Consider the following 60,948-nt stretch of genomic DNA (forward strand, 5'->3'; position numbering starts at 1 on the left):
TTGGCTCTCAGGATTATTTAGTAGAGATCACTTGATTGTACCAAAGAAGAATTCTAGGTCAGGAATTTACAGTTACACGGAACCTAAACCCTGAGCCAATGGCATTATTTTAGTGCTAACTTCTCATCTCCATCCAGCCCCAGGTCTCGGGCGGCCCTTCCTGGATATCCTCTGTTGTCCCTGCCCAAGGCTTTTGCCATCTCACTCTCTCTTCTGACACCACCCTGTTGTTTGGCTACCCAGCCCTGTTGTTTCTCAAATGAGATCAAGGATTTTGCCAAGTCCTGTTCCTTCCACTTCTGTAGCATATTTCAAATTCCTTCAGCCCTTTCTATCTCAAAATTCTTGGCTCTGCACAACTGTTTTATTTTGGCTGCTGGAAACCCATACTAACCTAACCAGATTTATGCTGGCAGCACACATCTTTGTAACCACGTCTGTTTTTCCCTGGGCACATCTTTGTTTACCAAGTCTGGTGGTGGTGGAACCAGCACAGTAAAACCCAGTGTATTAGACACTTAGGAAAATCCACGACAGAGCCTTTAAAATAGATAGAAGTGCCACAAAACAGAGCTGAGGACACAGCTTAACCCAGGACTCTGGTTTTCTTTGTGTTTTGTTTCTTTCTTTCATGCCCAGCTTGCACACAGGTGAATGCCCACGAGCAACTGTCTCTTGGTAATAGCAAACATGATGCAGAGACTCTCAGATTCTTCCATTAAAGCTGATTGAGTTAGGCTATTGCAGCTAATAATGTCTGTTAATTACATCAGTGGATCGCTAGTTTAATGTACACTGGTAGATAAATATAGATGCTGATATTGGTGATGGCAGTGATAAAAATATAACAACACAAATGCATTCTCTTCTGCTGCAAATCACTCCTTCCTCTATAAACTTTCCCAGTGCTTCGAGTAAAATTCACTTTCAATTTCAGTAAGCAAACCTTTAAGTAAAGCTCAGATAAAATTCATCCCATGACCATTTCTACCAGTATTATCTTCCTCCTCTGGCAGATCACCCAGAACACCGACTGCAACAGCTTCCCCATACACAAAATGCACCAGATCACTTTCATTTCAGGGTTTCTTTAGTAAGCCACTAAAAGACAAAGTTAATCTTATTTTTAAAGCTCTTTATAAGACCCATTTTGGCTGAACTCGGAAAATGTGACTATACAATGGGAAAGGGCAGACCCTCTTTTTTTTTGTATGAACACAATGGCAGGATAAGGGAGGCACCACGCATTGCAAGGAATACACTTTAATCAAATTGCCCAGCACCAAATATTCATCTCCTACCACTCTAGATGCCAATGTTTGTTTTCTGTCTGAGAGAAGAAACAGACAACACTTTTCACTTTAATAAAAATCCTTCAGGATGAAGCAAACTGATGACCTAATTTGGAGGATCTGTTCCTTTCCTTGGTTTGCAAGTGACTTAGGAGGTAAGGATGACTGCAGCGCCTCTCCTTACAGTCTTGCTGGAGGAGATTTAACACTTTCCTGCTCAGTTAGCTGCAAAGACACAGGATAACAAGCTTAACAGCATTGGGTTTGATGCTCCCTTCAGCAAGGGACCTATTCCCTTCTACAACTCCTACCAACAACAATGCTGTTACTAACCCATACAGCTTGCAAGGAGTGGGAGCTGCAGAATATGCTGCTGTGATTAAAAGGTGGAAATCTAGCTTTATTAAACACGTGCAGGCACATGCCAATACTACTTGTGCAACTAAAACCAGGACTTCATATTCAGTCTCGCAGCAGTCCCATTCTCTAGTACAATAGTATCCAGTGCTATAAGTTTTAAGGACATCATCACAAGCTTTCTGATGGGTTTCCTCAAATTCCCAGCTCCTACAGCAGATGTCCAAGTATGTCACGACAAAAAACCACAAACACAGGGAAAACGTATCTTTTACCTAAATAATTCACTCCCAGCCTCTGAATTTGCACAGGAAAACATAAGAGTCTTAAAAGATTCACAGTGCAGCAAACCTGATATGCTTATTTATTTATTTTGAATTCTCATTGTAGCATGGCCAACCTTCAGGACTTCAGGGCTCAAGTGTAACGTCTTTAGTATTGGTGGCTGACAGTGGGTATGAACAACACTATTAGGGCTATATGCTACTTGTTTTTTATGTACATAGCATCTGGAACAGCGGAGATGACTTTGTGTAGAAACAACAGCCTGAAGAGCCTTGCTCTTTCCATGGATTCATCTCCTCTAAAGCCAGATCTCCTACCCTTTTCTTCCAGCAGAAATGAATGCCCCAAAACCAAGGGAAGAAGGGCTAAGAAGAATGGGGAAGAGGAAGAAACATGAAACCTAAATCCTTCAGCACCTACATCATGCTCTGTTGCATGCTAGAGGAGCAGCCCTGCTGTCAGAGAACCGCATGCTGTCCTGAGATCCCCTGCTGGGAGCGGACCAAGGGGAGAAGGGAGGCAATAGTGTACTGGAACCAGTGTGTTTTCTCCCCATGTAAGTCCTTACCTGCTTTGCTTTATGCAGCCCCACACAGCCTCATCTTGGTGGAATTTGCAGAATTGTCCACAAACTTCCAAAAAATATCGCATCAACTATCAGCCAACAGGAGATGGTTTCTCTTGGAACCGCTGCTCTATTGGTGAATCATACCCACAGGTGAAAACATATGTTTAATTTCTCATTTAAACTTCGACACTACAGCATCCTGCCATTGTTTTTTGCTACTGCAACGTAATGTAGCATCTCTCTGTAAGGGTGCATTAGGCAAAAAACATGCATACACAGGTGAAACTGAAATGATTTTGTAAGCAGAAGCTGAGACCTGCTCTTATACCTGCACAGGAGACTACAGCAGGTGTTGCTACCAGCATGGACCTGTTATCGAGGTCCAGGATACCTATACAAAGTGGCTGATATGAGAATAAGTGGCTTGTTTTAAGTATCTGGAAGCAATATATGGCAGTACATATGCTGGACATTGTATACACTTAGAAAGCCATTGACTAGAGAGAAGAATGGAATTCCATCTTTGTTCCAGAGCCATGCATGAATGGATCAGATTTCATTTTCATAAAAACCTGGCTTATTCTGCTGGCTCACTGGCTATTACTATTAAAGCAAATATTACCACGTGTGGTCCTGCACATGCATTATTAAAAGCACCAGCAACCTAAGGCTACCAAGCATCCAGGCATGGTTTATTTTTGCTGTGTCTTAGGGCAGTTCCTCTGCATGGGCTTTATCCATTCTGGTACCAGCTGCCTACCTGCTTTAGCCATTAGTTGTCACCAGTTCTCCATATTCAATTGGGAGAGTTTTCAATCTGAGCTAGTTGTTATGACTATGGACATTTTCTTGTGTTAGAAGGGATAGCAGTGAAGATGCTTCCACATACTCTAAGCCCACATCATCACTGTTGCCCACATAATATGCCATTCCCTGAAGCCACATCTCCTGCTCACGGCTGACGTTGAGTATTCATCCAGGTTTGAAGCTGCAAGATATAATTTAGTACGTAGTTTTGCATCCTGGCATTGTAAACTGACTTTTCTCTCATCACTACGCCTAAAGCAGGCTCTCTGCTTATCAACTCCAACACAGGTTTTTCACTTGAAATGAAACAGTTGAAATCAAATATATCATCACCTAATATTCATGATCTGTTGTTGGGAGAAAATGCTTTTTTTTTCTGCCTGGAACTTCTAATGCTTATTGTTCCTGCTTGGGAAGTACAGAAAACAAGCAGAGAAATACCAATTTATTTTCTATAGATGTAAACCCTTTTTTTCCAGTCAGTTCCATTACTGAGTCAGCAAGCTGTGCTCACTGCCAAAGGAAGTAATGGGAACTGTCTATGTAGAACAGAGGGAGCACAAATCAACACGAGAGAAAATTGGGTTTCTTTTGAGCCAGTCAAAACCGAAGCCATCAGTGATGAACCACATGACAGGGCTCTGCAGATTTGCCTATTCCCCATCCTGTATTGACAGTGCCTACACTGCTTGACTGCCTTGCAGCTCTTTTTCCTTTAATCCAGATAGTGTCAGCCTTCAGCCTGCTTTTCAGGGTATCTGTCCGCCTGCAGACACTACTGCATTGATTCCCATCTGGTGCATGTTTTAAAAGTTTTCTTCACAACCTTAAGGATTAAGTGCCTTTTTATTTTTTTTGTCTTTCCACAGAAATTCAGATCCTGAAGCCCACTGAAGAAAACAATCACTGCAAAGAAGTACCAAATCTCTTGCAAACTCTCCCCTGATCACTGCATTCAATGATCTACCAGCAGCTGTTGATGTAACGTTATGGATGTTTAGCAGGACTTCCTGTATCTAATGAACATAGCTCTTTCAGTGAGGAGACAAAGTGCAACGCTGTCCCAGGAAAATAAAAACGATGTAACATTCAGTCAGGAATGCACTTACTACACGGCCTGGAATCAGGAATTGATCTCATGCCTCTGTAACAAAGATCCCATCTGTAGTCCCATGCGGGGAGGGCACTGACACCGCTTCAGAAGGGACATGGTTATCCTGCTCCCAAAAGAAACTGATTAGGGGAGATGTTCCAGAAGCTATTCGATACAGACCGCACGATTCAGGATGCCATTTATACAGAGAGTCAAAAAACTATACAGTATTCTCAGATATTTTTATGCCTAGGAGTGCCAACAGCTTTGTCAACTGACAGTGAAAATTAAACTTTAAGAGAAATGAGGCATGTAAGTGCTTTTAAGACCTTGCTCCTTATTTCTCTGTGCCTTCTTGCACACAGGATATACCCAGGGATATGAGAAGCAAAATACAAAGTTGTGATGTGGTGTTGGAAACAAGGACGAGGCAACACAGGCAGCTTGTAAGAAAGGCTTTCAGCATCTTTCGTCAAATATCCAACTTGTGGAAACTGTGCAAGCAAGGGAGTTTTGCTTCATCAATACTATAAAATAAACTGAAGTGAAAATGGGTGCTGCCCAATCCAATTGTCAAACTCTGCTGCCGCAATACAAAGACAAATGTTTATTGGCTTAACTTTGAAACTGCAGTAAATGCTCTTCTATTCAATTAGATAAACAAATACCGTACTGAGTATATAATGGGGTCCTTTCAAGTAAATTATGCTTCCTAACTCATGTGTAAAAGAAAAATGGCTTTTAATGTTTATATTCCTGTAGAATAAGAAACGATCAAGGCTCTCCTTCTGTTACATTCCAAATATAAAAAGAAAAAAAAAAAAAAGAAAAAAAAAAAAAGAAAAAAAAAGAAAAAAAAAGAAAAAAAAAAAAGAAAAAAAAAAAAAAAGAGGTTTAAATGATGTCCATTTCATGACGTGAGCAAAGGAATATAATAAAGCCAGGCTGACATTGCAGCTTTTTTTTCCCTCACTGTTACCAGAGAGAGAAAAAAAGATTCTCCATTCTGTTCTCATTTACAGTAGCACAAGTCTCCAGGAACTGCACTGACTTCAGTTGGTTATTTTGGATTTATGGCAGACTGAGAGAGATTAGAATTTGGTCACACATGAATGAAGAACAGGACATCCACATTCGCTGTGCATGTATTCTCCTTTCTTCAGTACACAAAAGAGCAACGCTGTCCTTAGCTCATGTGCTGTTGGTTTACCTGACAACTGAGAGATATTTATCCTGGTACTGAGTGGGATGCTGCAAGGAAGAAACGTATTTTGTCATCTTTGCCAGCAAATACTTCCATTTTATGGCCATAAAGAACCACATTCTCTACAGGATCAGGGCGTTAGGCAAAAGGCTAAATGCATACATACAGCATTATGCATCCAGTGATGAGAACCACCTGTTTGTGAGTCTGTTCTATTGTTTCTGCCAAAGATTGGCTCCAAGTCACAGCAATCTCTCATGCAGATATATTAGCATACATGGACGGTATGTCTTTAAAACACGAAGTAGAAATCTGTAGTAGTTATTGTCGAGTACCATAGTTAAAGCAATATATAATTCCTGATTTTGATAAAGGAGGTAATTTTACTCATTCAGTTTAGCCAATTATAAGAGTCTAAGATCTAAACTCAGCAACAAAAAAACATAGCAAATAGCTCTCTATAGATTTAAAACCAATGATACCCCCTGCATAGCTTCAGATCTCATTGCCCAAGTGACTAATTGAGCATGTGGCCAAACAGTGACTTTTCACTGGTCTTGACACCTATCCATCTGTAATACACGTGCCTCCTTCCATTCTGCAGGCTTTCTAATGAAGAGTCTGCAGGCAAGGAAGGGGCATTAATAGAGGAAGCATGGCAAAAGGAAGGTAAAAACAGACTGCGGCAGGAGATCAGCAGAGATTAGGGATGGATATCTGTGGGCTTGCTTTTGCTGTGAGCATGCTAATGGCCAAATCTCCAATTGAAATGCGCTGGTTACCTCTTCTGGGGCCTCTAAAGCCACGGGACAAAATAACAAATCCAGTAAAATGATTCAGCAATTAAAAATGTGAAGTTCTTCTTCAATTTCTGTGCATTTGCCTTTGGTTATTTTTGTGCTGAATTAGAACCAATGACTTGCTATTGTCTAAATGCACATCACTTATTAAAAAAAACAACAATGCTAAAATTTCAAAGTCAAGCACTCAAAAACGAGGAAATGTCAATGCCAACAGTTTTGAAGGTCCAACTTAAAATGCCTCGGATTTAATTTTTCAGAACCCTGTTTCATACACAGCCCTTCATATGACCAGTGGACTGGTCTACCACTTCTTAACAAGCTCTCAATAACAGTCCAGCTCAGCTGCTTCCAGGTTCATTGCTAAACCACCTGAACTCAATCAGCTCGACCCCTGTTTGTTTCCTGACTTTAACTCCTGCATTTAAATCCTGATCCCCACCTCCTCCACTACTGTGGTGCTCCCCTTTCTGTGCCGTCCTTCAAGCACTCATGCTCTCCTTGATGAAAGCTACACTCCCTTGAATTAGGTTGTGCAGAGCTTAGCCTGTCCCTCCTCAGAGCCCTCCTCCAGCTTGCTTCTAACCACAAGAATCTCTTAAAAGCATTTAGGCTGTTTTGTTCTGTTTTGATACTGATGAGTACAATAAACTTGTGGATTCCTAAGCACTATTGCAATACAAACAAATATGAAAATAATATTGCACGCTTAATGAAGAGGAGGCAGGAAAATGGCCAGTTGTGGCTCCTTACCGTTCTATCTCATAAATTAGATATATGCTTATATTGAAAGATGCCAAAATAAAAGCCAGGTACTTGTTCCCTACATCTGGTAGAAAACAACTCTCCAACTATATTTTTCTCCTTTGGAACATCTGAATTTGCTGGACAGAAACGTTTCATACAGACAAGTATTCAATTAAATTCCTCTGGAAAACGAGCAAGCTTCCCTTGGAGCTGCGCCAGCCCCCGGCTTCTGAGCAGCCCAGCTGGTACTCTCCCGAGGAGCAGGGCTTCCAGCTCCCACAGCTTCAGCAAATCTTGCTAGGCAAACTGCCTGAAGATAAAGACCCCCGGGCTTTTAATGCCTGCAGTCTACGACAAGCTACCAGGCTCAGTGTCATGGGGATTGGAGAGCTCTGAGCTACCCGGATCATGGCTGGAGCCATGGCCAACGCTCAAGCATTCAGCCACTCGGGCTCCAGTCCTTTTCACAGACAATTTCAAACAATTGGAACATCAAGATTGCCTGAGAAATCAAAATACTTTTCTCTTTCCAGCTCCATTGCACACATATTGGCCAAAGAAAAGCAGATTTCTTACTCCTTTGCCCTTCTTCAGCTGTTCCTTATTACTCAGTGTTAGTCTTGTTTGTTTCTTTGTATAAATCAGTTTGTAGCTCTTCAGGGAAATTCACTATTTTTCTACCTGTATTTCTAGCATAACGAGACCCAGGTTGTAGCAGTGCATGGTACTATAACACAAACAACAAGGTGTTATCGTTTTCTTCTTTTTCCCTCGTTACAGAGGAGCTTATTGAAAAATCAAAGCCTTCCCTGCAATCATTTTCCCTCTGCTAGCTGTAGGCAACATTTGTTGGATAGTAATTAAAATAATTAAAAAGCATCTGAGTTTTGCATGCATATTGTTTCTTACTTTTTCCACAGGCGACATGTTTGTTCTTCCCCCCAGCTGAAAAGCTAGAAATGAGAATTTACTTCCAGTGTTCTCACCTCCTTCTCTCTATTTTATACCATATTGCAACTTGTCATGTTTTTGTTATGAATACCTTACGAACTGCCTTATTGACATATTAGTCACATATTTATGCGGAAGAGCTTTCTTCCTCCACTACTTTTAGAGTTCAATACAACACGTCATGAGATCTGTAACTGTACTGATATTTCAATTACATATTTTACAGTATTGAGTCCAACCCAAGGCACTGTATGAGCCCTTCATTTCCCTGGGCAGATGGCTAAATTCCAGCTCTTCTGAAAAATGACACTATTCTCCTTGAAGCAGGTGAGCTTTTCACTGTACCCACAAGACAGTACTTGGCTTTGCAAAGTAAAGACGGTCATTTCTCACTCCAAGAGGCGCAGTTTGATTTCCTCAAGACAAGCAGGAGCCAACAAAAAGATCTAAGGGAAACAAACTCAAATATTCCCGTAATCCAGAGTGGTGCACACCAGCAATACCACACACCATTCCTGCCTTGCACATGCAGTCAGTCCTTATAAACCCAATTCTGCAAACCCATACACAAAGAATTACTCCAAGTCCTTCTGACTGAGGCTATTCATGTGATTAAAGCAACTCTGAACCAACCGACGGTAAATAAAATTGTTGGAACACACTGTTACATACCGTAGTGCGGACCTCTGATTTTATATTTAGTACTGTAAATGTAAATCATTTAAAACAACAACACCAAAAATAAGTCCCTCAGATAAGTTACTACTAAAATAAAATACAAATTTCTCTAGGGCTCCATTTAAAATGCCAGACGAATTGCATAAGCACGATCCTGACTTTCATGAATGTAACCAGGGTGGTTATGCTTCAGAACTGAGTAATAATTAAAAGCGAGATATTGGCAGCTTCAGGCTTGCTTTTCTGCAGGAGCCCAGGGGGTAAACTTTAAAGGCAAACTTCAGAACAGCCACTTCATTACAGAAAGAACCAGCACCTTATCCCCAGAGAAGCACTCACAACATCTCTGTGGCAATGCAAGGATGGCCCACGTGCAGAGGACGTGCTTTCATGCTGCCACCCATACATATTTCTAACATGAAATTACAGATTATGTAACCTGCTTTGGCAGGGGGGTTGGACTCAATGATCTCTAGAGGTCCCTTCTGTGATTATACTGGATTTCGGATCTATTACCCATCTTTTGGCAGCTCTGCTGGCTTCCTTCTGCCCATCACTGGGGGCTTGGGTTATCTGTTCCCCAGACATCAAAGCCTTGCTCCTAAATTGGTGGCATCTGCTTGGCACAGGACCTGTGCTTAGCAGCTCACAACTGACAGATCTCGTGTAGTTTACATTTCCTTACTTTTCTTCTGTAACCATGAGGGTTAGAAATAACTTTTAAAAATGAAAGCTGAGAACAGCTAGTCAGTGAGCCTCCAACTGCTGAGGCTTTCATATTTGCAATATCTTAGTAACTAGAATACTCACACACATCAAAAGAAACACAAGAGAATCATGATATCCTGCAATATCTGGAGATAAGGAAGGCTCTGGACTTGGTGATTTTGTTCATGGTATGCCAACGAGCAAGGTAAGTCTGGTGAAGACAGATAGAACTTAAAAGCATGCATACACACACATGTATTTGAGTATCATCTCACCTGCATCAAATCACTGCAGGCAATACTCTGCCTAACTGTGCATGAATGCACCCAGCAGCTCAGGCATTTTGCTGAACTTCAGCAGGAAGCATTGAGAGGGACATTCTCTGCTGCACATGGGAAACAGTGGGGCTGCAGCAGCAAACTTGTGAAGGAAACACAAGTCTATGTGTGTTTCCAGCAGAAGGGAAGGTCTATGTCTGCAAAGAAAACTGAAGCCCAAGGAAATTTGTTTTTAAATCAACACACAAAACAAAATTGTTTGGAATCGTAGCTGGTAATAAAAGTTACACAAACCATCGAAACCTGGGAGTTGGACTCGATGATCTCTAAGGTCCCTTCCAACTCACACGATACTATGATACTATGATACTATGATCTACAACTTACAACAGGATACAAGCAGGTTCAGGACACCACTCATGACAGCTTTACATATGGTATTTAGAATCATAGAACCCTGAAGAGCTGGAAGGGACCTTTAAAGGTCATCTAGTCCAACTCCCTTGCAATGAACAGGGACATGCACAGCTAGATCAGGTTGCCCAGGGCCTGATCCAGCCTCACCTTGAAACTCTCCGAAAAGACATAACACAGAAATCCTTTTTAAGGAAGAAAAAGAAATACGTGCGCTGCTGTGAAAGGCAACCTGTCATTCTGACACCTGCTTGTTTATTGGGAGTCAAATTAACAGTAGCACGTAGGAAGGAAGATGTGATGGCACAGGGCAATTGGTTTTGGAAGCATATTATCTGTATCTATTTCAATTAGGAGTGTAGTGGTAAACAAGGATAGTGATCTGCAAAGAAACTGTGATAGCAAAGAGTCATCCAGGATGTAAGAAGTGTGGAAACTGATAACCTAGTGACAATATCATACAAACGTAGAAGATATTTATGGAGAATTGCTAATTGAAACCAAAGGGTTTTGCAAGCAGTTAAACATCTGCCTAAGCTTAAGTATCAGAGTCATCTCTGTAAGTAACAGACACGAACACAGCACTTGATCACCTTGGAATTATGAATCCCCATTTTCATGTTTCTGGAGGAATGAAACCACCTTAAAATAGGAACTGCTTTGAAACAGGAACAGACATGTGGGCATGTCTAGTAACACACAACATGGTACAGAGATCTGCAAGCTGATAGTGATCTGCAGTAATAAATCCATATGGGGCAGCACTGAGCAAATGCCTCCCAATGTTCTTTGGGATCAAGTTACTCCAGCAAAAGTGGTGAGGACATGGTGGGCACGTCGGCTCTGATGGAACTTTGGGTGCACTGTGTGAACAGAGCTACCCTGACCGCAGAGCCAAGCTGCCATGTAGCATCTCTGCATTTGCTGGTGCTTCTTGTTGTGAAACCAGCGCTGTTACATCCAAGTCACAGTCACTGTGCTGACTGCTGCAGGCAAGCTACAAAAGTAGTGTGAGGAAACAAGAAAGCAGAAGCACACCTCACCCATTCAACCATAAGTTATTCCCCTTTGTCCACGGGAGCAGGTGGGAGCAGAGGGGCATTTCCTTCCCAGGATTGTTCTTGGACTTGCTGCAAGCTAGACATGAATTGTAACAAAATTCCTGCCCAGTTGCTCAATATTAGTTTCACCACAGGGTATATTTTCCTACCTATTCTCTCACTCAGTTTTCACCTGTAAAATAGTAGCACTAAGCTAGCTCCTCAAACTTACTGTTACATCCTTAGTTCAGCTCCCTGCTCACAAAGGACACCATCTGATACAGAAATCTACTTCCAATTACAACTGCAGGTACATGAGCGAGACCAGGTCTGTGACATGTACAACCCCAAAAGCTTCCCACCTAAGAATAAGAATGGAAGATGCAATTCATCACATGCTATGACATGTTCTCAAAAACATACGCACACTCAGAACCTCCAAGTGGTGTCAGAATGTTTATTGAAGAGAGCAACCTAACTGGCTGAGCAGACCTGGGTACCCGGTAACTTTTAACATAAGCAAACAGAGGTACTGTAAACTTGCTGCGCACGGAACCTGTGTTTATACTTAAATTGGTCTTGGAAGACTTAAAATAATTTAATAGCAAAATACAGCTTAAGTTCCCAGGAGCTCTGAGTGACCTTAAGATCACTGTGAGAAAAACACAAATACAAGGGATATATCCAGCGATGCAAACAGTCACACCAATACTTTCAAATAGCTAATAAAATACATTCAGCTGCCTACTTGTCACGAATGCTTTACAAATATTCCTCTTAAAAGACGCTACTTTTTGCTTCCACAAAACACACTTATTTTGTCACTTGCATTATCAGAGCTGAGAGCAGGCGTACTGAAATGTAAATGCTGCCTCGCTTACTTCTCACTGAGCCTTGTAACTGCTAGCTATCTTCTTTTTAGCCATATTGTTAAGACTCTCAGCACCACGTTAGGGGATAATAAACTTATTCATGATGAAGGTATAGCACTAAGTGACGTGGCTGGGCATGGTGGGGTCAGGCTGAGGCTGGACTGGATGATCTTAGCGGTCTTTTCCAATCTCAGTGATTCTGTGAGCCACCCCTGGTGCAACTTGATGTCATTAACTCTCATCCTATCAGTTACCTGGAAAAACAGGCTGACTCCCACCTCACTACACTCCTTTCACAGTGTTGTACACAGCCATCAGGTCTCCCCTGAGCAAGGCATGCAGGCAGATGGGACTGTCCTGTAACATCCAGCTCCTCATCTGGCAGAGCCGAACACGCAGCCAATATCAGGATGAAATTCAGACAAAACTCAGCACTGACGTCAGATCCCCAGTTTCTGTTTAGTGCTGGAAGCACAGCGCTGACGTTAGCACAACACGTAGAAAACGCTGACAGACAGCAAACATTTGCCTTTGAGAAAGCAGCCTCACCAACAGGTATTTCTGCACAGGGCAAACCTAACAAGGCCCCTCCGTGCCGCTGCCTCACCCCCTTTTTGAGGAGAAAGCCGGCATTTCAGTTCCTTTCAGAGAAGGCAGGCGGCCTGTTCCTGCGTCGCTGCTGCTGCACGAGCGGAGCTGTGGCCCCGGGCTGCCCGCACCCAGGCACTGCCTCGCCCGGCCTGCAGCGGCTGCGCGCGCCTCTGCCCTTCCTCCTCTTCCTCTTCCTCCTGCCGGCTGCTGCCCTCAGCGGGATGGACGCCATTGAGGAGCTGGCGCTCCAACCCTGCACTTCCTCTCTCTACTTGCGGCCTTTCCGCCTCACCTACCGGCAGGTGAGCAATCGAGCGACTGAATACCACCCTGCGATTCGCCGTTGAGGCCCGCCCAGCTTCTTCCCCCCCGCGTCCCTCCGCCCCTTCCCTCCGTCGCGGCCGGCGGCTGACGGAAGAGGCTGGAGGGCGGTGGGGAAGGGCAGGTGGGCGGCGGGTCCCTGCGCTGCCCCGCAGTCCCTCTTAGCGCCTCCCCCGCCATTTTGGTGGCGACGCCTTGCGAGGAAGGTTACGCTGGGGCTCAGGGAGTTTGTATCCCACGTGATTTCTTTTTAATGTTTTTTTATATTAAATGTGGTTTTCCTAAAGGATCACAGAGTCTTAGATGTTGAAAGACACCCCTCGGGTTCATCGATCCCAGCCTTTAGTAAAGCAGGTTCCCCGCAGCAGGTTGCTCTTCTGATTGGTTGGGATAATTAAATTGATTTGCAGAGAGTTGCAAGTTTTACACTGAATTAGTTGTTTCTTTTTAGGTCTTGGAAGGAAACTTGAAGAATGTTCTTTCATACTCTGAATTTTTGTTGGTTTACTGTGTAAATGGCACTTATTAGTTTTATTTTCATTTTTGAGTCATGCTGCATTTACTTAGAAAATGGGATTCAATTAAAATGCATGAAACTATTAACAAGATTACGTTTAATTGAACACAAGTGCCTCAGATGGGTCGAGCATGTTGAGAAACAAGGACGTGTTTGTTCACGTGCTGTGATTTGATAAGGGATGGCATTGCCACCAAAAGAAGAACACTTGTGTTATCTGCTGTCTTGCTTGACTTCCTTTCTCCTCTGTTTACAGGGGTTTATGCAGCAGCATAGTGAGCTGGGTCAGGGACCTGGTCCAGGTCAGGCTTAATTGGTCAAAAATGAAAGAATTTTTGACCTAAACCAGATCTCTTAAGTACTTATGTTAACAGAGGAGAGGTGGTAATCTGGTAGTCAGAGATGGATGTTTGGGGGCTGATGGAGGGTAGGGATTGTTTCCATTGGCCTATCCTAAAATGAAGCACTATCCTAAAATGAAGGTGGATGGAGGTTTATGTGGCATTGTACTAGCTTGGGTCTCCTAAGAGCATATGCTGACTGGCACACAACTGTCTGCACCTGACCTGGGAGATGGGCCCTAAGTTTATTAAAAGCACATTTTTTCATTTCAAAACTGGAGGCATTCAAGGCCAGGCTGGCTGTGGCTCTGGGCAGCCTGGTCTAGTGGTTGGTGACCCTGCATATAGCAGGGGGGGTTGAAACTAGATGATCTTTGAGGGTCCTCTTCAGCCCAGGCCATTCTATGATTCTATGATTTTAAAATCTATTAAGAATTGTTATAAACAATATTTCCCTTTATTTCCAAACATTCAAGAACGATTAAGCTATTGCACGGATTCCTGAGTATTTCATCTACAAATTGCACTACTTATGTGGAGATCATTTTGATCCCATCGCTATGGCTAAAACAATGAGCTCTTCAGCGGTTAAATATAAATTTAGATACAGATGATTTATATCACAGTTTATCCTTCGAGTCTGTTTATATCCATTAAACCTGCACCCCACTGAGCTGTAAACTACCATTGCTCTAGCGAGTTTGTGGACTGCCAGAAATGCACAGGAAACCAGAAGGTGATCCATGGGGGGGTTAAGTAAGAAATGCTGATGGGGTAAGGCTGTTAGCTTCTATAGGTTACCAATGCTGAAGGTGATTGTGTCAAACCTCATCAAGTGGAAGCAAAGACTTGGAAGACTTCTGTGTGTGCGAAGTGCTCCTGACCAGCAGGTAGAACTGTAGGCCAGAAGATTGGGTTAGTGCTTCATCCAGCTCAGTGTTTTGCTGAGTATCGGGGTGTTCAGACAAGGATCTGTGGACACATGCAGGAATGGAGTCATGTGTACTTTGAATCAAGTCTGGTGGTTCCTTTCATGTTAAACACAAGTTAGGTTTGTGTTCAGGTCTTAAGCTCGCCTGCATTTTGAAAGCCTGGATTTGATCCATGTTTATATAGTGCGAAAGTAGAAGCAGAAGTGCAGCAGAGGAGTCATAGAAATCAGCAAACAGCAAGTCCGATGCAGAGGGCTGTGTTTAAAACCACGTTTCAAAATGAAAATCTACAAGTGCCTTGGAATGGACCTCATTTTTCTATGTGCAATTTTCAGACGTAAGCTCTGTCCTCACTCACATATAGGATAGCATCTGGCTGTTAGTGTGCACTTGCCCCCATAGTGCGAACTGATTTGTTGTCTAAAATGGCTCTTTTTTCAAACATATATCACCTACAGAATTTGCTTCTCTACCAAAACTCCGTGGTAAATCTCTTTTCACTTTTTCCTATTGAAGTCTTTTTTTTTTGCTTTTCATAAATAATTTATTCAAGAGACCAGAGGGATGGCTAATGAGAGATTAACTCTATGCCCAAGGGCTAGGGCATTTCCCTGGGATGTGGTAGAGTCAGGCTGCAAGATCTTGCTTCAATTAATATTGCTTCCCACATCACAGGAGAGTGTTCTCGCTGCTGGGAAACACATCTGTGTGTAAATCTTCAGCTCTCTTTTGTGTATGTTAGCCAGACACTGGCCTATATGCAAGACTAACAATAAATAAATAATAACGAATGAACGTTGCAAAGCCAGCAGAGGGTGAGCAACATTGTGAGGATTTGGGTCAGCTTTAGGTACCTAAATGGGAATCTACATTCTCTGTGTTCTTAATAACAGTTGCATGGGATTTCAGCGGTTCCTAATGTTGGATTTGGACCATAACATAGGGTTTTGACAGACAGAACTCTGGTGAATCTTCCTGTAGTAATATGTTAGTGCATGCATTTGTTTGTCTGCAGTACCGGTAATTACCCTCTGAGAATTAGCAGAAGCAAAAGTATTTTTGCTCCAGCTCTCACTCTGCTGTTCCAGTTCAAACCCACCTTTGTTAGCCTGTTGACTAAATTAGCTCCACGCAGGAGTAAGTGACTTTGCATGTTCTTTTTGGTGACCTCTGAGCTGGGAACGGTGTCCTTCCATGGGAGGCAGAACACGAGAAGCGTTTAGATGGAGGAGTAATACCTTGAGCACCGATGGGAACTTTTGCCCAGAGCTCACATAAAAAGGTTTTGTGGATCTAGCCCAGACTTCTATAGCTTTGTTTTTGAAGGTTGTTCTGGCAAGGGAGTTCTTGCCACGGTTTCCTTGCATTGTATAAACATACACATTCATTCTGCTCAGGAACTTTCAAGAAGTTTGTTACTAGACTAATATCAACTGTCATTAATTTTCCCAGTATGCATGTGAGTGAGGCTGTATTCCAAAACTGTGGAATGGTGAATGGGCATCTATTTCCATTATGTGGATGGGCATCTATTTCCATTATGTGGATGGGCATCTATTTCCATTATGTGGATGGGCATCTATTTCCATTATGTGGAATCAACCTGAAAAACTACATCAGACTTAAGGATACGGTCAGTAATGGTAAAATGGAACTCTGCTCTTCTATGAGCTTCACATCCCTTCCACAGTTCAGAGTAGTTGTGCTCATGTTTCCTCCCCTGATTTAACGTTTCAAAGAGTTTATTTTGAAGCTAGATATGTAAAAAAAACGCTCCCTTTAATTGAATTTTAAGGTATGATACTTTCATTCTGTGTTAAGGGAATTAAATTATAATCTCTTAAAGTTTTACATTCATTCTAAAGTAATTTTCAATACTACTGTGGATTTTAACACAGGATGAACTTTATAATGGATGGATAGCATACAATTCATTAGTGAATAAGGCATGTCTTATTTCTAATCTTAGGTTCAATACTGTATTCTTTTGGGTCTATGAGCTACCACTCTGCTTCTGTGTCTTTACCATTTCACTGCCTCAGAGATGTCAAGAAGATTATACCCTGATTCTATGATAAGCTGTGTGCATGCAGAGCAAAAAACTCGGCCTGTATCATTCATGTCATGAAAACTTTGAAGATGAAAAGAGCAAAGCTGTGCAGTGTTAAAATAATAACAACAATCTGACTTTACATTCAAAAAAAAATAATATGGTTTATATGGTAATAGCAACATGAATGTGCCCAGCTGCCTGAAATGTTCTCTGGAACTTCCGTCTGCTTTTTTATAAACATAAAGCATTCTTTTTGTATTTTGACAGTTAAAAATGATGCTGTCGAGGGAGTAAACAGATTTTTAAGTTACCTGTTGAAACAAGTAAGTCTTCTCTTGAATCTTCAAAAGGCTTCAAGCAGTAGGAAATATGCTGCTCGCGAGTACATTCATTTTGCACTTCATTTTTGTCACAAAAATGGTGCAATAAAAGGAGATGCTGCAAAATTTGTTTCATTTTCTTCAATTTGACGAGTCTGTTCCATCAGTCCCTTAGCATCAATCTTATAAGCAAGCACGCTGCTTCTAGCTGAGGAAGCGTCTGAGCTGCCCACTGCAGAAAGCTGGGAGCATGTTAATGATATATTCTTCTCCAGGCATCTGGGATCCTGGTTGAGATAGATTTTGATCTGACTGATACGGCTGCTGCTGTGTTGACTGGGAAATTATGGTTGAAGTGCGACATGATTCTTTTGTATGGGTGGAAGAATAGAACCATGGAAGTTTCGCAAGAACAATGTTAGGGAGTTGAGCATGGAGGGAGCTGAGTTTCCTTTGAAAGGAACAGTGTTCTTTGTAATTGGAGCACAGGCTTAAGAAAAGAAATTACGGAATCTAGGTGTATCTGCTTCAGAATTCAGTTCTGGAAATCTGTGCAAGATGTATTTGTATGAGATATGTATGAATTACCAAAGCAGGAAATGAGAAGTGTTACTAAATAAGAGCAGGAGTTGAGAAGAAAGCAAGTTCTCGTTTTTGTTTCAGTGAACGTTATGCTGTGGAAGTCTGAATGCCTTTATCCAGCGTACTTTCAGAAGTGAATATAGACTCGTTTGAAGTAAACACGTGAAAATTAATTGGCAGCAACAAAACTTTGCATTTTTAGGTCATTCATATGGTGAGTCAGTAAACTTACGACAACAAACGTCACTCACTGGAAAGAATAAGGTTGTGTTGTGCATCTTCTGTAGCATCTTTGCACCGGTCTGAAATGTGCCTATCCTTAGGTAAGCGAGCATTAAAGTAGATCAGACTAGTTCATTTGGAAGGGACCTACAAAGATCATAAAGTCCAATTGCTGTGAGGTTAATATGTCATTAATGTCATCACTACACAGCTTGGTTGACTGTGGGGTATCTATGAAGTTGACACCAAGCATTAGGAGGAAACGTATGTGTTGTATTTTCCGTAAGCCAGTACTTTGCAGGTTCTCATACGCTGTTTTTGAGGGCTGTTGGACTACTTGCAGGTGGTTCATCAGCCAGCTAGGAGATCTAGGCTATTTAGCAGGTTTTAATGTGTTACCAAAGGTCTGCAGCTTCTGTGGAAGATGTTTCCAGGTCTGGAGGTGAAGAGGCTGCAAATCAGTGCCTTTGACAGCGCTGCTCCTGTAGCCTCATCTGTGAGGGCTTGTCTACACAGGACTTTCCTGATTGACTCCAAGTCTCATTCTACAACAAAGAGTCTGGTGCTGTTTACGTTAAACTACTTTCAAAGTACCATTGCACTTTGAATTCATACCCTACCTTAATCCACGCTAACCTTCCTGTGCATGCCCTCAGGCAGCAGTAAACGAAACAGAATGACTTTGTCCACACGGGGGTTTAATGGAGTTTAACTAGCAGAATTCAGGTTCATCAAGGTACTTACTGCAGATTCAGTTTTCTTGATGTCCTGGTATAGACAAGCCATAAGAATGAAAGTGGTTTAGTTCTGTGTGATTGAACCGTGTTATAAAACCCGTCATTGAGATTTTATTATGTTTTGTTTTGTTTGTTAACTGGAGTGGAAAGTGGGCTTTTTTTGACTCATTTGGTAGTAATTGCAGTTAGATCTGAACACTATTTTATTTCCCGTGTACTTCAACAACGAAATGCTGTATTTATTTTTCAGTTTGGATCAAAATACATATGTTTGCTTAAATAGCAGATACTTCTTTTTTCCCAGCGCAAAAAAAAATCTGTCATCTGAGTCATTACTTCAGCTATGACATTATGTGTATTCTGTATGTTTGAAGCAGATGAACGCTGTAACATTTTGAGTGTTTACAGCAAATCTGAGTATTATGGAAATGAGACCTTCTCTGTCAGTGGGAATATTCTCTAAAATGTCAAGTTTTGATGGTCTGTATGGGATGAAAATATGCCTTCTGATATTCCTGAAAATACAAGTGCATTTTCAATAACTATTTTACCTCAACTCCGGCTGTATTTAAAACACATTTGTGTCTTCATCTTTAGCTTACAGAAGGTCAGCTCCTGTGCTTTGAAAACTTACTACAAGCTCAGGCTGCACAAATATGCTTTACGCAGCAGGCGTGTGAAGTTTGCTGCCTCTCTGCCTTGCACTGGGATTCCTTCTTCTCCCTAACTTTATAACAAGTTTTTGCATCTCAGAACTCAGCTTCTCAGTGCTGTCCCCCAGACATCGATCAAAGGCTTGTTAGCACAGTAATGCTAAAGTTTACTGAAGTTTAAACAAAGTAAAGCTCAGTTTTTCTTAGTGGTCAGCTCATGTCATACTAAAGCCGCGATCGCTGTTCAAAACAGCATTAATTATTTGTTTCACGTCGTGGTTGCTGTGTCAAAATCCTTTAAATACCACATGGAGCTGAGAGGGAATCTTAGGGCCTGTGACAGAGCAGCTGGTCTGGACATGGGCTGATGCCCCGGTTGACAGGTTGTTGGATTAGAAAGAATATCAAAGGCAGTGAGCAAGATTAGGGATAAGTGAACATCTGACAGCAGTTTGCAGCAGGGGAGAACAGATGATAAACAATGGGAGCGGGGCGCGTGGGGGGGGAGAGGTGAGAAGGCCATGGGAAAAGTGTGGCGGCAATCACTGAAGCTCCAGGTTGCTGAGCCTCATGAATGGGACAGGAAATGGGATTTGCTGGGACAGATGTGCTGAGTGGTGATGAATACATTATAGGGAAATGAGGCTAAACTCCTGAAGGTGAGGGATGTGCTTTCTCTGAAAATACAAAATATGGGAAAAGAAGAATTTGGCCTTCTGGAGAAGTAATCATGGATACTCGAAAACTATGTGGAAAGAGTAATGCCAGTGGTAATTTTAATTGTGAGTCTGTAGTGTGACGAGCTCTAGGTTGTGTATTGCTGGCACAACAATACTACAGCAATACCACGTGTATAGTATTGCAAGTGTTTATTTTAAACCTAAATTTGCCAAAATGATTGAGTAGCCCGAGCGATAGAACAGCCTGAACAGAAGCTCTGAGTGCATAACGCTCAGACGCTTATTCTGTATCTGGCATGCATTATGCAGCACTCACATAACATATGTTTGATCCTGCCACCGTTGAAAGAGATGTGCTGGGGATCTTGTGAGGTCCTTCCAACCCTACATTTTTCTAATTTTGTTAATTATTGCATGCTTGTAGGAAATTATACATAACTGTTACTGCTGCTCAGAATATTGCTTCTGTACTTTGTGAACTTCTTTGTTTTCAGGTCTTGCTGGATCCCTTTCCTATATTTATGATACAATTATCTCAGAAAGCCAACAGAGACTTTCTGTGTGTTTACTGATAGGGCTCTGTGCCAGTTCACAGACTTAGAATTTCTCCAGTGTTTTTTTTTTTTTTGTTTTGTTTTTGATTTTTAAGCAAACCTCATAGAAAAAAAGCATCTCACTTCAGTAGTGTCATAGCGTGTTTCTTAAGCAGGAGGAAAGGCAAAAGGTATGCTTGTTTATGTTCATCTCAGACATGAAGGAGGTTATTTCATACTGTATTCTTACTCAGAAAAGGGAGTATGAGCTTGCCAAAATAAAGTAGAAACACAAATAGTGAGAGCCAGCAACTGTACAACATAAAGCTCAGTGTTGTAAGGACAAGAGGTGACTTAGCTATAATAGCAGTGCCCACCATCTGCTTTCCTGACCTCAGATCTCTCCCACGTGCTGCCTCTGTCCTAAAGATGAGAATATATGTGTCTGGCCTCCGTCAGTCCCTGTTTGCTCATAAGCTACGTGTACTGTAACTGCAGCTTAACTTTTAAAAGAACAGGGACCTGTGTAACAAGTGTCTGGGTTGAGTGGTTGTGTCCCAGAGCCTGACTTAATTAAAGTAGAAGTGCCCCATACAGCATTTTGATCACAGCGGTGTCACTCGAGTGCAGCAATTGTGCTGTCAGTAGAGTGCTGAAGTTCTTGGGTCCAGAAGTTCCCCTAAGTCAGTGATCAACAAAGATTGTACTTCAGGTGGCCATAATAATCAAGAAATAAAATGGTGGTCTGAGTGGCAAAGCATAGATCAAAACAGTATGCGCTAATGATTCTGGCTGGCATAAGTACTATCCTAATAGATCTGTTTTCTATTAAACTCTGATTTCTACATTTGCATGGAACCGTCAGCAGAGAACTTGGCCATTTGTTACAAGCAGTTCCCATTTTTAAAGAGTGATTAAAGATAATTTTCCATTGGCTTGCACAGTTCTTTAGTTTAAATCTCTTTAGTTTTAAACTGTTCCAGCACCTCTCTCATCATGAAGCTTTCAGAAATACTGAGCTAAAATGCAGAACAGCATATAAATCACTAATCTATTCAGTTAATCACTGATTAATTTGGTTAATTAAATATCAGTTGTATTTGTCTTCTAAGCAACAGGTCCGTACCAGCGCTCCCATTAGAATGGGTGAGAGTTTAGGAGATGTTTTGAAGATGCTTCTTGAATCTTTCTGTGCGTTACTTCTTTTCCAATGGGAAGAGGAGAAGGAGGTGGCACAATTGGAAGGTAAAAGTAAAATGGAGAAAACAGCAGAACCTGGAGCTCGTTGCAATCTGTCACTTTGAACTGTGTTGGGGGGGGGTTGGGGAGAAAGGAGAGGATGAAAAGCCCTGAGGATCTTTGTGAGGAGGGTCTGTGAGAAAGTCTTAGGAGAAAAATCTAAAGATTGTTACTAAGCCTTGGCTTCTATTAGCCCCCTGCTGCTGTTCTTCATCAAGTTATTTTAATGGCTTTCAAAGCAAGTGAGTGGAAAATGGTTTCTCTGGAACTTTAAGGAGCCTGAACTGAAAACTGTCATTGCTTTATAAGTAAAACACATCAAAGATTTGATGGAAGAATTGCTTGTTAAACACATTGAAGATTTTAATTAAAAAAAATGGGAGATATCATAAAAGAGACATCAAATCATCATAACTACCTAAAGGTGAAAGTTTAATGGCTTGTCATCTGCTCAGGAACCTCGTTTAAGTATCTCTTTCATAGCTTCTGTGACCCTCTGTGTGTGTGCATGTGTGCAAAATTGCCATGGCTGCTTTTTTTTAAGGTTATTTTTTTTCCTTGTGTGGAGGAAAAGCACACAAGTATAAAGTTGCATGTGGCAGTTGCTGCGCTTTCTAGTTTTCATTTCCCCGTGTATAGGGATGTCTTCTGGTATTTTCAGTATCAAGTGCTCCAAATCCTTCTATCTTTCTAAGATAGCCATTTTTCTTTGTGCTGTAATATGTGAAATATGTAGAATGTGCTCACTGTGTGAAAAGTACATTTGTGTATCACATGGGAATGGCACGAGTGTCTCTTCTGAAGCCATCCTCTCCTTTCCCACATTCCTTTCCCTCCACACAGTGGAGTCCTTCCAGTCAGTAAGTGGTTTTTAGAGTTGTACAGACCTTCTGCTGTATGAGAAGAGTTGAGTGCACATAGAAAACATGAGACACAGCAGTCCCACTCCAACTTGGAGCTTTACGTTCTTGAGCCAGAACCGTCCTCTTCTATATCATGCTGTGTGCGATCAAGGTATGCATTTAGTAAGCAAAACAATTGTTTTACAAGCCAAAAGAAGCAGCTCAGCAAGTACTTATTGTACTTATTTACAAGTCCATCTTAAAATTTCAGTTTCAATTCATTAGTTCTTTCTGGAGTTAAAACAGCTGCATGTGTACATAATTTAGACACTAGATCAGATTCCTAATGAAGAAAACTGTTTTTCCTAAGAGTTTGATATGAGACTATTGCAATCACTTGATGTTCAGTACGAAGTAGTTGGAAATGGAGTGTGTCGTCATCAACATTATTTGAGAGAGTCCGTATGTTTTGTATGATGTACGAGACCTTTTGAATTAGGATTATTGGCTATGCAATCAGCTGCATGGAATTTGGTAATGTTGTTATTTTCGTGATTCATTTCAATGATTTTAGCTGGTGTTCTAGTTAGCTGTAATAGTTGCTGTTCTTTGTGAAGTTGAAATGTACACAACACTGTGTTTTGCTGTTTAATGCTCTTGACTGTAAAGGGTTCCAAGCTCTGAAGGGCCAGGTGCCGAGAACCGTAGTATATGCTAAAATAAACTTGTGAAAATGTGGCCTTGTGAATACAACGGTGTATTTTTGCTCCTTATCAATATATCGATGAGGTCAGGTCTCTGTTTGCATTGTTTCTACTCAATCCTTATTTAGAGCAAAGGTAAAGCATTTTGTCTATCATCATCTTTACTTAGAAAGTAAGAAGACTGCAGCTGTAGTGAAGTGGCCACTGGCTTATTTCTGCAAGGCTTGGGCTGCTCTTTCAAGTGGCATTTCATAGCAGTGCAGTGTGTACAGCATAGAACCCAGTAATTTCTGCTTTGTACCACTCCATTCAGTTCAAGAACAGTGTGAGAGCATCTGCCTTCCATTCACTGTAACCAGTCAGTAATTATTGGTACAGAACTGCCTGCTATAGTACTTTCCAGGATAGCTCCTTCAGAAACCTGGCTGTTTCCATAAGTAGATCCTTGCTGAGGGTGGGTGGCTGACCTGTCAGCCTGCAGAACTCTGTTTCTTTTTATCCACTTTATCTCACTGCTTTCTCTTTGATCTGTGTGGAGCTTCACTGCTCTCACATGAACCGCCGGAACATACGAACCTCCTTGGAGCACTATGATACCATCCATTGAGAAGGATTAATTTGTAAAAGTAATAATAGAAATGCCGAGATTTAAGTGCAAGGATTATGTTAGGAGGTGGGGAGCAGAGGTTTAATCACCTCCTGAAAACAAGCAATTAGGGAAACTTCCACATTAAATGGAAAAAAAAAAGTCTATGTTGGAATTCTTTTTTTTTCATTTTTTTTTTTTTTTTTTTCTTTTTTAGACATAATTCAAAAGAACATGAGATGAATAGCAGTTGGCTTTGTGTCTTTTCTCCACTCTGCCTGTAGCTTCTCCTTTAGCCCTTGTGACAAATCAGTGGGCTGAAGAGCCATGCCTCACAGCTGGTTGTGCCTTGGGCAGGGGATTGCAGCAGTGTTATGTTTTGTATGGTCTTTTAGTCCTAAGAATGCACCTTGTCATTGCAATGGCAGATTTGTAATTGTTTGCAGTCTTTGTGGTATACTTAATGCTTCGTTCTCAGTCCAGCCCTGCTAAATCTGCGGAGCAAATCTGTGAACTTCATTCTTTGAGAGCTGAGTTACTTTTAGACTTTGGTAGGTAAGCACTTAGAGTTTGCACTGTCTTGGTAGTCTGTTGAATGAGCCAGGAAAAAGTATGTATATAAAGCTCATGGTATTCAAAGTACTGAGCAGACATGGTAAAAATGCCTAGACTTTGTCTATAAAAACACCTGCAGTGAGTGGTAACCTTGAGTTCCAATGGGAATAGAGTGTGTCAGAGGCGTCCCTTCCTACCTCTGCTTCTCCATGGAGACACCACGGTGCTGCACCTGGCTTCGTTCCCAACTTTGTTGGAACTTAAGCTCTCCCGAGTGCTAACCTTGGTCAATCTTGTTAATGCTGGTTCTTTGTTGGCACGTACCAGATTGGTGTGTGATGCAAGGTGTACAGTTCATTGAGCTGTATTGTTCCTGCACTGACTTGACTTCAGCAACAGAAATATTTTGGCCTTCGTAAGTTATAAAAAAAATGGATTTCTAAATTACTTTTAAAAGTCATACTTACGTGACATACATTATTGCTTTATGGATGCATTTGTAAAACCGAGTAACTTTGAAGTTCTGTACAATTAATTGTCTGCCTTTAAAAAAAATCTAATTTTAATGATACAGCAGTTTAATATACACACAGCCTGTTTCTTATCTTCAGGTGACAGTGTCAGTGGTTTTAATTTGGTTTTGCAATTGCAATGACATTTATCTAGTGTATGGGTTTTAATGTAGCTTTATTAGCAGTCTGGAAATGCAGTAGTCCAGGGTTGCAGTAGCAGAGGGCTAGATTCTTTTTTGCTTGCTCTTTGTCAGCCAGAGAAGATTTTAATCAGATCATGTCTTAAGCTGCAGTAGAATTTGTTAGAATGACTGAAGAGGTAATGAGAAGTATTAGACAATTGATGGTGGTGGTTAATGTTTGGCTGAACTACCAGTGGTAACATACGCTGTGGTTTTATAGGGTTGTCAGTGTTGTTTTCCTTGAGTGACATAGCAAAATTAATGATGAAAGGACACTTTCCTTCCTCTTCTGGATGAGGGTCATGACCTAGGGTAGCAAAGGAGAAATTACACTTGTAGGCGTAGTGGTTGCCTTGGGACTGATTATTTTAAGATTCATTTTCTCCCTCCACTGATTGCACTTGTGTTTGCTTCTCTCTGCGCTGTGCCTGCAGAGATGGGCTGAGAAGCCTAAATCCTGGCAGTCAGTGGTGTGAATGTCTCCTTCAGGATCGGAGATTGCAAATTGGTTGTCTTCAGCAGTCTGGAATTCTTTGAGATTGCTCTACCTGTAAGCAGTTAGGGGAATTGGGAGTTACAGGAACGTGATGTGTGCGCTATATGAGTAGTAGAAGGAGTTCAAGAATATCAAGTAAGATGTCGTACTGTATAGACTTGCGATGAATACTGTGTACTGAATGTTACTCTGTTCTGAAATAGCAACCACAGACTTAACCCCAACCCAGGTAGGTTATGTCGAGAGGCTGTTTCCTCTGGCTGTCACTGATTATCACTACTCTGATAGTAGTTAGGCCACTTATCTTGGTTACTGTGGCTACCAATGGACCAGAAAAGATGAAAACAGAGGTTTCCTGGAGATGTCTTCCATTTAAAACAAAGCTTTTATTTTTTGAATTTTAAATTTCTTTATAGTTAGTTACATCCCAGTAACGTTGAGTAGTTCAGAAAATGAACTAATTTACACAAAAAAGGAAAAGTCTGGAAAAAGAAATGAAATGCAGAGCATGTAGGAGTTCTCAGCAGCCCTGCATTTGGGTGTTTCCCTGGCTGCTAGGCTCAGGGCTGGAGCCAGCAGCTGTGTCTCCTGTAGCACCTGAGTCTGTAAGCACCTGATGGCTTGCAGTGATGAGCTGGAGGTTGAATGGTTTGCACTCGGAGTGCTACTCTGAATCCAGAAAGACTTTTGTCATTTTATGATATAAGGGAAAAAAAAAAAGGGGGGTGGGGTTGAGGTGTCATTTTGATTATTTTCCATTTTAAAACTGTCTAGTTAAAAATCTGACGTATGCCAGTTTCCTTACACCAAATTAATTCTGAGAAATTGAATCTGTGTTTTTTTTACCTCCAAGACTGTTTGGGGAATTTTATTTTTAATTTCCCTTAATGTTCTCTGGATGTGAGAGGTGTACAATAAGCTCATCAAAGGCCCATATTACTTCTCCTAAGGGACGCGCTCTTGATGTTCGAAGCACGTTTGCTTGTTCTGATACAGGATTGAGGCGATGAAGCATTACCAATTTCTGATCATGGTATACCCAGGACAATTGTGTCAGTTGCTTCTAGCATCACCCCCCTCTTCTAAGATTTGTGTATCAATCCCACTGAACTTAATAAAATCTTGAACATCCATCATTATTTGGAGATCAAGACTGAAGAACTTGAGAGAGACAGTCCTAGTTACTCTGGTCCCACCTGGTACATACCTTGGTGCAGTGGCAGCAGGCCTGGGAGTGGAGGAGCTTTTTTTGTCTAGGTCCTGTATCCATCTGTAGTGTGGCTCAGTGTGTGGCTGGAGAAGTATTTGTGCTGTTTGCAGGGCAGGAGACCATGCAGGAAGTGGGGAAAGGGAGGGTGGTCCTCTTTTGTTGGAAGGGCTGACCTGGGTCAGACTGGGCAAGAAAAAAAATGGTCGTGGCTGACATTTCCTGAGCTTTTCCTTTTGTTTCATCGATAGCAAATTAGCAAAAATAAATAAACAAAATCAGGCAACTGATGCTTTAAAAACAACAACACAACAGCAACAGAACAGAGGGAAAAGATGGTAAAGATGGATTTGTTTGCTGTGGATACAACAGGCTGTAGGAATTTAGGTGAAAGAGCATTGGAATATTCATTTACAGCTTGTTTCTGAAACATGCCTATTAGCAGTTGGTCCTTTACAACAGAATTTATTACAATCAACTTGATATCAAAAAAACCCCATCTGCATCTCAACTCAGAACATCACCAGCTCAGTATGTGACTTAAAATGATGTTAGTGACTATTGTGCATATCATGTTTCTCCATGCAAGCACCATATCCTTACTCTTTGTAGTATAGATTTCAATATACTACTACACTCTTGACTTTGAATAAATCATGTATAATATACATATGTGATCTCTCTTAATAGTAATGCATTTTAAAAGCATGAGAAAACAAGGACAGAGAGAAGGTCTGACTTCATGTATTCATGTGCATTTAATTCTCATGTTTTTAAAATTTCATTCAGAGGTAAGTGATCTTACTGATAGCTGAATGCCAAACTCAACTGCAACAATTCCATTGTTGAAAAGTACACACAAAAAACAAACTGTGACCTGAAAAGTAAACTTCCAGAGGATTATGAGAGAAAGTTTACTTACACATCAGGTATCTCACTTATAATTGTTCTGGCATTTGATGTACATAAAACGAACAAAGTGGCTTGGCCCAGTATTGCATTAACAGTTGAATAAATTAGTGTGTTCTCCATTGTTTATTTTACCTCCTAAAGTGTGAAAAAATTGCACCTTTGAACAGCAAATTCTATTGCCATTACCATCTGTTTGCAGTTTCATTACAAACTCCTACCAGAATAACCCTCACTTTGAAGAGAAAATTGATATGGGTTGTAAAAATTGTAGTCTATGACCTTAGGTTTCACGTCTCTTTAGGTAACCCTGGTGTGGTCTCTACTGGTGTCTATTAACGTTTCTTCAAGGAACTTTATCTTCCAGCTAATTTCAGATAAGAAGTCAAGTCCATGCCTCAAAGAATTTGTGTTGCACAGAGCTGAGCACCTTTACCACTCAAGATCCTCATGCAAGAAATGATCTCAGTAGTGACCACAGCAGCCTTGCCCTGCTCTGCCCTGCCCAGAAGTGCTGTGTCAGCGGGTGCTGTAGTGAGTAGGGTGATTTGTCCCTATGAATTTTGCTTGTCTTAGTCTTACTTAATTTAGTCAGAGCCAATTAACAGCAGCATTTCTGTACTTTAGATACAGAGTTTATTTTTAATGTATTTGAAAAGTCATCCATTTGTGTGTTTTGCATGCACTTTCCATAAAGGCACAAATGACTGAAACAGTCCTTTCTAACTGAAGCATTCAAATGCTGTTAAATATTTAGTTAAAAATTGCAAAATACCATTATTAGTAATCATGATGCTTTTAAAATAAGCATTCAGAATAGTTTAGGAATGAAATCTTAAAGCCTTTGTTTAAAAAACAAACATTTCCCCCAACCCCCCCCCCCCTCCTTTCCTCTTGAGCTTAAACAGTGGCTTGTTTAAAAAACAGTAAAATTCCATAACACTTAAACTCTTTTGAAGTAGTTCTTCAACATCAGCAAGTAATTCTGCAAATTGCTTTTGAAGATGAGGCTTCATTTACTCCAGCATGTGCAGTCTGATGGAGTGGATTAGTGGGTGTGAACTGAAATAGTAATTTAGGCTTTTTTTGTGTGTGTGTGTGTGTCTTTTTCTCTGACTGTTCTTATCAGATACATCTCTATATTCTTGCAATAATTTTGAAGAGGCCAAGACTGTTCTGTTTAATTGTCATTGGTGAAAACTTGGTGTGTGTATATAATGGCATTTACATCCATGTCTGTTACTAAAATGCATTTTTTTCATTGTTTTTTGTTGTTGTTGTGGAGCTCATTTTTTAGATCATGATCCAGAACCAGCTTGCAGCATGGCCGCACAATTGGGAGGGGTGGGGTAGGGGTAGGGAAGAGATGTGCAACCGGGGTAGAAAAAGAGGCAGTCTGAGTTTAGATTGACTTTAATAGAGTTAAGAAACAGTATCCTCAGATTGACTTTAATAGAACCAATTCACATTTAAATGAATAGTTATGTAATGTGATAGCCAGGCGTAAAACAGTTCGCTAATACTGATAAGTACCTTCAGTAGGAAAAGAAAGAGGTCCAGGCACTCAACTAATGACGATTAGAATGATTTTATTGATAACTCCTTTTTTTTTTAAAGTTGCTTGTTTTTATGCCAGCTGAAAGTGCTTCTTTTCTTCTTGAAATATATGTAATATTTTTATAAAATCTGTCAGTATTTGCCCAGTGAGGCTGTGGATTTCCCCTCCATGGAAGCATTCAAGGCCAGGCTGGATGGGGCTGTGAGCAACCTGCTCTATAGGGAGGGGTCCCTGCCTGTAGCATGGGGTTGGAACTGGATGGTCTTAAAGGTCCCTTCCAACCCAAACCATTCTGTGATTCTGTACAAAGATGACAGCTATCTCCCTGCTTCTCACAAATCAAACCTTTGAAGTAGACAAGAAAAAACCCTACAACCATAATAAGCCATTACTTCAAACAGATTCTATATGCAAAATAGTTTGATCAAGATGTTTTATTAACATGAAAACGTTGAATATGAATTATCTGTGAATTTTTGACTGTGTACACCATTTTTTTTTGTTAATGAAAACAATATTTCAGTACAGCACAACAGCTCCTATAAACAAAAGACAGATGCTAAGCACCCCCTAATTTACTAATCTAACAAAAATACTCAACAGGAAGCAACACAACTTCTAAAGCATGTGGAGCAATTATTTCATTTTATTCTTATTTGGAAAACTGCACGAGTCCAAACCTGTTTCAGCTGTTTTTTCCCCATATAATTTCTGTTCTCCAAATAGGTTTTACCATATCATGTTGATGTTTAATGCTGTATTTCTTTAAAACAGCCCCAAACTCTGGGGCACGGGGATTTTCTGGCATCAAAGCTGATGTATTTGTTTGTTTTAGATAGCTTTTCTGCATTTGGCATAGTGTTGAAAATACTGTGAAAAATATTCAGACAGTGCAAGGAAATTTGATCAGTGGTTGGAAAGTGAAAATGTAAAGTATTCAGTCTTCACTTTGGCCCAGCAGTACGTCTGATGTGGGCACATTGCTATTGACACTGGAAACGTTATGCATTCATCACATAGAGCAAAGAATTTTAGCATGAATAATTCAACTAACGAGAAATGGTCTATACTAAGTTATAAATCCTGATAGATTTCCACTGAATATCACTACAGGTGTGACATCAGATTCCATTAAGCTGAAAAAAGAAATGTAACAAGGAAATGGATGTGGCTCTGGGTAGCCTGGTCTGGTGGTTGGCAATCCTGCACTTAGCAGGGGGTTGAAACTGGATGATCATTGTGGTCCTTTTCAACCCAGGCCATTCTATGATTCTATGATTCCATGAAATTTCAGCTGCTAGGAGCATTTCTGTACTGAAAGGTTTGTGTACAGAAGGCTAAGGTTGTAGCATACAGTGTCTCCTGTCTTGCTAGGTTTATAGCAGGGGAAGTCCACTTTGTTTACTCCAAGATCTGTGACTAATAGAGAAGCAACAGTTGATGCACATCTTCAGGGCATAATTTACTGTTATAGGAACATATAATGCATAAACCAGGAAGTACTGAATTACGGAGTTACTGTTATTGTAGATGTACCTCTAGGCAGATTTTATTGATCATAAAAAGGTGAATTCGAGTGAAAAGCATTAATTTAGACCACTTAAGAAAATAAAGTAGCAAGAGGCTGCAGGAACTGCCTGAGTTGGGACAGATTTTTGTCTGTCTTCTGGAATCAGTTACTTGATTCTCAGTGCATGTGTTTCATGTGGATTAACCTGAAAAGACACAGCTAATAAGCGATGAGTTTGGTATTCTCTTACCAGGCAGTTGTGGGCAACAAGTAGATACCTCAACAAGGAAATGCATAGTGAATTTCCACATAGATAGAAGCAACACTGTATAAATACATTAATAGAATATGAGTTAAATTCCAGGGGTTGGATTTGATGATCCTCATGGGTCCCATCCAACTCAGTATATTCTGTGATTCTAGTTGAATATGGAGTACATGCAATAGGAAATAATTTTGTGCTTAGTGAGGAAAATACACTCGTACTTCTGAGAGTATTTCACTGAGAAGACAGCAAAATCACATTATTCCTGTAGGGAGCTTTACTGCTTTGTGACATGTAAATGATTAAACAGGGACCGCACACTTGCTTGGCGCTGCTGGTTCTGGTTAAAGACCATTATTTGCCAACTAATTTTCTTATCTGTTTTTCTTTACCTATGGAGTAACTTTCATTGCTTAAAGAATAGTCATAACCCTTGGATTTAAGGATATTAGTTGTTTTTGTGTCTTAGAAGTGTGAGAATGGAGTAAGTGGAGTAGCAGACTTATTTGTATATTATAATTATATCAACTTCAGGAGCTCTATTTTTTTCCCCACAAACATGGAACATTCATTTCTTGGGTAACCGCTTTAAACCCAGTCCAACTGGTAGAAGCTAAGGGGTCATTACTGTTGTTTGTCATTTTACCCCTCATAATATCTCCGCATAGCTTATCTATACCATGTATACTATGTACCTGCCTTTCTTCCTTAACTGCCTCGGTTTGTTTACACCTACTTTGTCTGGGCTCTAACTGAACTGTAAGATCATTCAACAGGAACTGTTCCCACTACGTATTTTTAATGCCTATCACAATAGGTCTCCAAACGTCTTGTTGTCTCTCCTGTAATGTAAACAATAAGAAGTTAATCATTGTCAAGGACAGACTTCTTTTTTTTTCCCTCTTTTTAGTGGCATATGTGAAGTTTGCTTATTTTGGATTCAAATCTGCTGCATTTAAAGTGATCTGCTTGCTTAGCCTGCTGAACGTTTCTTTAGAAGTCTAATGTAAGGAAGTCTAATAAGCTATTGGCCCTTCACTGAGGTGACTTTGGTGATACTGTGCAGTTCTTGGAAACTTTGTCCAAGCAGCAGCTTTCCCTGGATAAACACAGGAGATGCTCCTGGCCAATACTTTAAATTCAGTAGCTGTTTAAATTGTTAAATGCTTTAAAGAAGCAAATGAAAGAGGAGCTATTAGTAGGGCCTAGGCAGATGCATTTTCTGCTCCAGTTACACCACTGTCCCTCATGTGAGGAGCACACCTTGTATTACCATAAGATCAGAGACAGTGGATGTTTTACCATTTGCAACCATAATGTAGCGTGTGTTATTCTACTCTTTATTTTACTCTTTCTTGGCTAGGCTGGGCTAAGACTTCAGTGAATTCCTTTAGTAAGCAAAAGTGATCCTCTGTGTTTGGTAGCCTGACAATGTGACTGCATCATTCAGACATGACATGACATAAAGTAGTGGGGAAAGGCTATATCTCTGGTGCAGTGAGCCTCCAGGCATTTTAGCCGGGCAGTTTAGTTGGGTAATATAATGGTATTTTGATCAGAGGCTGTAGTCAAGTCCAACTTGTCTGTCATAGATAGTGTGAACAGACTCCTGTCTGTGAGTACGGCAATGAGCAGGTGCAGGAAGGCTCTTCATTTCCTGGAGAATGCAGAGATCAGGTATGGGTGGCATCATAAACAGCTCTCTGCTGGTAGGGGACACATCTGCTGAACTTAAATCTACTGTCAACACTTAACCAAGTAGAGAGTGCTTTCCAGTGCGTGGTTGTCCTGCAATCACTTGAGCCAAAAGAGATCATGTTCTCCGTATGTTGACTGGAAAGCTTGTAGTATAGTGTTGTGATTCTGAGTTGTCAATGGCATTATCAAGTCAAACTTGTGACAAACTACTGTGCGTGCAAGTAGAGTAGAAATTGCTATTCCTGCTTGCTTTTCTGGACTGGAAAAGGAGAGAGGGACTGTGTTTAATTGTGGATGGTGCCTTGTGGGGGGGTTGTCTTCTGATATCTTTCAACTACCTTTTGTCAAAGCTCAGAAAGAGTGTCCTGGGGAAGCAATGCGGAATGCTTTCTCTATCTTTAAACTTTCCTTTCACTGTCAGAGGTGGTATATCAGGCAAGTTGACATCTCATCTGACCTGATACGGCTTTCTTATGCAATTTGTTCTTATGTAAGTAATCTGGCTTCCGAGTAACCTGAAACGAAGTTGTCTCATACGCTACCTCTCCTTGAATACAGCTTCATTAATTTACACATACTATATGCAGTAGATCAGCATTGCAGCATCCCAGAACCTGATCACTGAGTGCAGAACTAGAGCTGTCTTTATAATTAAAGACTTACCAAATCACCTATGTGTTACACAGTGCTGTTGAGAGTATCGAAACTGCTATTCTGATCAAATAAAAACTAATACAAACTACTGCTGACATGTCTTTATAGAATGTGAAAAGATGTATTTCCCATTTGAAGGATAACAACAAAATCTGTTTTAAACATAAAGTACTAAGTGTCAACGTTAAGATCTAACAGGGATCTATTATGCTTACTTCTCACATTTCTTTGAGATACTTTGATTGTTCCTTAGCAGACACTGGAGAATGGACTACTTACAATAATACAGATGTATTGGTATTAAAATGAAGAACATTAAGTGTTTGAGGGAGCCTTTACATTTCACAACACTGCTGTTTCTTGAGAGTATGTTGATAACTTACATCTTTTAATTCTTTGCAGTTATCTGTAATTGGGTTGATAAGAGAGTGCTGTCAAAGGCAAAGATGGGACATACAGAATGGGGCAGTTCAATTTAACAAATAGTCATGGCTACCCAGTTTTTGAAAGTATGGATTTCAATCAGTGCTGTAAATAAAATTTTTGTCTTACAGCTAAGATAGAGATATTACATACAGCTTCACATAGGTGGCTAGAAACTGGAAAGAATTAATGTTCTGTAAAGTATGTAAAGCAGCATAAGAATCATTGGTAACTGTTTACATGCTATTAATAATTAGCAGCCTTCATACTGGTCAGTTAGGAATGAACCACACATTGGGTACAATAGGAACTCAACTCCATACAGTTGGGTTCGAATTACATTTGGCTTGGACAATAGGGCATGACTGGTGCTCATTTGAGTTTCTGCCATTGTAAACAATGAGATGTTGGAATGTTTCATTTGTTTATTGATTTCTTTATTTGGACAGGTGCAGGTTGATCATATAAAATATACTTTTTATTCCAATATAGTCAGACAAGAGCTTAATAACGTTCAATCAGAGTGTATCATCATAAACAGCTTCTCTAATGGACAGATTGGAATTAATTTAGCCTGTGGCTTGTTTTGAATTTGAGTCCTGAACCAACTAAATTCTATTCTAGTGAAAGTTCTGTCCAACCACTTAGAAACTAGAAGAAAAAGAGCTATCTTGTATGATTCTGATTCATTTCTGTTTTTCCGTACTAAGTTTCTTTTTTTGTTAAAAATTGCATGCACATCTATGAGGTTGATTCTGCTAATGTTAATGGGGCTCATCCATGAGGAGAGGGTATTCAGATCTCATGGTTAAGGCTCATTCTCCAGGGTTTAATTTTCTTCAGCTGTATGGAACCTTTCCTTTAGTACTCCAAAGCAATCAGATTCTATAATAAATGATGGGAAGAGGAAAAAGCTAGGAGGATTTTTACTGGGATTGTACCATAGGAAGTAATATTGCAGCACTGAGCATAAGTTAATCTAGGGTAGCCTTGACATCTGTCTTCTCCATCAGTTAGACACCCATATTTTTGTCAAGGGAGAGAGAAACTACAACAGGAGAATGGATGGCCATGTATCTTACCTTTGGTGGCAGCAGGAGGTTGAAGGTGGTGAACCTGTATGAAGGTACATACAAAAGGTGTTATCTCTATTTCTCAGTTTCTCAAATCATTCACGTCAAACAGCAAATTGCACTTCAGTCTGCAAGCAAGAAAAAATACCCCACATTCATTCATCTCACATGCTGAAATAAACCTCCAAGAGGATTGAGCAGAACTTATGCTTGTAATGCCCTAAGTTATCTTATTACACAGCACCGGCCTGTGCTTTTAAGTTGCAAATACATGTTGTGTCATAGTCTTTTCTAAGTTGTTCTGTCTGTCACCAGGTGGAACAGATTGGATATACTCAGTTTGATGGCCAAGGGTCTTAGTATTCCAGTTCACACTGAGAATTTGCTGTCCTTACTTCTCTTTCAATGTTGTTGCATTTAAGCAATGGCATGGCTTCTTTTCTGATGCATACATTTGATTCCTGTCAATGCTACAGAAGTTATGCAAAGGCATTGATGGTAGACTAGAGTTTCTCTTGAGGTGGACAACTGCTTATAATTAGAGCTGTGGGAATGAAGGAAAACCCAGCTAGCAAGCAAACCGTCACTCTCCCAAAAAGCTTGGTAAACTCATAAAGCTCAGGAGCTTAATCTCTGAACCAGAGTGCTTGTTATCTAATCCCCACCAGCTGTTGTGTACTTGGTAGTCATGACATCTGTAATAGAGCTGAAGAGCCTTTCTATATTGGTTGGCACCTTTACTAACCAACTGAACTTGTTTCTACTCTCATTGCTTGCATTTACCTGCTTTAAATCATTAACCAGTTGCTTAGGGTTTGATCATCTGTTTAAGTATATGTTATAACAGAGAGCTTGTGCTGCTCTTCACATGAAGTATGTTTTACGTTTGTATGTCTTCAGCTGGTCTGGTTTTTGCTATGCTGATATAAAAAAGGTATCAACTGAATGAATTTCCTTGAGTTCCATTCTGATCCAGTAATACAGACTTGAAGCTGACTTAGGAGGGAAGTCTTTTGAGTTGTACAGCTGAAAAATATTGCCACATGTCTAATAGACTTAAAATAGGTACTGAACTATATACATGTATCTGTTAACTAGTATGTATGGACTGACATATATTATTACAGAACACAGAATATGTGAGCAAGTAAGTGTGTACTGTGGAAAAGTGACTGTTTTCAGGAGTTGCTTTCAGCTGTGCTATGGTCGATGTCATTCATTTTAAGACAGCAGAAGACAAGATAACTTGCAAGTAGTAAACAGTGGCTGGGAAGTTACCTAAAGATCACATTTTGTAAGATATAAGGATAGAGAAATAACTCTGCAAACATATTCGATGGTTGTATCAAAGGAAGATCAGTTATTGTTTTAGTTTGGTTTTGTCAATATATGTCATAACACTGGAAAGCAGAACCCAAAGTATGAAACATCAGTTAGGTGGGCTTCAACTTTCTTAGCCTGGATCCCAAATTAGTTCAGCTGGTGGTAAATGCTGAGCTGTGCTGAAAAGATAAACTGTCAAAATCCAGAATAATGATCACATCAGTAAAATCATCTCTACTGAGTTTGTAAAAAGATACCTGTTAAATTTTTGCTCGATTTCAGTATAATCAGTTTTCACTTGGAATGCATTTTACTGACATGTTTATTATATATATGTGTGTGTGTGTGTGTATATTTATTTATTTATTTATTTCCCCCCCAGAATGGTGCTAAGAAGTTTTGGGACTTTATGAGGACACATGACAGGTAATGGATGGTGTAACATTACTTCCTTTTGTCTTTAAGTTGTATTTCACGCTATATTCTTCCAATGATCAAACCTTAATGTTTTGAATATCCCATTTTTCCTCCAGGTTCCTTTTCAATTCTAACTGCTTATGTAATGCAGATGCTTCTCCATTGCTTTAAACAGAATTAGCAGAAATTTTAAAGTCTCCACATGGTTTATGTCTTCCAGTGTGATTTACCCGTGCCTGACTTGTCAGATATTAGAGTTTTTGTACATAATGCATTGCATGTGATATAACGATGGAATGGAAGATGGAATTAAAAGCTTGAATTGTATGAAAATCTCTTCCTTGAGTGTGGAAATATCGACTGAGGAAATGACTCTGCTCCCATATACTTATATGCATATACATATAAACGGTGTACATAAATATGGAGTTGTGTTATTCATGAAGATAGATGATATAGACTTGAGTATCTGAGCATATTCCCTCACCTGTGAAAATACAAGCCCATGCATTGTACAAATGGGAAGGCTGTTAAAAAACAGTCTTAAGTTGTGGTCATAGTGTTTGATTCTGTCACTGGCAATTACTTGAAATAAGACATAGATTCTGTTTCATGTTTAATCATACACTAGTGTTGTGCTAACATTTTTATTTTCACCATCTCCATCACTGCCATGTTGTGATGCTTCAAGCAAAGCACAGTAGCTTTGCAAATATTTGAAACTTTTCAGACCATTCATTCTGTACAACAAAATGCTCTTCTAAGCACACGGAAAGAAATGGATGACCTCTGGTTTTATTCTGTCTTTCCAATTTTATTTCTCCTATAAAAAAAGAAATTAACTCCTGACTGTAAGGATCAGTTCATGCCAGATAATAACAATTAGAGTATGTATGAGAGAGACTCGGTCTCAGACTTACTTAATAATAAAGTATTTGACTTTTTACATTGTATAAATATATGATCTAGTCACTGAAAATTCAAGTATTGGAAAATAGAAAAATAAAAAGCAAAAGTAATAACTTTTCCTTGGAAAAAGCCTTTAGGAGTTTATTCATGTAAAAATGTAGCAAAGCACTTGTGGCAAAAGTAGCTGAAACAGTCAGAGTCATCTTGAGAGACGTATTCTTCCTGTGTATGAGGTAAGTAAATTCCTTTGTGTTTCCTGAAATTATTCTGTCCAAATCCTCTCAGACCTTACAGTGAATGTATTTTGTGTGTAAGCTCTTGGGGTGGATATTTGCATCACTTTGCTGATAGGGACACTTTCTGTCAGTGTAAAGATTATGAACATAAGGCTTCCAGGATGTCTATGAAAATATTAAATTGATGAAAATTTATAAAAGCCTGTACTGCTTGAGGTTAAGAACAGACAAGGGAGTGATATTTCATTACTGAACTTTACACTTGCTTTTGGAATTTGCCTGGAAGACTGTTCTGTCTTTGCACTCTGTCTATCCATATGGGCATGTGCTGGGATGTATGATCACGGATACAAAGGCTGAAATGATAATTGATTGCTGGAAATTTAATATATGCCTTGTACTTTCAAGCGAGTGAATCCAGCTTCAAGTCACAGTGCTAAGAAGGGCATGACTTCCAGAAGAATAATTTGTCATTACTTTTGTTTTAACTTATCGCTGCGTGATAACGTGTGAGCATATGCAACTAACTGAGAGGGGTAAATATTAAAGGATTGTTTTTCCATGAACTTCTTGAGAATGGTATTTCTGAAGGACTTTTGTGAACATTTTTAAAATAGTTGAGTGCATAACTGTATAAAAGGGCTACAGACACATGTCATGCCAGTCATCTCTGGCCACATAACATTTGTTAGCTTCAGATGTACAACAGCTGCCATCCAAACTTATTAGTGATCACTGTTGAACTGCAGAATGCCAAATGCTCTTGCACCAGTAAATTCATGGTAACTTTTGGAATCAAAGGTAATAATGTGAACTTTCTGCATAGGAAATCCATGCTTTTACATAATCTCTCTTTGTGAATGGAAAGTCAATTATTATCAAATGGATTAATCAAGAATTCCTTGTCAGGTCTGGATAAACTGTTTTACTATATCTTTATAAGATAGCTGTGATGCTGCTTGTAAGGAAAAGTCATTTCCATATGCTCAAGGCATGTGGAGGGGGATATAAACTTAGAGAGCCCTTGCAGGTTTAAGGGTCTTAATGAAGGATAAGTTATTGAAGGAGGAGTTTCCATGATGCACATGCTGTTGATCACAGATTCCCAGGGCATAAAATTAGGAAATGATGGTCTCATTCAGGAAGACTGTAGGAATTTCCCATATTTAAGACACCTTTTTGAAAAGTACTTTTTATTTTCTTTCTTTCTGAAAATGCTGTAATACCATTAAGTGCTCCTTAAATAAATAAATAAGCCTGTTTGTCTACATTGAACTACAGATTGGAATGCCAGATCTGCAAAATGTACATATAAGGGCATTATAATTTTACATACAATTGATACGTGCCTTATGACAGTAAACTGAGAGTTTGAGCTCTGGGCTCCTCTGGGACCTCAGTGTTTTTTCTTGTTTTGGATGAGGTCAGCGTAAGCCAATATTCACTAGATTTTTATCAGAATATATATTTGATACAGGAAAACGTTTAGCAAGAGAGTTGAAGTTATTTCCGTATAAATCTAACTTTCCAACTGTTGAGATGAACAGCTGATTAAATTTAACAAAGAGGAAAACATGAGGGCTGCAACAGTCATTTCATTTGCCTTAGGTGTGAGTCACCTACTGTAAACATCTTAAATATCTATCAGGAGGGCTCAACACAGTCCTCATTTATACATACAGAAGCTGGTGTAACACTTGTGCAAGCTGAAATGGTGCGTTTTTATTTGATTTTCCTTTTATTTCCCCTTCTTTCTTAGTTAGTGCAGATCTGAATTTGAGCCCATATTGTTAAAAACTAAGTTGCATCGTGGGAGGTTCAGGTTGGATATTAGGAAATATTTATTCTCAGTGGTCTGTCACTGGCACAGGCTGCCTAGGGAAATGGTGGAGTCACCATCCCTGGAGGTGTTCAAGGACTGTGGAGATGTGGCGTTGAAGGACATGGGCGGTGGGCATGGTGGGATTGGTTGGCACTTGGACTAGATTATCTTTTCCAGCCTTGGTGATTCTAGGGACATTCAGTTGAGTGTTGCTCTACCAGATAAATCTAAGTGCAGGGTGCTTCTTATACTAGGTCTTTCAGAAGTACTTAGCGGTTGGCGTTGGTGGTCTTTAGGGGGGAGAGTTGTTTTTTGTTGTTTTTTAACATCACAGGTATTCAAAAGGAATCTCTCGATTGGGAGTTAATCTTACTTCTGCACGCTTACAGTGATTTTCTGTTAGAAACAGAAATGGACCGAGTATTAGAACATAATCATCATGTCTGTAACAAAAATCTTGTCTCTAAAACCAGACTCACTCTCTGGTTATATTCCCCCGCTTCCTAATTTTGCTATATTTAGTACAGTAAGAGCCTGAAATGTAATACTTCAGTTTTACATTCATCTACTCTATAAAGCAATAGACTTGGTTCGTTTCAGGTTTCAGCAGCTCCCCTTAAACGGATTCAAGGCTTTTAAAAGACACAATTCGGGAACAGTTGAAGGTCAGTGTGGAGTCATGTGCTTTTGTGCTCGGAGTAGTAATGTTCAAGAGCAGGAAACTTTTAGTAATTGACAAGTAGGAGGACACCTTTTAGATCGGGTATAAAGCAAAATTATGGTTACTTCTCTATTTAGAACTATCCGAATGTCTCTATGAAGTACACTGCATTTAAAAGGAAAAAGAAAATAGAAGAGATTAAGCTGCATTGTTAGGTGAGTTCCTCCTAACCCTGTCAAGGTCATGTGACAAGAAAAATGCATTGGGACCCAAAAGCTTACAACAAAGGTCCGATGCACGTGCACACTTATACTTTGGTTGAGTACAAAACATGTCACAGTGTCACAGGAATAGTTCCTGACTTAAACATTCTGAAAGGAAAAAAACTTTCTTTCTCATCTCTCCCCCCCCCAAAAAAGGGGAGAGGGAAATAATAGTGCTGCCTTATGAGACTGGCTTCTTTGAAGGTAAGAGATCATTTCTCATTTAAAGCAACTTCTTTCTTATTTGAAGTGTTTGCTTAGTGAGGAGGCTGCAGACTGAATGTACTGCAGAGACAGCTGACAAGTAGAGCTTCCCATCCGTTGCAGGTAAAAGAGAACAGAGGAAAGAATGCCTGGCAGTGCAGCATGGGAGAAGAAAGGTGTTCTTGGGTGGGTAACAACAGCCCCACTCTCCACCCCATGGCCACAACTTGGGTTACTGGAGCCAGAGGCAGCCGGCCACTGTTCTGGCCCAGTGGCTGCAGCAGCAGTGCTGGAGATATGGTGGAAGTCATGTGCCCTGAGCATGTTATAGGAGCAGATTAAATTCCTTCTCCTGTTTCATATGCCGGATCGGTTGGGCTTTATGGAAATTTAATCCCACATGTATTTTTCTGGTTTATGTCCTGGTGTATTATAAGATGCCGTGAAATTTAACTCAGATGCTTTCTTTGCACAAGAATTATCACAGTAGCTTTAGAATGGGTAAAATACAGTCTTTTAGCATCTTTACAGCTTAAGAAAAAGTTGGTCTTTCTTGGGTGGCATGTGGCTCTTGTGTGCAGTGATACGTTCTTGTGCTGTAAACCTCCTCTGTCTTTGTAACATCTCCAGGGTGTCAGTGCTGTAGAGTTCTCATCATTATCTTCAGATGCCAGGTGTAGTTCAACAAGGAACAGAAATGATGAAAAGTTTAGGGAAATAATAGCTGAGAGAAAAAGTAGTGATGGCTGGACATGTTGGTGCAGAGGATGATGAAACAGAAGAGAAAAATTACTGCTTATCAGGAAAATGGAAAGGAATGCTAGAAAGTGGACCGGAACCATTTCATCTCATCAGTAACCAGTGACAAAACAAGAAGGAATGACCTTGTACAGAAAATATTTCAGATTTGAAATGATAAAAACCTTTTTGGACCTGGTATCTGTTTATCAAGGATGCTGTCAGGATAATGGTATGATGAGGGAAAAGTAAATGCATTTCATGCTGTAAAGTTATCAGAGTAAAACACAAAATCAGAAGCCAGATTTTGAGTTCTGATTTCACCTTTTTAAACGTCTGCCATTAAATCACCATCTAGTTTATAAACTCTACCAAATAGGGTAAAATGCTGATAAAATAATTATTCAGGGCATTGATTCATTGGAAAATTACATGAGTAAATAAAAATATTTAAATGTAAGCACATAAGAGTTTTGGTTGATGACTCATACATTACTAAACAGAGGTCCTTGGTGGCCAAATTAGGGACATCTAGTTTTTACAGCTTCAGGAATTTCTTTTTTAATTATTTTTCAGTCATATGCAAAAGAAGTGGTAAAATGTGGATTCTCTGTTTCTCACTCATGGTGGTGAGACTCAACATGTACCCCTGAGAATGTTGCTATTCACATTTGATTTTGGATAGGTGTGAAGTGAAGATGCTGGTTTATCCCTTTCTAGCTTGGGCAGAACGCTTGACATTGTTATTTTGTGTGCTGTCCTCGAATTCTCAAGTTGTTTAAAAGCTTTGACTTTTGCCTTTTTGGAATGAAGTCATACCTCTGCCTTTTAGATAGATCGTTTAGTGGTCTTATTAGGTGATAACATTTATAAACAGTGGTTTCACAAATAATTGAGAATTGGAACAAAAGCCCATCAGACTGACTTATTCTATGCTTAATGCCCACAAAGATTTATTTAATTAACCAAAATAGAATAAAACCTGAATTTATTTATTAAAATATTTTGTTGAAAGAATCCCATTGAAATGCAGTGTTTCATTGCTAAGGGTATCCTGGGATACAGGCCAAGATATGACTCTTGAAGAATGTTATTGAGAGCAATGTGCTTTGATGTCTCATTTATTTTGCAGTTGAATTTACTTTCTATTTTTTCCTTTGTTAGATGCAAACAGCCTGCTGGGAGGATTGTTTATTCCAAACAAGTTGTCCTGCGCCTTAATCTTTGCCTGGGTACTAATTGCTACTTTACAATTAGATAGTTTTAGAAGCGCATGTATATGGAATTGTTAGCACTTCTTAAGTCATTCCTCTGCTAGTCTGATGATTAATCAGACATACACGTCCTGCTTTATGAACAACTTCCTGCTGCACTTCAGTTTACTGAAACCTGCCTTCTTTTGATTATTTTTTTTCACGGTAACATTAATTTTTTAACCACGAGCATCTTGCTGCTTTAATCCTGGTTTCACTTAGTAATGAATATTTGAATTGTATTGGAGAAAGCATTCACATTTTATTTGAATACAGAAGTCTTCTAGACATCTCTAATTATCTTCTGCCAAATCCACTTTATCTGTGATTAGTATGAAAGGGTGAATGTTTTTGTCAGGAGCTTATAGCCTTGCTTTTGTAATAGGCTGCATTTTAAGTAGCCAGTTGGATTGGTGTTGGCCTTTGAAAAATGTAAAATGCTTTGAAGGAAGACTTAAATAGACCAATAAAGATTGTGCGAGCACACACGTTTAATCTCAGGACTCTCTGCATTCTAGTTCAAGCTCTGGGAAACTGAAGGAATTGCACTGGAGAATAATCAAAGGGTACAGCTTTATTACTTGTCTGTTCTGAAAATGGGCTGTTTCCTCTGGCTTAAGACACTGGGTGCTCTAGATTCTCTGATAAAAGAAAGAAGGCAGCACTTTAGATACTATATATTGTAAATTTTCAGGGATGTGCAGCTGCGAAGTGGATGGCTCATCTGATTAGAGACGTAACACAGGATGTAGGCAAATCCTTCTCCTGGTCCCCCAAAATAACTCTGAAATAACTTGAGATGACAAAGACCTCCCTAAAGGATGAATCCTCTCTTATGATTAGTTTTGTTTGGGATCATAAATTACACAGAAAATGATGGGAAAGATCAGTTTGTCAATGTTGTATTCAGAAAACTTAATCCTTGTAACTTTAAGAACAAAAGCAAATTGATGCTTTAAACAATGATGTCACATCTAGGTGATATTTTTTTTACTACCTTTCTTTCTTGAATGACTCACGAATCTTCCTATTTGCTCCCTTATGAGGCCATATAAGGGAGAAGTGCTACGTGTATGTTTCATATTCACACGCTGCCCAGCTGAGAGGAATACATATTTTTCTAAATACTTCTGTGATTGCACACTACATTGATTTTCTTCTGATTGTATCAAGGGAATCTGAAATACCAAATATGCTGATAGTCAAGGGGAGGCATGGATTAAATCAGTTCTTTTTTATTCCTGCATGCCACTCTTATGTTTCTTTTTTTGTGACTTTTATTTTCATTGTCCATTCTGTTTTCATTGTCTTTGAGAATGTCAGTTGGATTAGCACAAGCTCCTGTAGTGTGAGTATTTGGCTTCTTTATCTTTTCCTTTCTTTTTCCCATTAATCAAATGTCATTATTTCCTGGAGTCTCCACTATGGAATATTATCCATACGCACATGCCATGTTACCCACCTGCACAAGGGGCGTCCTGAGTTCCTCTTGGGATGATTAAAGGGTCAATTTCTTTGCCCTTATTACCCCATCAATTACTTAGCATACTGTAGTATTAGCACAAGATTATCTTTTAAAAAGCCTCGTCTCCAGCCTTGAGAGTCTCATTTCATTCAGAGAAACACAAGAGAATCTTTTCTTTGCTATTATTTAACTGGGGTTTATTTATGCATTTACTTGTTTTGTAAAGTAGGCGATAAAGGCACATGGAAGAATAATGAGAGGCTGAATGAATCTTTGTTTATTGTTCTAAAAGTTGGTCTCATGAAAAGCAATTAGGGAGTGTTAGCAGTTGCTTGTGGATTAGCAGTAGTCCAGGTCAACAACTGACAAACCATCGAGGTAGAAATTACAGAGCCAATGATTACAAGCTGAAATTCTCTTCCTATCCCCAAAAAGCAACAAGAAGGAAAGTTCTTGTCGCTCTGGCAAAGCTCATTTACTGATCTTAACAGCTGGGATGTATTTCAAATGAATTAACTTTCTGTCCCTCCATACATGTGTGCGCATTTTAAAATGATGTTGGTTATCATCTGTTCCCTACTTCAGCACTGCTGTGGTCAGACCCCATGGTTTTTACATTGCTCTTAGAAGCACCACCTTCCTTTCTCAGCTGTGAGCATGCGAAGCTGTAATGTCTTTCCTCTATCAATGTCTGCTGTGCTGAAATGCTATGAAGCATCATTACTGTACGCTCAATAAATACAGAGCTGTACTAAGCCCATGGAAGGATGAACCTGGAGAAGTTGTTGGGTTAGTGGCATGCCACAGAGGCATTTCCTATCGTCTTGTAAGGGGTATTTTGAGATATAAAAGTATATAGATGGATATCACTCTTTTAATGGTAGAAGAGGAATCGGTCACTCCAAAAGTAATGCCTTCTATTTCTTTCCATGGCAAATACAGTAGATACAAGGAGCATGGTAATGCTGTTTGCTAGAGCAAATTCTCAGCTACAAAACACTATTTTTCAGCAGTCACCACTGTTAGATATGCATTTTTACCAGTGATGAACAAGAGCTGTGCTTGTAAATGCCTGCATCAGTGGAAGTGACCCAGTGTTGCTGTTACCAGTGCTGAGACGCAGCACCCACTGCCTCACCATTCACATTGGTGAATGTCAGTGAGTGCCATTGGGTGCCATTTTTTCTGCACAGAGGAATTCAGTTCACCTTTACTCCTACACACCTCCATGTCAGACACCAGTCTGTCAGACTGCCTCTCTGCTGCCATCTGTCACATGTCAACAAAACGGAATGGAATATTGGTGGGAAGGTTCATCCTCTGCTGCCATACCACCAACATCCATCTCTGATGTTGTGGACTGACAGAATAGAATAGGAAGCATTACTTTTGGAGCAACCCATGCGCTCTCCTAATCTTGCAGGCCAGACCAAATGACTGAAACTTATTGCTGTGTTAGGGAAATCAATGAAAGCAGTGGTGGTGGGGATCTTAGTTTAGATCAGTGGAGCAGACTTGCCATAACTTTCTGCCATACTCAGGTAACCGTGCTGAATACTTCCAATGGCTTCTCTTAAGTTATACATGTGGTAACCAGTGGAAATATTTCATGTTTTATTGTTTCTTGTGGAATAAAGAACACTAAATGGCATTTATAAAGCGACACTCATCTTAAAGTATTTAATGTTGAACTTTCTCCTCTGTGGCTCTTCAGCTGACAAGAAATATTAGAACTTGTATATTGCAGTTTGTTAAAAAATGTAAATTTATGTTCAGAATTGTTTGTCAGCCTCTCCGAAAATTGAAAGTAATTAAATAGAAAGTTCTACAGATTTGTGCCATCTCTGTACCCTCTCATCTCAAGATGGTGTGAGAAGCAGACAATTGTAATAACTTGCTGCTACTCCTTTCCAGCTTAATTTGATCTCGTTCCTTAATTCTGACAGATTGTTTTTAATTTCCCCATCTGTTCCATAAAAATCTCAAGTGATTGACTCTTCGGAAAAAAAAAGTAATGTCTAATAGCTGAGCCACTTTTAATGAGTTGGTACGATTTATTTAATGAGACACGCTGAAGAAAGAAAGCCAAAGGAAAAAAATGGATTAGGGTGGTGGGAGTGAAGAAAGGCAAAGGACAACTGCATCCTTTAGAAGTCCCTGCTTCTCCCTTGCTCCTTAGCTCTGGGCTGCTGCTTTCTCCACTTTCAGGCGATGTGCTCGGTCTTGCAATTACAGTCAAATATATATGTATTCAACAGAAGTAATACCTTTTTGCTCAGTATTCGCTTCCAGAGGCTCCAAAGGATAAAACCGTTGCTTAAAAACTGCCTACAAATGGCATCTCACCATCGATGTGCAATATGAATCTTTTAAGAATAACAAGACTGAATATAAATGATCGCATCTGGACTTCCCTCTTCTGTTTTACTCTTTAAATATTGTTATAATAACAATAATATTTAATAATATTCTTAATGATCATTAAATAGCAGTTACTCCGTCAGCAACATACTTGGTAATGAAATCAAATAATGATAATAAATACACAGCTCTTTTACAGGGAAAGTTGAAATTTTGACTAAATGCTGCATATCTGCCGTTGTTAGTATAACCTTGTGTAGAATTCACGGAATAATGAAGTAATTTTCCAATTGCATATGGTGGGGCATAACAAACGAGGGAGTGCTGCTATGGTAAGAAGCGTAACATACACTCGTTCTACAGGTTTTGGTGGGCTACCAATTTTTTTTAACTAGTAAAATGTAGGAGTAATTTGACTGGAGATCAGAGCAGGGAGGATCAATTCTCCACGCTTTCTGGGCATCTCAGAATCAGTTTCCATGTGACAGGGATTACAGACAGCCAGGAGGACAGGGGAAAGGTTAGAATCTGACTTTTGAACCACAGAATGTTGTAGTGGTTAAAAGCGCTACAGATTGAAGTCTGGACAAAGTTGGAGTTGGGTGGTGTCTTTTTTTAAGGTTCAGCTGAGTAAATGGCCGCAGATCAGAGACGTTCTGTGCTTATACAGATGAAGTCTGTTTTAAGGTAGGGCTGGATTGTGCTTAAAAATTAGGTTATTCTAATATGGGCCTTATAGGAGGGAATAAAACGGTCTTGTTTTTATGGATTTTTTGACTTGTTGCTATCAAATAGATGTGTCACTAGATTGGGTCTTTTTGTTGTTGGGAGGAAGGAATCAATTGCTGGATTGCTTTATCTGCACGACAGAAGGCAAAAGTGACTTAATTTGGGCTTTGGGAATGTGACCCATTATCTATGCCTCTTGATGGATCTTGGTCAAGGATCTCGTTGCACTGTGGTTTAATAATTCTTCAGTGTATTTGTGTAGCTAAAATGAAATTCACAAGATATAAGTTTAACAGTGCTGCGTGTATCCTTCATAAAGCATTGATCTTGTGTTTTTTATCTTCTCCCTAGCGTGTCAATCCTGATCTTCAATACTTCTCGGCAGTGCTTTGTAGTGGTGAAGCAGTTCCGCCCAGGTAATCCTCTTTTTTTAGCTTTACTTTTGCTCTCTAGCGAAACAAGCTTTTGAGGGTTTAGCAGTTAAAAGTTGGTGCATCTGTGGTGATAAAATCTTTGTTCTATATTCCGTTCTTTGTGCAGTAGCCCACCCTTTTCAGCAAGTTGGAATTTCTAACCAAGGAAATTTCCATTGCAGATGAAACGAACGATGAGAGTAGCCTCACACCCTGCTTTTGGGATAGCCATTGTCCTCTACTGTGTGGCGTTTCAAACAGCTCTACGGTGCTCGTGCAATGAGTTACTTTGATTAGAAGCTGATTCTTACCTATCTAGCTGGCAGCTTTTGTTCAGAATTGCAGTGGTCCTCACTGTTTTTTTAAAGTGGCTTGTGATTTTTTATGTGTTATACACTTGGAAACTGAAAATATGAGAAAATGAGGGCTGCTTATGCTATAGCTTCATCAATACAACGACAGTTTCATTTTATGGGACATTATTATAAGTCAATATGCTGTATTTTCTGACTTTTGAATCTGTTATTTTTATGCAAAGCAGTATATACTTTTTGGAAGTTAAAAATTGAAATGCATATTGTCTGCATCTTAAATTAAAAAATCCACAAGATATTTCACCGACTGTTGCTAAGAAACCATTTCAAGATTGTTTGTGATAGACTTCATTGGAAACTTTCTGGGGTGGTGTCACGCTGTCCTTTCTTACCAACAGTGATTGACAGGCTCGGTTTTGTGCAGCACTGTTATAATAATAGTGCTTATTTCTCATGAAGCACTATATTGATTATTATAAGGAGTTTGTTTATCTGTTTGTTAGTCATTCGGTGCCTTTTATTTTGCCAGCTGAGTGAAATCACTCATGTAGTGGTTGTTCTCTTTGAGGCAATCTTAAGCAGAAGCTGGCACTTATATATGTACTTAATGATGTCCATTATATCATCTCCATGGGGATGTCAGACCTGGCCTTGGGGGACAGTGGTCAGTCCAATACCCTGTAGCAGCTCCCTCAATGCAACCATGTCCCTCTGTTACTCGCAACACTGCAATTTTATTTCCATCAGCTGGTTACTGTCTGCATTGGTGCCTGTTTCTCAGAGCAGAAATTAAAGCAAAGGCTTCTCATTGCCTCTCTCAGGATCCCACGGAAGATGATAATACATCTTTCTTCTTGCGAGCAAACAGCTGCAGCTCAGGCAGCAGGCTCGTCCCCTGCATGTGTGCTGGATGACATATGTGCTTGCCTTGCCTTGGGGTGTGGTGTGCTGATCAGGTTTTCCCATTTAAGTCCGTGCTGTTTCTGAAGGCAGTTGTCCATCTTTGTACATACATCCCCACTGCATTCCCTTATGTAGCACCAGCAGAGGTCTGTTGTGGCTGCAAACAGATCATTTTTCAACCTACTGTAGGGAACCTGCTTTAGCAGGGGGTTGGACTTGGTGATCCACATAGGTGCCTTTCAACCCCTAAAATTCTGTGAATTTGAGGGTTAAGCAACTAATCTGAGAGATTGAGGGTGGAGGAAGCTTCGTGGTGGTAATGAAGGGGCTGTTTCTGACCAAAGTAATGTAAGCCATCAGAAGATGGGGGAGCAACAGGACATGGCACCAGTGAGAGAGTGACTGCTGGAAGAGGAACTCTGGATTCTAGTTTCTGCTCTCTGAACTCGCCATGCCTCTGCAGTAAGCAAACAGTACGCAGTGAGGAAGGAAGAGGAATATCTCAGGCTTCCATCCAGAGAGTGCACCCAGGCTAATAGATCACAGGCTGATGTTTGATCTGTTACCTTAGGTGTATCACTTGTGCAGTCAGTTCTTCGCCTTCAAGAGAGGTCTGAGGGACTCCGGTCCCTGGTACTGGGGCACCTTGATCTTCTAGGCTTTGCTTCTGTCTGAGAGAGAAATTCAGTCTGAACCTTTCCAAACCTGGTGGTAACGAGTCCATGCTTGATGGAACACTGATTTTTGGGCTCTTTAAAGAAAAAACGCGTACAGATTGTTTTCTTCCTTATTGACAGAGAAAAGCTGCAGTGTGCTGGTGTGTTGGCACATCCCAGGGTTTTTCTCTGAAGAGGACTGCTGCATTGGGTCCTTCTAGGAAAGTAACTTTGATCTACACGGAGCCCACTTGTGCTCGGGGAGAAGGAGGATGGCAGGTGCCTGCTGGAATGACAGAAGGGGTTTCAGGGATTCAGCAGCCTTACAACAGAGAGTTACTGTAATCACAGTTTCGTATTTCCATTCCCACACTCTTACCTATATCCCGGTTTGGTGCCTAAGTCCTTTATTGGAATGTATGCTTTGCTCCATTTTGTATGTACTGATAAATATACGTCCGTACTGACAAAGCAACACCAACTTAGAAGTATTGGGTTCATCTCAGAGAGATCCTGGAGGTAGTTGTCATTTATGGCAATTCATAGCTTTTAAAAGTTTTCATATTAACAACAGTGTGCACACTTCAAGGATTTTTTTTCCCTCCTCCTTACTGTGTTTTAAGAAGAAAACAGCTCTACTTGTGCCTATCGACCTAAAAAATGAAAGCTTCCTTTCCTTAAATGTTTATATCTCAAGGGCCTAAATGTACCTACTGCAAACAGCTTTGAGCATCTTGAGTTCTGAATGAAGATGAATTTTGGGCACACTCCGGCACCTCGTGTTTCTATCCAGACCAATCTGGACAACACTCCCAAAGTGCTGATCTCTTGTACAACCCTTCTGAGTTGTCACAAGAAGCCTGAAGGAACTCTAGGCACCAATTTCTGGGGTTGAGAAAGTGCTTGAGAAATCGTCGCTGTGGTACCATTAGTGATAGTGATCTGCAGCGGTCAACAATGATTTTTTGTGTTTACCAACAGTTTTCACTCAGGCAGAACTTCAGTTGACATCGGTGAGAGGTTTTGCTGAAACGAGGACTAAAATCTGGCCCTTTCTTTAGGAGTGTGTTACAGTGGCAGCTGTTTGTAGATTAATTCAAGAAGTCTTTTTCCAACTCCGCACAGGAATCTGTGCAAGGAACTATACGTTCAAAAGGGGATTTATTTATTTTTTTTCAAACAAACATACATGCTTTTCATACCCTTTCCAAATAACAGCTGAGTTGACAGGCTGAAAGACTCATCGTTGTGCACATGGCACGTTATGTGCAACCCAACTTTAATGCAAAATAACTGTGGAGTTTAAATTAAATCCTGATAGCCACATTGCTTAACGAAGGGAAGCTGTTAGGAGCTTCTGGGGTGTGTAGACTTCTTGGACGAGCTAGCTTCCTTTTTAATGTGCATGGCCTCATCCCAAGGGCACAAATAGAGCTCAAAGAATAAATTTACAGAGGTAGGAGGAGATCCTTTGCTCTCTAAAGTCGTATTTTCTCTGCGTCATAATTTGAATAGCTAGCACAAGCAGATACTTGCTGCTTTCACGTGCTCTCATGATCATAACTTTCTGCCCCAAATTTGTGTACTCTATTTATTTTTTCCTTTGAATACAAATAAACTCAAAGAACCCTCTTGTTTCTTTTCCTTATGTGTTTGTTTGTTTGTTTCTTTTAAGCTGTTTACATGTGTGAAGTAGAAAGGCAACATCCTGAGCTTTTCCAGAACCGGGACAAGGAGAGTTTCTCCCGCCTGGAGGATCCCCTACCTGCAGTGGTAGGAGTGACTTATGAACTTTGTGCTGGCATCGTAGACAAGCCACATCTTTCTTTAGAAGAAATTGCCTGTGAGGAGATCTTAGAAGAGTGTGGCTATCGTGTTCCTGTTACAAACCTAAGGAAGATCACTTCTTACAGGTAAACAGCAGCAAGTAAAGCACCATGTTTTCTTTTCAGGTTTCTGAAGTAGCTTGAATGTGAATTAATGCTCCCGTATTTAAGCTGTTTGTTGGAGCTGTTAATGAGCTCTTGAGAGCAGTTTGTTACAGTGCTTTACTGGGTCAGTCTTTTTCCACTTCTGATTCTTACTGTTCTGATACAAGCTGCACACAGTGGGCTCTGATTTTTTCTTCATATGACTTTGCAGAAGCATGAGAACTTTTGCCATCATATTTAGGGCATAATTAATGCTTCTTTGAATGGAATGGTAACTGATGTCATCTATGAAGAGTTTGATGATTTAATGGTGGAGACTATTCAACGACTATTGAAATAGATTCTAACGTGTAAGGAGAAACTCATATTTAAGAAGAAAGATACAAAATGTGAGCTGTTTCAGGAAAAATAAAAGGAAAGACTCAGGAGAAACTCTGCACACTGCTTTAATCCCATTGTATCCTTCCCAGCTTTTAGTATCCGAAATGGACGTATGTTTGTATTTTACAGAGAACACTGCAGGTTTTTTCTTCCTTTTGCTTGACATCTCCATTGAACAAGGCCTTGTCGTTGGTTTTTAATTTGGGAATTGAATACAAATCCACAGCTGTCAATCCTGGCAAATGTTATTTCCTGCTGGATTAAGAAGCAGTGCTTCTGTTGAGGGGAGGGGTTGAATCACAGGAGCTGCCTCCTACAAGTCCTTGACACTAAACCAAGGCGTGTTGTGCTGGAAGAAACAGTGCCTTCCTGATTTATGAGAAAAAAACTGTCCGACTGCATTTCCTATGTAGGGTTACACTGGTGGGCTGTACCATGCAGATGTATACACTTGCATTCACACCCACAAAGTAGGAAGAGTAGGGAATAATTTCTGTAGTTGTCAGTGTAATCGTTTGGCTCAGTAACAATTCTCATCCCACTTAAATGGCATATATTTTGGGTTGTTAAATGCCTTTTTCTTTTACATGTTGTTGCTGTGAGGTTTTTCTGTTTGTTTTTAATTGCAGTCTGATTTGCAAAGGGAGGGTACAATGGGAGTTTTCTGTGTTGAGACTTAGCAAAGGATGCTTACTTACTGTGTAATCCCCCAGTCTTGCTTTATGTATGTGGATGCAGCTTTCTGCCCATGGAAATCCATGCTAAAGTCAGAAGCTCCTGCATAGTATTGACTTTTTCAGATTCATATAGAAGGCTAAAACATCAAAGATGATATTTTTACAGTTTATTTGTTCAATTTGCTGTGTTGTGTATGAAAATTTGATTCTAAATGTTACAATCTTGCTGTTAGCAGTGTCCTGTTACTCTTCCTTTAGCCAGGCTGATGTATCTCTTTGATCCTTGAGCATCTGATGCAAAGACAAGAAATAATTGGTCCCTCTAGGCTCTGCTAAGGACCGTTTTTTTTTCTGTAATAGTTATATTATGTATTAGAATTTCAGGGCTTTTTCTAAATGTAATGGATTTTTCCAAATGTTTTGTGCTGTTTTGTGCTGCAACTGTCGATAGAAAGAGATTAACATAAAGTGTTACACGAATGTACATGCATGCCATTCATAGTTATGTCATGCAATTCTTTTATTATTTGTCATCCCAACGATCCGTGTAATAGTTGCTCTATATTATTAATTGATCCATTGCAGCAGTTCAGAGAGAAGCCTTGACAAATGGAATCGGAAGGAATTTGGGGAGGATCTCCTGTTCCAAAGAACAGGCTCAGCTGGATTTATGTCATTTCTAACAAGCATGCATCTGTGCTTTCTCTAAAATGACATCATTTCGTAGCCTTTCCAAGCATTCTGTCCAAAGTGTCCGTACTATAAGCAAGGTTTTCCTGATATCTGGTCTCATTTTCTTCTTCTTCATTTCCAGGCAGTGATTTATTGCCCTCTTCCCAGCAGACATGACATACATCTGCACCTTCTGTGTGTCTGCTTGAACATGTCTACTCTTGATTTTATTTTTGCCTATGCAAAGCTATCTTAGTTAATTTTACCTTTCTCTTCAGACAGCAGTTTCTCAATGCCTGATCAATCTTTCTGCTGTCCTTTGCCTTCTTCCCATCCAGTCTACATCTTTCTTAAGTGGAACCTGAAGTGGAGCACGGTATTTGAAGATGTAAGTCCTAAAACAAAACATTAAACGGAGGACCATGCCCAGCAGAATCCTATTTGGTGTACCTTTAATTTGACAGTGATGCTCACTCCATGAGTGCCATCTTCATGCTGGTTTTGCACCTAATTCAGGTTCTTCAGTTTCCCACTGTACTGTCATTTCCTATCCTTTTAATAAACTAGTCACATGAGGTGGGATCTAAAGCTTTAATAAATGGAAGTGACTTTGGTTTTACTGCTGTTCCTGTCCCCCAGACCTATTACCATATTATAGCTGAAAGTGTTTGTATGTGACGCATTCTTTACAGATCTGTTTAGCTGTTGGTTCTTTCCATGATGCAAACAAGGCCACATTAAAAATATTATAGAAATAGAATTCAGAATTATGAAGTCTGCTACATTTTTGTAGATGGAAGCCCAGAATTCCATGCACAGTGAGAGGGCTTTCGTACAAGCAAGGGCTTATGTGATCCATCCTTTAGTCTGAAAGGAAGGAGTTGTCTTCTATGCTTCGTGTCACCCATTCCTAGTATCATGGTAATGAGAATGACATTTCTAGCTTGAATAAGGGCAGATCTGACAGAAGAATATGGAAAGCAGAAGATGCAACAAATGTAAAGGGAGAAGCAGCTTTTGCTAGCGAGGCAAATGCAGTTCTGTGGCTGATGGGTTGAGAAGCGGAGGGACGTGGACGGTGTGTGGTGTGAACTCAGAGTAGGGGTTTGAAGTGGAATAGAAGTAGCTTCATTTCACCATTACAGCAAGATTGGTTTTTGTTGATGTGGGTGTTTCTGTGAATGTTTTGACACCTAGTATTGTGCTGAGTGAAGACTTTACAACCGCTAAGTTCTAGGCAGCTGAGTGTCTGGCCTCAGTCAAGCATGGCATGGATGCAATGGGTGTAAAGGGACCGTTTTGACCAACAGTAAAATGAAAATCAGACAGCAGCAGTGGGATTGTAAACTGGGGCTTCTTGAAAACTGTTAATTTGTGAGATTTCTTCCCGCTTTGTTTTCCTAAATGCAAGATTTCAAAGGGGAAACGAGCCTTTCTCATATATTAGATGGAACTTTTCTTTCTGTCATTGAATCCCAGCAGCTTTCAATTTGAATCCCGTATAGAATTAAGCTTTTAATTAGTTCCATAAGTTGAGATACTATCTTCCTTGAGACCTGTTTCTTTACAAGACTGGTACAAAGAAATGTTTTGTTGTTACTAAATATGTTGTCATTAATATTGTCATTGCATCTTCTAATAATGTTTGATTGCCTTGAAGAATATTTATAAGCTTCAGTAATATGTCATCCCAGCGGGAGAAAGGCTGCTTAGAGCTTCTCATTCAACTTCTTTCCCCTTTATTCCATCTTCAGTTTCTCTCAGAGCTTGGAGAGAATATAAATTGGGTCCAATAGGTCCTGCAGGTTCTCAGCCCTCTAAAACACTCAGATGGATTAGTTTAAGGGCTTACCTGTATTAATAATGGTACTTGCTTTAATCTTTCTACATTTGAAACTTTTCCAAACGTATACAACAAAGAAGAGTATTCATAGAATTCATATTGGATGTTCCAATTGCTGTGCCATGGCTATTAGTCCCTGTGCAGCGAGGTAAAAATGGTTTGTATTCACAAGTTATTATGTATAAAGAGTAACAGCCTTGAAAATGCTGGAGTGCATTATAATTAGAAAGATCACCTGCTAGTACACCTGTTGGGGATGGCATAATGTAATATAATTTTATGTTAATTACTTCTCTGCTTTTCTCCTGCACCTGCTGCTTATAAAGTCAGAATTGTGCCACGGTCTTAAGAAGTGACAATAGGAGCTGCATGTTGCTGTTCATCATTGTACATGTTGTGTGCCTAAGTAGATCCTGATTTCAGCATGGAGAACAGAGATTTCTGTCATTTATGTGTAAACATGAGTTACGTGTTCATCGTATATCCAAATTCTGCACCCAGGTTACTGGAAAAGTTCATATTGCTTTTTGAGATTACACATTAACTACACCAGATAAAACAAAATGTATAGATTTCTGTGCTAATATGAACAGTTGAGTGTTGTTTTTTCATATAATTATATTATTAAATACTAAAAGATGAGTTAGGTATTAATTACCATCTATCAGAAATCTGAGTTTAGCCAGGAAGTCAATTAGTTGATAGTAAGTTAGTTAATAAATCAATCTCAAGTTATTTGTTCCTCATGTTTCAACAGTGGAGCACGGTATCAAATGCCGTCTGTGTTCTCACAGGTGCTTGTCTGTTCCTTTAAATTAAAATACTGGATGGAAAAATGGATTTGAGACATTTGCAGCTTTTAGGAACTACTTAATTATTATTATTATTATTTTAATTACTAAGATTCTGCTGGCCAATTGCAATAGAAACATGTTACCTGTCTTCATGCTTATGAGCTCAGACTCAGAGAGTAAGGAGTTCCACTTTGTGAGCTCACCTTCAGGTGCTGTGTATTCCCTCATACATTTGATAGAAGGGAAGAGCTAAAGAAAGGCTCTGTGGGAGCTGCTGTTGCCATGCTTCAGGAACAGCTCGGACTGACAGTCTCTGTATTGCAGCCTTGTGCCACCTCTGTGCTGGAGGGTAGGAGAAGCACTTTGCAGTAATGCTGCAGAATGTACATCTCTGCTGCACTGATGCCTGCCAAGTGTTGCTCACAGGTCTGAAGGAATAGCGTGGTTTGAATCCACTGCTGGGGCATTTTATTTGAAGTGAAATGTGGGGCAGCAGTGTGCAGTCTTGTTTTGATGTAGTCAACTGAAACTGAAGTTATTGTTGTGATGAGAACCATACCACTTTGGTATCCTTAGTTTGACATGCTTACATTCTTAGACTTGCTGTTGCCAAAGGTGGTGGGGGTTTCTAATCATCTCTGAAGGAGTGCTTAAGGTTTACTGCTAAGAGACTTTTAAAAGTCTCTCTTGAACGTGGAGTTTGTGAGCTTAAGCCTTAATGATTTGACAGAGACTTTGTCAGCCATGTAGCTGCTAATTGAGCTATAAACTCAGAATATCCTTCTGAGAAACAGACCAGGGAACCATAGCTGCATTTTGTATAGATGATTTGCATTTGTCCCACATTGGTAAATGAGAGTCATGCACCATGTAGACACATCAAAATCCATCTGAAACAGTGAGCTAGGTCAAGCCAGGTGTAATAGGTCTGGGTCAGTATGAGCCATGCCATGCCTGGTCTGAGCAGCTTGGGGCTAAACCTACAGAGCGAAGCTGAAGCTTGAAGGGCCAATGCTGTGAGTTCAGACCCTGCTTGCCCTCCCCCAAAACTGCATCTCTCTTGTGTTAGGAGGGGAGACACCTTTGTCAGGGGGGTGGTTTTCCCATCACTGGCAGTTCGGGTGTGCTGACCCCTGTGATTTTCACAGATGCAAAGCTAATGAATGTAGTTGTAATCTGTTAATAGGTAACTCATTTTAGACCAAAAGCATTTTATTTGTAGTGTGAAATAGTACAGAAAAGAAAAACATACGTCGCAGACTCGGGATAGAGAAAGAAGATAGCAGAAAAGGGAATATAACCACAAATAAAGGCACTCCGAAGTTCCTTAAACAAAGTGCTCAGAAAATAACTGTGGGAAAGCATAAGAATTTTCTAGTAACAGATAAACCTGAAAGCGCACCAAAAGCAAAATTGTAGCCCCTGTAGCAGTCATTTGCCTTCTGCCTTTCCCCCTTTTTCCTCCTCCTGCCCCCAAGTCAGTGAAATGTGTACACATTTTCCAAGGTATATGCTAAAGTGCTTTATTACTGCATCCAGGTGGAGGCTTGGGTTGGCTTCAAAGCAATACCCGAGAATGTTTAATTGAGTAGAGGGCATTCCACATAGCTCCATGAGAAAACCATCAAGTGACAAAGTGAAAGCATTTAGAGAAAGAAATAGGGAATAAAAAAAGGTGAGAAAATATGTATTATCTTCTTTTATGATTTACCGTATCCTGCGTGTGTTCCTGTGCCTTACTGAAGACTGAAACAGTCATGGAGTTAGGCAATAAGTCAGTGAATTTGTACATAAATAACACAACGCGCTTAGGCACCGAAGTCTCCCAGCTAAATAGTGAGGGGATCTTAAGCCGTCTTCATGTGTTCATTATTATTATACTGCAGAACAAGTGTCACTGTACAGAGAGAGCAGCAGACCTGGGTAGTGGTCATAGGAAAATAATTCCCTTTTTCACTCCCGTGTTTAGGAAAGGAGGTGTATGTCAATGTAAGAATCCAGTTTCAGTAGTCACTGTTAATTGTCCAAACAAGATAACTGTCATTGTTCTTAGAAAACTGAGATAGTTAATGGATTCCTGCTACAGGGGGTCAGTTATGTTAGATTAGCTCAGAGTGGACCAGTGATTGAGTAGGTGTGGATATACACTCTAAGATCACAACACTGCTACAGATCTTGGAATCCTTCGTGTGTATAATAAAACAGAAGCTAATTTCTCAGCTTTCCCTAAGGCCTGATTCATGGCTTCAGTGAACCCTGGATCCAGCTTCAATCTGAAAAGTCACTTGTAATCGTATGAAATGACGAAGTTGCAATTACAATGTGAATATTTTCTTGAAAGGACTAAATGAGTGGATTATGTACTAATCCTTTATTTAAAAATATCTAAATGAAATCGTCTCAAGGAAATAGAGGATTAACAAATAAGAAGTATAATGCACAGCAAGTGGTCTAGCTGAAGAAAGATGATATAATCTAAAATATCCTCAACTAAATCCACTGTAACAAATTTAGTGGGAAGACTGAATTACTTCAGATACATGTGGGCTTACAGCGGTCCATTTGGGTCAAGGCTAAAGTTCAGGAAGGATAGAGAAAGACTTTCAAGCTGCCTTTCTATTGCACTTCTCCAGTCCATGAGCAGAGAACTCCAGCTGTGAGTGGACCTAATCTTCTTAAGAGTAAAAAAATCTAAATATTTGTATAAAAACAAGTAAGCAAATGTAGCATGACAGCATGCAGATACACTGAGGAGCTTCACTCTGCTGTTTGTAGATCTCTGTGGGTCATGGTGCAGTTCTGTTCTTACCAAGATTAACTGAAAGAAGTTCTGTTGACTTTGGTATATGTAGAACAACTGTTCACCAATCAAGAAAATGGGTTTTATTTTATCTTCCCTCATACTGACATTTCCCCAAAGTCACAGAATATATTTGAGGCCGGAACTGTTTAACATGCAACTGTATTCAAAACTGATAATGTTTTGACGTGAAAGTCGTGTCCAATTTCCATATTAACAAATTGCTTGTGAAAGCTCTAAATGACATTAGCAGGGAGTCGGGACGCGTTTTGGCATTGCTTAGGGACCCAAGTTAAGGATTCAGGTCTCTAGATACTGCTTCTTGTCTAAAAGCTTCCTCTGCTTTTTTCCAGGTCTGGAGTAGGTGTGACAGGTTCCAGGCAGACATTGTTCTATGCAGAAGTAACAGACCAGATGAGAACGAGTGAAGGAGGTGGCCAACCCGAGGAAGGAGAGCTGATTGAAGTTGTAGAAATACCTTTAGAAGACTCCATGAAGTTTGCTTATGATGAGACTTTTCCCAAGACGATGGGTGTCATCTTCAGCTTCACGTGGTTCCAAAATAACGTAGCACCCCAGCTACCCAAAAAATAATATCAAAGCACCCTGATTTCAAGAGAAAATCTGATGGTTCCGTGGGCCCAGAAAACTGCAAGTCTGCCTGCCTTCGTCAACTCATCTTTCTACAGTTTTCAAATCATTCTCAGTATAAATTTGGGATTAAAATCTGAAGTAAAATCTGAAGTAAAATCTGAAGTAAAATCTGAAGTAATCCATCATTAGCAAAAATCTGATTAACTCCACCAGGGCCAGTATTTGTCTCTGGGAGTCAAGTTTTAATTCTGAGTCAAAGGAAATGTGCCTGGTTCTCCTTTTTCATGGCACTGCTCTACCACTGTTTTGAAGAGATGCTCAGGGCTGCAGTGCAGCTGCTATGCCAGCCTGTTGCTGTTGGCTGTACATACTGGCAGCTGTGTATTCACTGGAGCTCTCAGAGCCGTTTGTCCTAATATTTTGGGGAAGGCCCCACAGCTTCGCAGTGACTATGTTGAGTTCTGCACAGCTTTCAGGGAACAGCTTTCTCTGTGTAATTCCTGTCCCGTAGAAAACGCTTGCGTTTCTGAACATGCAGACCTTTATTTCATAAGCAAACATATCTGTAAATCCTTTTGCTAACACGTCATTCTGACAATAGACCAGCTGTAAGGCTGCTTGCTTCTGTTTGCTCCCAGCAGAACGCTGAGCAGCAGTGGTGGGGGTGAGTGATGGGGGGTTTCTATGGGAACACATGCTTCTTTGTTTGTTTTATGGATAATACTTGCTTAATTAGATCAAACTTTGTCCTCTAGAGCAGGACCTGAGAGGCCAAATTCTTCTCATTTGACTCCAAGGTGACTAACACAGGTGATTTCTCTGTGGTCTCAGATTCCTTATCACCAAAATGGGAAGAGTGGGACTTCCCCCTCCGATAACGCTCCTTGAAACCTAGCAGTCAGAAGTGCTTTAATGAGAGACTTTATCATCATTTGTGCAGTTTACACTGAAGGCCACGCAGCTTGCACAGACACAGCGAGCAGCACAATTTGATTTAATAAAGTGGTCTAATTGAAATGTATATTATTCTGCCAGCGTGATTTAGAAGCGGACTGTTTGTCACGTGAAACTGTTAATAGCATGAATGAGAGAGAATCAAGTCAGGACATTTAATTACAGAGTTGTTTATGTTATTCACTCAGTGTTAATTAAGATGTCTGCATTATCTGTACTTGTAGGGCTGCGGAGGTATGAAGTATTTTTAGAAGACGAGTAGTGGGGATGTGCAAACTTTCACATAGCAGCTGGAATGAATGCGGTAGGGAAGTGATTTGAAATAGCTGCAGATCTAAGTAGGTGCTTAATAAATTAATAGAAATAAAAAGCCTTTAAAACTGGTGCTCGCCTCTTGTACTGAAGGGAGGAAAGCTCATCGAAAAGAGACTGGAGAGAGCAGTGGCAACCTGTGGAGCTGGACACCTCTCATGAGGGTCCAGCACAGTTGCATTGAGCTGTGCCTGGTCTGTGGCCAGTTGAGGGCTGAATAACCGTGGAAACTAAATAGATGTTGCCTGTGTCCAACGTATTCACATTGGAAGATGTTTTAGGGCATGGTCTCCCTTGTTGTGCATCATTATAGTGCTTAGTCTGTGTCCTGCTG

General features: G+C 40.1%; 1 protein-coding gene across 1 annotated transcript; it reads left to right on the forward strand.

Moving 5' to 3' along the window:
- Window positions 1–12,444: 12,444 nt before the first annotated feature.
- On the forward strand, window positions 12,445–60,687 carry NUDT14 (nudix hydrolase 14). Its single transcript, XM_072337943.1, has 5 exons — window positions 12,445–12,987; window positions 36,695–36,738; window positions 47,722–47,786; window positions 51,332–51,569; window positions 59,108–60,687. Exons 1-5 carry the CDS (start codon window positions 12,505–12,507, stop codon window positions 59,346–59,348), a joined length of 1,071 nt encoding a protein of 356 aa, XP_072194044.1. The 5' UTR covers window positions 12,445–12,504; the 3' UTR covers window positions 59,349–60,687.
- Window positions 60,688–60,948: the final 261 nt, after the last annotated feature.

The sequence above is a fragment of the Excalfactoria chinensis genome, chromosome 5 (assembly GCF_039878825.1).
Source record: "Excalfactoria chinensis isolate bCotChi1 chromosome 5, bCotChi1.hap2, whole genome shotgun sequence".
Taxonomy (NCBI): domain Eukaryota; kingdom Metazoa; phylum Chordata; class Aves; order Galliformes; family Phasianidae; genus Excalfactoria; species Excalfactoria chinensis.

Coding starts and splice junctions, on each gene's coding strand:
- NUDT14 (XM_072337943.1), top strand. CDS start 12,505: ATGAAATTCAGACAAAACTCAGCACTGACGTCAGATCCCCAGTTTCTG. Junction 47,787..51,331: donor GGTGAAGCAGTTCCGCCCAG/GTAATCCTCTTT, acceptor GTTTCTTTTAAG/CTGTTTACATGTGTGAAGTA. Junction 51,570..59,107: donor AGGAAGATCACTTCTTACAG/GTAAACAGCAGC, acceptor GCTTTTTTCCAG/GTCTGGAGTAGGTGTGACAG.